The 65,565-nt window shown below is 37.1% G+C and overlaps 4 protein-coding genes and 1 non-coding gene across 7 annotated transcripts; 3 read left to right on the top strand and 2 right to left on the bottom strand.

The window, feature by feature from the left end:
* Positions 1–21,434: 21,434 nt before the first annotated feature.
* LOC104248182 (annexin Gh1-like) lies at positions 21,435–24,322 on the top strand. The gene is made up of 5 exons (XM_009804380.2): positions 21,435–21,598; positions 21,759–21,904; positions 22,749–22,967; positions 23,307–23,519; positions 23,827–24,322. Exons 1-5 carry the CDS (start codon positions 21,523–21,525, stop codon positions 24,121–24,123), a joined length of 951 nt encoding a protein of 316 aa, XP_009802682.1. The 5' UTR covers positions 21,435–21,522; the 3' UTR covers positions 24,124–24,322.
* A 780-nt stretch (positions 24,323–25,102) lies between these two features.
* LOC104248181 (uncharacterized) lies at positions 25,103–32,849 on the bottom strand. The gene is made up of 5 exons (XM_009804379.2): positions 32,644–32,849; positions 32,189–32,262; positions 31,461–31,596; positions 30,778–31,092; positions 25,103–25,553 (listed from the first exon to the last, which is right to left on the bottom strand). Exons 1-5 carry the CDS (start codon positions 32,749–32,751, stop codon positions 25,272–25,274), a joined length of 915 nt encoding a protein of 304 aa, XP_009802681.1. The 5' UTR covers positions 32,752–32,849; the 3' UTR covers positions 25,103–25,271.
* Positions 32,850–33,291: 442 nt separating this feature from the next.
* TRNAW-CCA (transfer RNA tryptophan (anticodon CCA)) lies at positions 33,292–33,363 on the top strand. The gene has a single exon. It is a non-coding gene; the product is annotated as a tRNA-Trp (tRNA).
* Positions 33,364–39,955: 6,592 nt separating this feature from the next.
* LOC104248186 (cytosolic sulfotransferase 5-like) lies at positions 39,956–41,951 on the top strand. Of its 2 annotated transcripts, none has more exons than XM_070174263.1 (2): positions 39,956–40,314; positions 41,036–41,951. In XM_070174263.1, exons 1-2 carry the CDS (start codon positions 40,305–40,307, stop codon positions 41,791–41,793), a joined length of 768 nt encoding a protein of 255 aa, XP_070030364.1. In that variant the 5' UTR covers positions 39,956–40,304; the 3' UTR covers positions 41,794–41,951. The 2 variants fall into 2 exon arrangements, with proteins under 2 accessions (XP_070030364.1, XP_009802687.2); XM_009804385.2 differs by having other exon boundaries at positions 39,958–40,314; positions 41,018–41,951.
* LOC104248179 (uncharacterized) lies at positions 41,749–44,772 on the bottom strand. 2 transcript variants are annotated; one of them, XM_009804378.2, is made up of 3 exons: positions 44,316–44,772; positions 42,952–43,703; positions 41,749–42,729 (listed from the first exon to the last, which is right to left on the bottom strand). In XM_009804378.2, the coding sequence occupies exons 1-3, from the start codon at positions 44,619–44,621 to the stop codon at positions 42,330–42,332; spliced, it is 1,458 nt and encodes a 485-aa protein (XP_009802680.1). In that variant the 5' UTR covers positions 44,622–44,772; the 3' UTR covers positions 41,749–42,329. The 2 variants fall into 2 exon arrangements, with proteins under 2 accessions (XP_009802680.1, XP_070030363.1); XM_070174262.1 differs by having other exon boundaries at positions 44,480–44,624.
* Between the last annotated feature and the right edge of the window lie 20,793 nt (positions 44,773–65,565).

Here is a 65,565-nt window from a genome sequence, read left to right as displayed (position 1 = left end):
CGCAATGGCGTACACCAAGTCCCCAAAATACACAGCCACACCCACAAAACACCTATCCACCTCCCAGGGCTAACAGACCAGGAACCAGCTTCCGCCCAAACCAAGCTTTTAGAAATGAGAAGGCCCCAAACAAAAAAACATTTACCCCGCTGGGAGAATCTTACACTTCTCTTTTCCACAGATTGAAACAGTTGGGGATGTTGACCCCAGTTGAATCCAAAGCACCAAATCCTCTTCCCAGAAACCTGGACCACTCTGTTAGCTGCGAGTATTGCTCAGGGATGCCGGGGCACGATACTGAAAAATGTTGGAAGTTGAAAAACGCAATCCAAGAGCTCATTGATAATCGTCGTATTGAGGTACAGGCTCCAGAGGCCCCGAACATCAATCAAAATCCGTTACCAGCGCATTATGAGGCCAACATGATCGAACTGATACATAAGGGGGAAGAGCCTAAGAAACCTTCGCAGGTGGTTATGGTGATTCGTTCTACGGAAACCAAAGAAAAGACAGTGAGTGCAAGGCCAGTGGTTCAGTTAAAAGCAGTAGAAGACAAGCCAGTGCTAGTAATGGGAAAGGGATCGTTTGTGGCCGAGAAAAAGCAGGAGCCAGTCAAGATAGTGGTACCAAGGTCAGTATCCATGCCCGTGGTGGTCGTGAAGGGAGTCTATATAGAGCCGGTTGTCATAAAACCGGTAGTCCAGTTACCCATGGTTGATAGCAAAGCCGTACCCTGGAAATATGACAAAGTAGTGGTGACATACAAAGGAAAGGAAATTGAGGAAGAAAGTTGTGAAGCACAGGGACTGACCCGGTCAGGACGTTGTTTCGCCCCTGAAGAGTTGAGAAAAGCTAAGGGCGCAAAAGACAATCCAGTGCCAGTTAAAAAAGCTGTAACGGAAGAGGAAGCAGAAGAGTTTCTGAAAAAGATGAAAGGACAAGATTATTCCATTGTTGATCAACTGAGAAAAACACCGGCCCAAATCTCGTTGTTGTCATTATTAATTCACTCTGATGAGCATTGCCGAGCTTTAATGAAGATATTGAATGAGGCTCATGTGCCTGACAAAATCTCAGTAAACCATTTAGAGACAATTGCCAACAAGATCTTTGAAGTGAACAGGATAGCATTTTCTGATGATGAATTGCCTATGGAAGGCACAGAACACAACAAGGCTCTCTATTTGACGGTCAAATGTGAAGGTTCAATGGTTACTCGGGCACTAATCGATAACGGGTCGAGCGCTAATATTTGCACGTTATCCACATTGAACAAGTTAAAGATTGATGAGGATAGAATCCGCAAAAATAGCATTTGTGTTCGAGGGTTCGATGGAGGGGGAACAAACACAGTAGGGGATATTGTACTCGAATTGACTATTGGCCCAGTCGAGTTCACGATGGAATTTCAGGTGTTGGATGCTGCAGTATCCTATAATCTTTTGTTGGGTCGACCGTGGATTCATGCGGCAAAAGCCGTGCCCTCCACACTGCACCAAATGATCAAATTCGAGTGGGACAGACAAGAAATTGTGTTACATGGGGAAGATCACACATGCGCCGTGAATGATGCCATTGTACCCTTTATAGAGACCGAAGATGATAAGGGGCCATGGGTGTATCAGATCCTCGACACGGTTCCGGTGAGCAGGTTGCTTGAGGGTAAAAGCATGCCATGTCCTAGGGTGTCAGCTACGACCGTCATGGTAGTGTCAGAAATGTTGAATAACGGGTTCGTGCCCGGGAAGGGTTTGGGGGTTGAACTGCAGGGCATTACTCAACCTGTGTCTTTGCCCAAAAATTTGGACACCTTCGGGTTAGGGTTCAAACCAACAGCGGCAGATATCAGAAAGGCCCGTAAATTGAAGAAGAAAGCTTGGGTGCTCCCTAAACCAATTCCTCGATTGTCCAGGTCCTTCGTCAGGCCGAATATCAAGAAACAGTCATTGGCAAAGATATCGGGTTCGTTAGTTGAGGCGGATGGGAATTTGGATAAGGTGTTTGAGAAAGTATTTGTTGAAGTAAACATGGTTGAGGCCGGGGAAGGGTCAAGCAGAGCAGACATACAGTACATCGGACCACGTGCTAACATCAGCAATTGGGAAGCTACTCCTCTTCCAGTTCGGAGGGAGTCGTGGTAGTGGGTTTTGTTTTCCTTTTTGTCACCTGGATTATTCCAGGGTTTGTAATCCAGTTGTTATGTTCCGTCCGTTTGGATGAGTTAAAACCTTGTTGTCTTTACGTTTAATGAAATGCAATTTTCTTCGTCCCTAATTCTCTTTCCATTTTCGTTTCTTTTCTTTGTACAGTTCTCTTTATGCTGATATCAATGACATGACATGCATGAGGAATCTTCGGCCCAGCTTTAAAAGCCAATCTAATTCAGAAGTAATAATACAAGAGGCCGAGTGTGATGATGGGATGAATTGTAATAATGATGAAGCTTATGAGGAAATTAGTAAAGAATTAAGCCACTTTGAAGAAAAACCCAAACCTAACCTAAATGACACAGAAACAGTTAATCTAGGGGACCAAGATAACGTACGGGAAACTAAAATAAGTGTTCATTTGGATCCACAACTCAAGGAGGAGATAATTAAAGTATTGCATGAGTACAAAGATGTTTTTGCATGGTCATATGATGATATGCCGGGTCTAAGCACCGATTTGGTGGTTCATAAATTGCCCACTGATCCAGCACTCCTCCCTGTCAAGCAGAAGTTGAGAAAGTTCAAAACAGACATAAGTGTGAAGATCAAAGAAGAGATCTCCAAGCAGTTTGAGGCAAGGGTCATTCAGGTTACACGGTACCCCACTTGGTTAGCCAATGTCGTGCCTGTGCCAAAGAAAGATGGCAAGACCAGGGTGTGCGTCGATTATCGAGACCTTAACAAAGCAAGCCCAAAAGATAATTTCCCACTGCCCAACATCCATATACTGATCGACAATTGTGCCAAACATGATATTGGCTCTTTTGTGGATTGTTATGCGGGTTATCATCAGATTCTAATGGATAAGGAAGATGCAGAAAAGACGGCATTCATCACGCCGTGGGGAACGTATTGTTATCGGGTCATGCCGTTTGGTTTGAAAAATGCTGGGGCAACTTATATGAGGGCCATGACAACTATCTTCCATGATATGATACATAAAGAAATTGAGGTATACGTGGATGATGTGATCGTTAAGTCTAGACAGCAATCTGACCATGCCAGAGATTTGAGAAAATTCTTTCAAAGGCTTCGCAGATACAATCTTAAGCTCAATCCTGCGAAATGTGCTTTCGGGGTGCCATCTGGGAAGTTGTTGGGATTTATAGTTAGCCGGAGGGGTATTGAATTAGACCCGTCAAAGATCAAAGCTATTCAGGAGTTGACACCTCCAAGAAACAAAACCGAGGTGATGAGTTTGTTGGGAAGACTGAACTATATCAGCAGGTTCATTGCTCAGCTCACGGCAACGTGTGAACCAATTTTCAAATTGTTAAAGAAAGATGCCGCGGTCAAATGGACTGATGAATGCCAGGAGGCTTTTGATAAGATAAAGAGGTATTTGTCAAACCCACCCGTGCTGGTCCCACCAGAACCAGGGAGACCTTTGATTCTATATCTGACAGTTGTGGACAGTTCATTCGGCTGTGTACTGGGGCAGCATGATGTTACGGGCAGAAAGGAGCAGGCTATCTACTATCTCAGTAAGAAGTTCACATCTTACGAGGTCAAGTATACTCATCTGGAAAGGACATGTTGTGCCCTAACTTGGGTGGCACAGAAATTGAAACATTACTTGTCATCTTACACCACTTACCTTATATCTCGCTTGGACCCGTTGAAGTATATTTTCCAGAAACCCATGCCCACAGGAAGGCTTGCAAAGTGGCAGATCTTACTTACAGAGTTCGACATTGTCTATGTGACACGGACTGCCATGAAAGCACAGGCATTAGCCGATCACTTGGCTGAGAACCCCGTTGATGAAGATTATGAGCCTTTGAAAACTTATTTCCCTGATGAAGAGATAATGCACATTGAAGAATTAGAACAAGCTGAGAAGTCGGGATGGAAACTTTTCTTTGATGGGGCTGCAAATATGAAGGGTGTGGGAATAGGAGCAGTACTTATTTCGGAAACAGGTCAGCATTACCCTGTTACAGCTCGGCTTCGTTTCTACTGTACAAACAACATGGCAGAATATGAGGCGTGTATATTGGGATTGAGATTAGCTGTGGATATGGGTGTACAGGAAGTCTTGGTCATGGGTGACTCGGACTTACTGGTACACCAGATTCAAGGGGAATGGGAAACACGGGACTTGAAGCTTATACCGTATCGACAATGTCTGCATGAGCTTTGCCAGCGTTTTCAGGCCATAGAATTCAGACACATTCCAAGGATTCATAATGAGGTTGCTGACGCTTTGGCTACTTTGGCATCAATGTTGCACCATCCAGATAAGGCCTATGTTGATCCATTGCAGATTCAAGTCCGTGATCAACATGCTTACTGCAATATGATAGAAGAGGAAATCGATGGAGAGCCATGGTTCCATGATATCAAAGAGTACATCAAAGCGGGAGTGTATCCAACGCAGGCCACCGGTGATCAGAAAAGAACAATTCGACGGTTGGCAAGTGGGTTTTTCCTTAGTGGAGGAGTACTGTACAAAAGAACGCCAGAGCTCGGTTTGTTGAGATGTATAGATGCACGGCAGGCCACAACTATCATGACTGAGGTGCATTCCGGAGTTTGCGGACCGCATATGAGTGGGTATGTTCTAGCAAAGAAAATTCTTCGAGCAGGTTATTATTGGCTCACGATGGAGCGAGATTGTATAAGTTTTGTGCGTAAGTGTCATCAATGCCAAATACATGGAGATTTGATTCATGCTCCACCATCAGAATTACATACGATGTCCGCGCCATGGCCTTTTGTTGCATGGGGCATGGATGTTATTGGGCCAATTGATCCAGCAGCATCAAATGGGCACAGATTTATCTTGGTAGCTATAGATTATTTTACCAAATGGGTGGAAGCGAAGACATTCAAGTCTGTGACCAAGAAGGCTGTAGTTGACTTCGTGCATGCAAATATCATATGTCGGTTTGGGATCCCAAAGGTAATCATCACAGATAATGGGGCTAATCTTAATAGTCATTTGATGAAGGAGACATGTGAGCAGTTTAAGATTGCTCACAGGCACTCTACTCCGTACCGTCCCAAGGCAAATGGTGCGGTTGAAGCGGCCAATAAGAACATAAAGAAAATACTCCGGAAGATGGTTGAAGGATCTAGACAATGGCACGAGAAATTGCCTTTTGCATTGTTAGGATATCGCACCACCATGCGTACCTCGGTAGGGGCGACTCCTTACTCATTGGTATATGGTACCGAGGCGGTAATACCCGCAGAAGTGGAAATCCCATCTCTGCGAATCATTGCAGAGGCTGAAATCAATGATGATGAATGGGTGAAAAGCCGTCTTGAGCAGTTGAGTTTGATCGATGAGAAAAGATTGGCATCAGTGTGTCATGGCCAACTGTACCAACGAAGAATGGCAAGAGCATACAACAAAAAAGTACGTCCAAGGAAATTTGAAGTAGGGCAATTAGTACTGAGGCGGATCTTGCCTCATTGGTCTGAGGCAAAAGGAAAATTTGCCCCAAACTGGCAAGGACCATTTGTAGTAACCAGAGTGTTGTCTAATGGAGCATTGTATTTGACAGATGCGGAAGGAAAATGTGTAGAAATGACCATCAATTCCGATGCGGTCAAGAGATATTATGTATGATTTCTTTATTTTTCTAAATGTATCTGTTCGTATTTGGCATATCTTAAAGATTGAAATGATGAAGGCATTTTGTTCTGCTATCCAAACACTCATATCCCTTGTTATCCCCTTCGAGCCTTACTTATTTTTCATGCACCTCTTTCGGAATCATCGGCATTATCAGAGAACACAAGTGTCGAACATAAAGGAAAAAAAAAGGAAAGAAAAGAAAAAAAAAGAGAAAAGAAAAAAAAAGAAAAGAAAAGAAGGAAAAATGAAAAAAAAGGGAAAGAAGAGAAAACATAACAACGTAGTCTCTATGAAGTGAACTACGTTTGACTTGATCCCGAAAGGGTACGTAGGCAGCCTTACTCCAAGGTTCAGTCATACCAAATAGAAATCCAAAAATCCCCAAGCAAGAAACTGGGGCAGAAGTGGTGATTGTTATGAAAGTTGGATTCCGAAAGTTGTAATTTGAACCCATTGGAATTGTTTTGAGCCTTTTATACCTTTCTTTCTAAATCAATCCAAAAGCCTACATTACGGACCGAAGAAAGACCTTATGATCAGTTTTGAGAAATGCCAAGATGAACAGGTAGGAATAACCCACGATAGGGGCAACACTCTGGTTCGAGCAAGAAGAACAAAAATAAATGAGAGAGTCTTATGGGTGAAAACCCTCACGGGCACCGTAAGGCGACGGGAGCTGAGAGAAAAATAAATGAGAGAGTCTTGTTGGTGAAAACCTTTACGGGCACCTCAAGGCGAAGGTGAGATAAGAAATGGAAAACTGAGAAAGGTATGTTGATAGAAACCGTTTCGCGGTACCGCAGGGAAACAAGGTTAAGGTCTAGATAAATCAAACAAGTGATGGAAGTTCTGGGCAATGAGGTACGGCAATTGAGAGTTGTTTGTTTGGACAGATTGGGCTGATTAATCCAAAATGCATGTCTTGACCATTGGTACTAGTTGTCTCGTTCAGATAAGTTTCTTTTCTTTCTCTTTTCAAACAGTCATCTGGTTTTGGATTCTTCTTATCCTTAACTCAAAAATCATTTCATTTTTCTTTTGAGGGTTTTTATCTAGCTGAGATGTTTCAGTGCCAGTTTTGTTCGATGCAAGCAGAAAGGACTTCAAAGTTCACTACCAGCTTCTAGAATTGTAAAGCACAACGTGGTCAGAGCATGTCAAAAACAACTTAATGTCAAGTGGAATACAGGGAATTAACGGAAGTTTCATCGGTGAAATGATTGGGAAATGTCGTGGGAAAGGCGAAAGCTCAAATAAAAGGTCAGAAAAGTGAAATAACAGCAGGGGTGTAAAGCATTTAGGTCGCCAGAGGTTGGGAAATTTAAAAGTTGGTCAGAAAGTCAAGCAGTTCAGGGTCAGTGTGTGGAAATTAGTCAACACAAAGCAAGGCAGTGGAAGGATTTTTCAGCAAGAATGCCATCAACTAACCACTGTTTTAAACTGACGAAATTTTCTTTGATTAAGCAGGGGGAGAAAAATTAGTTGTTGAAGAGGAATTCTCCAGGAGGGAAAAACAAGCACTAATTAGGATAAATGCAAGTTGTCAGGAGTCCGCCTGGAGAACAGAGACGTATTTTTCAAGTTTGACGTCAGGAGTCCGCCTGGAGAACAGAGACGTATTTTTCAAGTTTGACGTCAGGAGTCCGCCTGGAGAACAGAGACGTATTTTTCAAGTTTGACGTCAGGAGTCCGCCTGAAGAACGGAGACATACAGTTTAAATTTTAAAAGCCAAGAGTCCGCCTGAAGAACGGAGACATACAGTTTAAATTTTAAAAGTCAGGAGTCCGCCTGGAGAATAGAGACATTCATTTCAAATTTAGCAATCAGGAGTCCGCCTGGAGAACAGAGACGTACTTTTCAAGTTTGACGTCAGGAGTCCGCCTGAAGAACGGAGACATACAGCTTAAATTTTAAAAGTCAGGAGTCCGCCTGGAGAACAGAGACATACTTTTCAAGTTTGGTGTAAGGAGTCCGCCTGAAGAACAGAGACACATAGTTTAAATTTTAAAAGTCAGAAGTCTGCCTGGAGAATAGAGATATTACATTTCAGGAGTTGAAGTTGGGAGCCCGCCCATAGAACAGAGGCATACATTTCAGTCTTTTCATTTCAAGCATTGAAGTTGGGAGCCCGCCCAGATAACAGAGGCATATATTTCAGTCTTTACATTCCAAGCGTTGAAGTTGGGAGCCCGCCCAGATAGCAGAGGCATACATTCAGTCTTTTTATTTCAAGTGTTGAAGTTGGGAGCCCGCCCATAGAACAGAGGAATACATTTCAGTCTTTATATTTCAAGCGTTGAAGTTGGGAGCCCACCCAGATAACAGAGGCATACATTTCAGTCTTTTCATTTCAAGTGTTGAAGTTGGGAGCCCGCCCATATAACAGAGGAACACATTCAGCATTAATTTTCAAGTATTAAAGTTGGGAGCCCGCCCATCGAACAGAGGCATACATTTCAAGATCAAGTCACAGGACAATAAAACAGAGGGTTACAACAGGAATCCCCAGCAGAAAACAATAAAAATCCCCAGCATCAGGAAGCAGAAGGTTGCAATAAGAGGTCCCAGCAAAAACTCAAGTGCTTGTGTCGAAAGGAAGAAAAGCATCGGAAGAAAAGCACCGGAAAAAATGCAAGCAGACAAGAAAGCAAGGCAACAAGAAAAATTGCAGTATAGCCTAGCTTCTTGTTTTCTTTTAAGCAAGGTGTAACAAGGAGATCGGTAAGCAGTAGTAATAGCATGCAACAACAGTAACAATGCAGTCCCACGGTAGTCCCAGCTACCAAAAACTTCCCGAACTACATTGACCTGATTCCTGTTTAGCCCAGGATATGTAGGAAACCTTTGAAGCAAAGGTTCGGTCAAATCTTTTTCAAAAATGCTTCACACGGAGTACTCGGATGGGCAAAAATCGCTCGCTTTATCTTTGCACGAAAACCCTACGTGTCTTCGGGCAAAGAGGGGCAGCTGTAAGCACGTGATTTTTGCCCAATATGAGAATTACTCCCCAAAAATTCAAAAATAAAATAATTTTCCTTGGTGTGCAATTTTGTGATATTTTGTGATATTTTGAATAATTATTTGTATTTGTCTGTGCATGTTTATTTGCTAAATTAATAAAAAATACAAAAATATATCGCATTTTGTATGTAGGATTTAATTCTATAATTTGTTAGTAATTAAGTTTGTTTACAAAAAAATAAAAATTTACAAAAATAGGCATCGTTTGCATTTTTAGCATTTAATGTCCAAATATACAATTTTATGCTTAATTATTACTTAATTGTGCGTTAATTGTTATTGGAAGTTAATTTGCACTTTTATAACTTAATTTAGTTCTTAATAATAATTTAAGTATTTTTATAATTTAGTTTTAGAGAAATAAAAAGAAGAAAAGAGAGCGAAAATATAAAGAAAGTCGGAATTGGGCCTCTTCTTCGATTTCAAGCCACAGGCCCAAAAAATGGCCCAATCTTCCCAAACGACCCAGTCCATTTCAAACCGGGTCAACCCGGCCCATAACCCAACACCCCCTATCTTGCATTTCAAAAAAAAAAACAAAGCAAAACAAAACAAAACAAAAAAAAAGAAAAGGAAGAAAACCCTAAAAAATCCCTCTCTCTCATCCGCCCCCCCCCCCTTCTCTTTCTCTCTTTTCTTCTTCTTCTTCAAGCATCCAAACACCCCATCCATGGCTGCCCTTCCCCCACCTCTTCTTCTTCACATACACACACACAACCACGGCAACACAACACACACACACCCGCCGCCCGTGTTTCTTCTTCTTCTTCAAGATCGCGAGTGTTTCTTCTTCTTCAAGTTCACGTTGATCGTTGCTTCTTCTTCTTCCTCACTTCATGATGCTGCGTGACTGCTTCGTCCAGCATCTACTGCTGCTCACGTTTTGCATTGTTGCTGCCCCGTCCGGCATCGCTTTCACGGTTGTCTGCTACCTCTCCTTCAAGCTCTTCGTTTGTCCGTTCGTGATCGTCTTCGGCGTCAAATGATTTTGGTGCGATATTTGTTTCCGGGCAGATTTGTTTCCGTTCAAGTTCGTCATTGTTTCGATCCGGTTAGTGGGTTTTTGAGTTTCATTTTTTGCCCGTAATTTGTTTGATATTTTTCGGATCCAAAATCGATAAATGATTCAATTCTTGTTTTGTTTGTTCATCATTGAAATAATTTTTTTTTAGTTTGTTTATATGTTTGGTTGGTTTAATTTTCAGATTCAAATGAAAATTTAATTAATTGATTTTCAGTTTATTTCATGTTAATTTAATTTTTGCAAAAAAAGGAATTGTTAGTTTAGGTTTAATATTGTTAGATTTAGTTTAAATCGCTTGAATCCGTTGTTTGTTTAATATAGATTTCATTCATGATCATGTATCTTTGTTATATTTTTTTTGTTGGATTTAATTAAGAAAGATTAATTGATTATTTGAAGATTAGTGATTTGAATATGTTTATTTGTTTTGTTTAAGTTCAATTCGAAATTTGAATAAAGTTTGTTATTGTGGTTGAATCTTTTCATTCATGTTCATACTTTATTTGATTGATCTTGAATCCGAAATTTGTATAGTTTGATTTTCTTATTTCTTGTTTATCATTTGTGATTATTTCTTGAATTGGTCTCATAATCTTGTTTAAAGTTTAATATAAGAATTGTTTGTTGTAATGTTGTTAGAGTTGATTTTAAGTTCAATATTATTGAATTTAAGAATCTAAATATACTTGTTTGATTGTTGTTGTTTAAATCCGAAAAATAGGTTTGTTGTTGCTAAAAATATTGTTCAATCAAATTTTAGTTGTTCTTGGTTGTTCAATTTGTGTTCATGTGATTTGTTGTTGAAATGTTGTTAAAATCATGTTCATGTGATATTGTTGTTATGATGTTCATCCGTGTTCATATTGTTGTTTGAACATTGTTAGAAATTGATCATATTGTCTATATTTTGGTTAAGTTTGATTAATTGATGTGTTATAGCTGATGGGTAGTTTGGTAAATTTGTAATACGTTCAGGGGTAGTTTGGTAATTTCAGTAAGGTCGGAAGGGGTAGTTTAGGAATTGTACATTTTGTAATTGTTTATTTGAAGCATGGGGGACAAAATGAAATGGGGTGGGTTGTGATATGATTATTTAATATAAAGGGGGGACAAGATTTAATTTAAAGGGGAATCTTGCATTATTTTAAATGAAGCATGGGGGACAAAATGAAATGGGGTGGTGTGATATGTTTATTTAATGTAATGGGGATGAGTGGAAAGATAATGGGTTGGGTAGAGAAAAGTATGGATTTTAATTAATTGAAAGGTTTATGGGATGGGTTATATATGTGAGGTCTTGAAATCAAAAAATATAGACAGAGAGATAGAGAAAAAATACACAGATACGAGAGAGAGAAACAAATCTGAAAATAAGAGAGAGAAAAGGGCTGAACATTTAAGAGATAGAAAATTCCGAAAAATATTTAAGCTTTCAAAAAATAAAAATAAAAACTAAAAAAATATTCTGCTTTCTTTTGTTGTTTGAAATCAGAATTAATTGTTGTTTCATCAAAGCTGGAAGATTTTGTTTTTTTTGGATTACTACTCCACTGGTTTGTTACTGTTGCTGGGCTATTGTTGCTGTGTTGTACTGATTTTACTGCTGCTGCTGATACTCATATTCATTTTCTTTTGCTTCCAATATCAGGTACACAACTGAAAAGCTGGTTATTGTAATCCGAAATATGAAGCATGAATACATATGAAGAATGAAAATTTGAAGTTTTAATTTCGTTTTTTTTTCTTTGTTTCTTTTGTTGATTGTATTTAAGCTATTTCATGAATTACTAAATAATAGCTGGAATAAGAAAATAATATCATAAGTTAGTCTGTAATAAATCAGTTCGGCAAAACAGGTTAATTCACTAGCTATGAAGGCTTCAAGATTGTAGGTTGATCATGAACAAGTAGCTAAATTTAGTTAAAACATGAATTTAAATTAAACATCGTAAATTAGGCATTAAGGCATGACTTGAGCTTAAGCAAGATTAGAAGAACGTTTAAGTCTAATAAACTTTCTAATAAGCTTTAGTAATTATGGTTAAATCTAGTTTCAAATGATTGTGAATAATTAATCTCAATAATATTTTTTTTAAAAAAATAATAATAACAATGCTGAGTTTTAATCTAGCTATATTTGTTTATTTTGAATATTAGTTGTTGAATTTTTATTTTATTTTAAATTTCGAAATTAAGAGTAATTTTTTTTTCATCAATATTTGTATTAACCAAGCAATTAGCATGTCATGTTTTCTTAAAATTATAAAAGCTAGTAATTAATTAGGATTTTTCTTTCTTTATTTTAGAGACTAATTTTTATAGAAAAAATGTAGTCGCTTTAAGATTTGTCCATTTAAAATAAATGAGATGAGCCTCGCTTAATGAAATGTATAGATTTCGGGGCCCTCAATAAATGTACAGTTAATTGCTTAGAATTAGGGAGGAGCCGTTTTAGCAAATTTCACGGCCCTACCCAAAATAATGACACGCTAGTCGCTCTAGACGCGTATTTAATAATGTTATTTCCTTAAATACGGGTGTGCATTTATGTAACCCAAATCTAAATCTCAACGGAGTCGAAATGTGTCGATAACCACGGGTGCAATTGATTGCGACGTGATTTGAAATACGTTTTCACAATGTTGCAATTTTTCGTAAAATACTAACAATAAATAAAAAGAATAATAAAAGCGGCTAAGGGATAAAATTTGCACATAAGTTTATAATACGTATTATATTAGATAATCAAGCCGAATATAACAGTTAAGCGACCGTGCTAGAACCACGGAACTCGGGAATGCCTAACACCTTCTCCCGGGTTAACAGAATTCCTTATCCGGATTTCTGGTGCGCAGACTGTAATACAGAGTCATTCTTTTCCTCGATTCGGGATTAAAATAGGTGACTTGGGACACCCTAAATCTCCCAAGTGGCGACTCTGAAATAAAGAAATAAATCCCGTTTCGACTGTCCTTTAATTGGAAAAACTCTCTGTACCCTCGCGAGGGCGGAAAAAGGAGGTGTGACAACATATATATTGTGTCTATGTGCTATTAATTTTCTGAGTTCCTGAAAGAGCAAAGCTCAAAGATGAGTACGCCTGCCACCGTTCTCGTATCCGTCAAGGTCAATTTTTCGGCGGTCATACGATCTGTTCAACTTTCGCATAAGCGATTGAAATTCTGAAATGAAAGCCGGCAGGAAAATGTCTCTGCAATTCTTCATCACCATCACAAGCTTTTATTGACTACAAATGATTGGATGAATCAGATATTTGAGGTATTTTACATACTTTGAATGAAATAATATTTTAATTCTCATGATAACATTTTCTAGCGCTGAGCTTACAACCGTGTATTTTCCTTTAGCATATTTTAAATGGTGATTTGTCCTGTTTTGATTTTGTCTTAATTTCCTTTCTTGTTCATTAGTTTAGTATTACTTTATTCTTCAATTTTTGTCAGTATCGTATTTTATTAGTACTAGTATCATGAATTTGTCTAATACAATTAGATAATGTAGTCACTATTAGTGGTTTGTAAAAGTTTTTGTGCTGATTCGATTTGTTTTAGTGATTTTGGGATTGATTTTTATCATGTTATTTTAATAGAATTGGGTCAAATGAACCTTGCTAAATTTATTTCTTTTTTAGGATTAAGCTAGCCCATCTTTTTAATAACTAATTTACTACACTTTTTCCAAATAATTCCGTAGTTCATGATCTTACAATAATAATCTCAAATTAGCTCTAGAAAATACTTATGAACATCGTGGCTTGTTTTAGGTGCGTTTAAATAAAATTATCATAGCTACGGGTACGGTTCTCGTAACGTAGTTGTGATACGTAATAAGGTAAAAGGATATGTATAAACGAAGGAATAGCTAGTTTGGTATGAAGTTATTCTTTGGTTAGAACGAGGGATTAAAATTGGGAAGTCGGGTTTCCAATTACATTCTCTTCGAACCAGAGCAAGAAGTCCATTGGTAATCAGAGTTGGGTAACGAACAAGGGAAGCAGTCATGGAAGAGACTTGACTCTTCATGGATTCACTATCAGTCACAAAGGATAGCTCTTGAGGGACAATTTCATCAACAGTGGGTTTGTTCACGAATGGCTTCGGTTAAATCTTTATTTTTAGAAGAAGATCTTGAGGTTGCAGAAGCCCTAGGTCTAGAAAAAAGATGGTTTGGCAGCACAACTTTGAGAGGAGGAACCACGATTAGAAATAGAATCGAAGCTACATAATCTACCATCTCTTTTACTCCTAACAGGGGCAGTTGAAGGAGGAAGTTCATCAAAAATTACTACTTTGCGAGGATCAGGATTTGATGAAGCCATGATTAACTAGAGAAACACAAGAAAAAGATGCAGAACGAAGTAAGACAAGAAGACGAAGAAGGAAAGACTTTAGAAAATCGAAAAAAAAGGTTAAGTATTTATAGGAAGACATGACTATTGAGGTCATTATGAAGCATCATAATGGAACCGTCACTTCGTGATTGATGTAGTTGCAGGAAAACCCTAAAAGAAGCTGAAGAACTGAAGGACCAGTTGTTAAAATACACGTGGCATGATCATTTAATCAAAGCAATGAACATCACATCCGTTCAGAAAAGGATATGATTATATTCAAAAATGGCGGCAGAGAATTTCCTCCATAAAAACCTTCCACTTCCCCGAATATTCAATAGAGAATATTCAAGAAAGTGGGGGGACTATCTGTATTGGTGGTGAAAAAGAGCTACACGTGGAATATTAGACTACTGACTGTTGATACCCAATTTTTTCCTATATATTTTTATATGAAAATACTTTCAAAATAGCATATATAAGTATGTCCAAGTATTTCAATAATTTTCCTAATTTCTAAAAGATTTTTAAACTGATTTATTGCCCATTTTAGCAGTACAAAAACCAATAATTATTTTCAAAATTATCATTTTGGTGAATAACTTACTTTATTCTCATATTTATACCAAAATATATCTAGGGTAATTTTTATACATTTTTTACAAATTTATTTGGTATTTTAAAAGCTAAATTGCATATAATTGCAAGTTTAGCCAATTTTAAGATTAATAGCATTTTCTAATTATGAAATTGGTTCCAATATTTTTAAATTGATATTTATATATCATTAATTGACTCAATACCTTTAATTTATTTTTAGAAGTCATTTTACTATTTTTATAAAAATAAAAAGAGAAAAGTGGCCATTTAAAATCTGGCCCATTTTGTTTCAATTATAGCCAAAATTGGTTCCCCTAATTGACCCAATTTCAAACCCAATTTCGGACCAGCCCAATTCCATTTAACCCAACCCTTAACCCATTTAAAACTACCCGACCCAAACCCCTTTTAATCCAGGTCGTTGATCAATCTGATCAACGACCACGATTTCCCCTTTCCTTCTTTAATCCGTCCACACCCCTAACCCTAACTCATTTCATTCTATCAGCCACCTCTGAATACCCCCCCCTCAAACTCTCTCGAAGATTCTTGAAACCCTAATCATCTCCTACTGTCTTCTACCTTCAGCTCACCGGAATTCATGGCCTCTCAAGCCATGGATAGCTTAAACTCATCTCCCTCTGCTCTTAAATACTTGGTGTTCGAAGTTTCAAGGTCTGGCCTCAACGGTATCCGTTCAAATCCTCTCTGATTCAAGGTTCTATGGCCTCTCCGGCCTTGCTCCGGCATATCCAAGCATTATGAGCCTATTTCTGACTTATCCAACTCAGATCGGACCTTTTCCAAGCCTTTCTCGCTTTAGAGTTCCTCTGAAACCATATCTATTCGAGGTTTTCTCTGATTGTTTTCTTAGATCTGTTCTATATCTGTGCTCTACTTGATTTTTTAAACATTTCCCCTAATTTTTCTTTCAAAAATTACTTCTTTCCGATTTAGGGTTTTTTCTGTAAAGCTTAAAATGTTTCTCTAACTTTTCTTCTTCTTTTCTTTGTGTGTATTTGTCTATACTATGTTCTTATGTTTTCTTTTCTACCACGCATGTTCTTCTACTGTGTTCTTATGTTTCCTTTATCATGCATGTTCTTCTGTGCTTTATTTTTCTATTGTGTTTTGTACCATGCTCGCATGTTTATCTTGTTGTATTTTCCTATATGATCTTTTTCCATGCTTTTCCGGTATTTTTGTGTTCTTCTACTATATGTATTTCCTACTGAGTTCTTAAGTTTTGTTTGCCTTCTACTAAACTCTGTTTAAGTCCCTTCTAAAAGGTTTTCTTAAACATGTTTCTTTTACTGTCGTGACTATTCTCTCATTATGCTCCTACGCTCTGTCTGCTTTGAATATTGTTTGTATTTGCTTGTCTTCTCATGAGATTCTGAAAGGAAATCTCTAAGCCTGTTGCCTCCTCATTTCTGTATTTGACTCGAGTCGGAAACCCTAGAATTTGGGGGTTTCCTCCGAGTTTGGTCATATGATCAAACTAGAGTTCTGTTTGAGGACCCTTGACTCTTTCAGACTTATTTCTGGGTCTATGAACTAAGTGTGAGCTTCTTTTGTTTGCACACAATTCTAATTCTCCTACACTAGACTCTTCTATTGAATAGCATGACAAATTTCTTCATGTTTAACATGTCTGTGTGCTTTTATATACGAGGAATCTTTCTTCAAAATGGTTTTACAACTTGTGATTGATTCAGAATTCCTTTTAATAAGTTTAATTGATTGGTACTGATTTTCCTTAAGTCGAAATCCTTCCCATCTTTCTGACCTGGTTCATTCATACGAAATCCTCAATTTCTGATTTACTAGCTGTTAACTGATTTCCTTTCCTTATTTGCACAAACCGTATACTATTAAGACTTTGTCCTTAAATAAACCTCTATGTATTTACCCCTCTTGTACTGCTCTAGAAAAGTGTTTGATTGACCCCTTTCCTTAATTATTTTGCACGACCCTTTTGCACTTTAGGACACCTTCAATTCAATACTTCTACACTTCATACTTCACAATTCTCTTCTAAACTTATAGCATTCTGATTGCTCGTTTGCACTTTGGCTTTACAAGACTACTGCTTTTTCTCTTTGTTTTTTTTCTCTGAAACTGGTATGTCCTAATTTTAGTTTCAGCATCACCCCAATGTGTTTACTTAAAGTTTTTATATTCATGGCTACCTTACTGCTTATGTAGAGTTCAATATTTAACTTAATATGCCTATGTTCTACTGTCTGTTTCTACTGTGAATCTTTGTTCCCTACCCCATTACCCCTATGTGTTTGTAAGTGGTGACTTAGGGCATGACAACATGAGTTGTTGCCCATGAATTGAGTTCTGAACCAGTGAGGTCCTAACCTCTAACATGCTAGAGGGTGTGCCAGCATATCTCATTGCTGAGTATGCCATCAGCCTGCTTCTCTTGTGTTCTTGCAAATTCTCTACTCCTCTATACCCCTATATGCACTGATTTTTAAGTTGTTCCCTTTTCCCCCTTTCCCCTTTCAAAATTTCACTTCTGCACTTGCACTCTCTCCTAACTTCTAGGTTTTGCCCCCCTCGTGTGAGCCTTGCCTTGGGACCTTGAGTTCTCTCTGAACTTGGACACTTGAGGGCTGACCCTTCCACACTGCACTATGTTCTTAATCTGGTAACATTTGGGTGTGAGCACTGCCCGGAGTCCATATGAGGCTCTTAGGGAACTCTGACACATCCAAAGATGAGAGAAAGACTTTGGATCATGATATTTAGAGTTGGTTCATCTCATATTTCAGACATGGAGTCTGAATTAGGCTCCCCTTGGTTGTACTTTTAATTTTGCTTTTCTTATTTCATTCCGGGTTGTAATAGCTTGTAATAACTATTAGGGATGGCTAGTGAAAAGGGAGGGAATCATGCATGCAAAGGGGTAGATATCATGTTCATAGGGAATCATTATACTTCTGCACTTCTGCATTTCATATAGATATCATGTTCATAGGGAATCATTATACTTCTGCACTTTTGCATTTCATATAGATATCATGTTCATAGGAAATTATTATACTTCTGCATTTCACATAGATACTATGTCTATAGGTTTCTGCATTTCTGCATTATATAGAGACCATGTCTATAGGTTTCTGCACTTCTGTATTATATAGAGACCATGTCCACAAGTCGTTTCTGAAATTCTGCATATCATATAGATAATATGCCTATAAGACTTCCTGCAATTTGCATGTGCATCTGTCATTAGGCAAACCTGTTTATAGGAGTTAAATAACTAACTGCATATAGATGACCTGCCTATAAGATTTCTGCATGTCAATAACAATGTTTTTAAAGTCAACAACGCCTAGAAAGCATGCCGATAGGAATTAACAATCTAGTATGAAACGTTTTTGTTCACCTATAAGTCTAAAATCGGCAATATCATTGTCCAACATCTGCAGAATCTTTTGTCAAAACTCGTCTTCCCTGAATAACTAACGACCTCTTTTAAAATCAGTACACTTTATCTTTTCTGAAACCAATAGATATCATGCCTATAGGTTTCGTCTAACACTTAGGCAAGCCTTAGGATAAAAGTTATGACTGCACCAGTTTTCTTTGTTAATTACGACCAGCGGGCAGGTCTAATTAGGACTTCTTATCTGAAAAAATGTGATAAATCAGCCTGCTTTCCCTTTTAAGTTTTAATCAAACCCTATCAGTATATGTAAGACATGCTAAACTAGATGCTTTTCTTTGATTTGAGGAGGTTTATTTGAGCCATACCTGTTTATGTGTTTTCCCAATACTTGCTATACATGTTTTGTTTGTCGCTTTAGTTTTTTACCTTTTGAAACCACAAATAAGCCAACTTTTCCACCATTATAGGATTAGTAGTCCCAAGCACCTTCTGGGCTGATAGAATTGGGGCGGGTAATAGCATGCAATAAGTAAATGAGACTATTCCGCGCTTTAACATCTTAATAGGGTGGAAAATGGTAGATATGGATGTGATGACCACGCGATAATGTCACGTGTAACCCCTCGTCGAGGAGCGATTACCGGACATTGTGTGGGGTGATCCATATTATTTATAAACTTAGGACTCCTCTTTCCTTTACTTGTTTATTTCGTTGTTTACCTTTCAAAACTTTAAATCGTTTTTCTCAAAATTCAGCTTGCCTTTCACTTCTTTTAATTTTATCTATTTGCAACCCTTATGTGAAAATCCCTCATATTTGAAACTCTTATTTGCTTACTTAAAGTCACAATTATAGTATGGTCGGGAACCACACTAGTGGATTCTGAGGGGTGCCTAACACCTTCCCTTCGGGATAATTTCAAGCCCTCGATCTCTGGTTTTCCTAAATCAAACTCTTAGTGTCCTATTGCACTTTAATCATTAGGTGAAGACTCTTCTCTTTTAATACCCGTTAAAAGAGTTGTCAATGTCATAAACACTATTTCGCGAGGAAAAAAAGGGCGCGACACTGACATGGCATAACACGTAAGAGCAATAATATAGCAACACGTAGCAGTCTTATTTGATAGTATACGAAAAGGCACAGGAGGGAAACACCTATGAGATAGTACCGAGCCTAACAACTGGCAAAGACTGAATCAAGACAGTAAAAAGGGAAGATTCATGAACCTTCAATTAATGAGGAGGGGAATCAGAATCGTTACAAAATCCTCATGGATAGTTACAATTATTAATTATAACGGATCATTAATACCATTAAAGCTCATAATGATTTAGCCATAAATGGAAGGAAACGTTATATGTGTAAACCTCTACTTAAGAGGAGAGAATTTCACTCGTAAGGACATCTCTGACAATATTAGAATATATTCACTTTACTTTTTTGCTTTTCTCGAAATTCACTTTTTTGACTTTGCAATTATTTACTTCTTTATTTATTTTTGTTATTTTCCTTTGATACCACTGAGAAAATGAGACAAAACTTAGTTATCAGAAGCCCGTTTTCTTCTAAAATTAATCTTTGACCGAAAGATATATTTTTAGTTAAACACTACGACCAAAATATAATGTTACATTTTTACTATTATAATGGATAAACCTCCGTAATTATACGTGAAATTGACCCTCCATTTTTTTTATCGCCATCATACTTTTATTATTAGACAACAAATCAAGTCACAAATTTGTGTAAATATTGAGTGGATTAAGCTACTTTGAAACGGTATTGGATATTTATTCATCACTTCTAGTTCTCAAAGAATGAATTATAGCAACTCAAATTTTCCTCCGTGATTGATTTCTAAATTGATAAATTCTACTAGAACTGTTGAGGAAATCTCTAGGAGAAGTATAATTTACCAATCCTTAAGAAATACAACTCCATTTTTTCCCTAACTTTTGTGTGCTTAATTATACTTGTTTAATAGTTAAAAAGAGTATAAATTTGAGCAACGTTAAATCAGAAAATAATGATCAAAATGTTAAAAGGATATGATTTAGACTTCAACTAAGGAAGTGGATTAACATAAACCTAAAATTTACATGATTCAGAGCCAAAACAAGTATATATGCTTAAAAAATGATGTTAGTTTGTAAATCGTGATTTGGATTAAGCCAAATCTTATGGGTTAACATCATTAATCAAGCACAAAAATTTTGTTTAAATAGTTGTAAACCTAATACGCTCTATATATCTTTTTAATATGCGAAAATGATTAAACAAGATAAAGAGTGTGTTTGATATGACGAAAAATATTTTTCAAAAACTCCACTTACCCTTACATCTAACTCAACCCCTGCCCCCTTCTCTCCCTACCCCACCTCTCTCACCCCCTCTCTCTAAAAAGGCTTTTTGTTCTTTTCAAATTTCAGTTTTTTTTCCGTCGTCATCCACCCTGCTCCCTCTCCCCCCGCGCAATTTTTACTTTTTTTTTTTGTATTTTTAAAATTTATTTTTATTTCAAATTTCAATTTTTTTCATTACCACCCACCTTACTACCCCCATCTCCCGCAAAAAAAATTATTATTTATAACTAATTTTTTTTATAATTTCAAATTTCTGTTTTTTCGTTTTCCTGCACCACCCACCCCCGACCCTCTCGGGAAAAAATATTTTTTAAATATATTTTTCAGTTTTAGTTCGCGAAAATTTGTTGTTACACCCTTCCCCCCCTCCCGAAAAAAAAAATATTTTTTTTATATTTTCAGTTTTAGTTTTTTCATCTTTCGGTTTACATGTTCGAAATTTTACAAGTTCCAAAGTTATAAGTTCGGATGTTTATGTGTTTGGAAGTTTACGAGTATTTAGAAATTATAAAGTTTACGGGTTCGAAAGTTTGCGGTTTCGAAAGTTTATGAAATTTGTGGATTTGGAAGGTTATTGGTTCGAAAGTTTATGACTTCATGTTTATTGTATCTAAATTATTTATGAATACTCTTGAGAAATTATTTTCCTTAATTTGAGTACCAAACACCGAAAAATGAGTAAGATTACTACTTATTTTTCAAGAAAATATTTTCTTGGAAAACATTACCAAACATACCCAATACTCCAAATATTTACATGTGTTCAAAAATGTATATTAAGGATTCATATAATCGAACCCGACTAACTTAATTAAATTGACGTAACGTTTTCATAATGTACATTGTCTGAATATTCTTTCCTTTTATATCGCATATGTAGGGATGAAGTAACAGATCACAGATCATCAAGTAGGAAGAAATCTATATTCTCAACATTGAGAGAAGAAGGAAAAACAATGGCAAGTCTAAAAATTCCAGAGTTGGTTCCTTCTGCAGCTGAGGATTCTCAACAACTCAGAAAAGCATTTGTAGGTCTCTCTCTTTTTACCAGCTTGATTTATTAATTCAGATCTGAATTAATAAACTTTAGTGATTTTTTGCATATATTTATATCGTATGAAAAATACTGAATCCAATTGAACCCATGCTACATCCGCATTTGATTGTGTGCTGAAAATACGTACATTTGTAGGATTGGGAACAGATGAAGCGCGTATTATTGAGATCTTGGGTCATAGAAATGCAGCACAACGCAAGTTAATCCGAGAAACTTATCAAACTACTTATGAAAAGGATCTTCTCAAGGACTTAGATGGTGAAATATCAGGTGACTTTCAGGTTAGGTTCAGGTTTTCCTTCTGAAAGTGTATAACCGCTCTCAAAATAGTAGCCAATTTTTTTTTATATATTTTGTGTGTGTGTATATATATATATTCTGTATATTATAGACAAAAATTATACAAATTATATACAGTTTTTCGGCTACCGAATATAAATAATTTCTGGTACGGGCAAGAAGTGAAAATTCTAGTTTGTAATTGGATGGTCTATTTTCTGATCTGTACCACTACCAGCATGCAGAATATTAGAGACCTGCTTTATCTGTTCATTCTTTCATTTGTACATTTCTAGTATCTTGGATTAATTACTTATAACACAAGCACATTTTTCAAATAAGTGTTAGAATTTTATTAAATATATTCAACAGCACTAAGATACAAACACATTTTTATTCTCAAACAAACCAAAGTCTAATATTGCTTTACGATGAATGGTGGAACCACATTGGTCCAAGGGTGGACAATTGAATCTCCTTTTGCCGGAAAATTGTAGTACTGTAGTGTATAGACGAAAATCTTTTTTATGTATGCATATTAAATGTTGAATTTCATTAACACAAGAGAAGCTTCTAGTGCAGTGACAAACGGAGTCATAAGAATTTTAAGTCATGGATTCGACTTTCATATATTGGCATGAGATGATTTAAGTGGAGTAACGTAGTCAGTTAGAATTCATATAATCGACCCCAACTTGTTTGAGACTGTGGCGTAGTTGTTGTTGGTTTGACTTCCAGATGTGGCATTCTTTTAGCATTTTCTTGAATCCCCATAGGATTACACTGGGTATGCTGTTGTTGTTCAATTCTGCCTCTGCTTATAATGCAATCCAAATGGCATTACAGCGCGTTGTGCATTTGTGGACTATGGATCCAGCTGAGCGCGATGCATGCTTGGCTAACGAGGCTACCAAACATCTACCTGATAACAACTGCATTATCATGGAAATAGCTTGTGCCAGGCCTTCCGATGATCTCTTTAAAGTTAGACAGACCTACCACGCTTGTTACAAGAAATCGCTTGAGGAAGATATTTCTGATCACTCGACTGAGGATTTTCGTAAGGTACTTTCATTTGCTTTCACCCTTCTTGTTTTTCTTTTCATTAATGTGGTGCTTATATTTTCCTAAGATAGGGGTAAGGTCTGCATACACACTATCTTCCTCAGATCCCATTACATGGGATTACACTGAGTATGCTGTTGTTGTTATTGTTGTTGTACTTTCATTTGTTTTCATAAATAATGGCATAAGCAAAGTCAAGGGATTTTTGTCTAATTAATATCTAAGATTAAACAAGCTACCGTCATTCAATAGATTTGTGGTTGAGTCAGAGAAACAAATATAGGTTACCTTTTGCAAATTCTTGAGGTGGTTATCTTAGGTAAACTAATCCCCAAACAGCTTTTGGTTCCTCTTGTAACTGCATTCAGATATGAGGGAGATGAGGTCAACATGACATTGGCAAGTAATGAGGCAAAGATACTACATGAGAAGATCTCTGACAATGCTTATAGTGATGAGGAACTCATCAGAATTCTTTCGATTCGGAGTAAAACACAGCTCAATGCAACATTTAACCAGTACAATGATCAATTTGGCAATGCCATCAATAAGGTAGAATCCCAAACTCAAGTAAAATCTCATACTGAAATTTGCTTACTTAAGCCTTGTTGCTTTTACATCCATTGTCCAAAAGATCTATGGTCATACCTCTTTATAACAACATCCCTATATAACAGTCATTCACTATAAAAGTCAAGTTTTTCTTGGAACCAGTTTTTATATTATGTTATGATATATATCGTCTATAACAACAATTCACTATAGCAGCCAAAAAATATCGGAACAAACGAGGTTGTTATAGAGAAGTTTGACTGAACTTTCTCAAAAGTTTATTTGATCTTTCATTGGGAATATGCAGGATCTAAAATCCATTCCTAAGGATGCATACCTGAAATTACTCAGATCAGCAATAAAGTGTTTGACAAAACCTGAGAAGTACTTTGAGAAAGTTCTTCGATTGGCGATGAAGGGGATGGGTACAAATGAAGAGTCTCTTACTAGAGTTGTTGCAACTCGGGCTGAAATCGATATGGAGCTCATTAAAGAAAGATATTACCAGAGGAACAGCATGCCTCTGGACCGTGTGATTTCTGATGACACTTCAGGAGGCTATGAAAGAATGCTTTTGGCATTGATAGGGCATGGAGATCTTTGAATAAGGAAAATTATGTTGTAGGATATGAGAAGTGTTTCCTAAATTTTGCAGTTTGTGTTTGCTCCAAGAAAGTGTGGTACTGTATCCCACAGAGTTTCTCAGTCCAATGTGGTCTTCTTTACTTTTCCATAAATCATTTGTGGGACTAAAAACAACATTACAGCCTCAATCTCAAGCAAGTTTCTATCGGTCTTATAAATCCTCATTGTCTATGTCGCTTCTATTTAAACTCATCGTGGTCCAACATTATATAAAATAGAACAAGAAACAAAAAAGAACACAAGAAGTTTTCATATTTTCTATTGGCATATAAATCTATAACATAAAGAAAATACTAATAGAAATTATTGGACCTAAAGTAAACGTACTAACAAACTTAATCCCAAATTCCCAACTAGTTGGTTTCTCCTACAGTATATAATTTTTTCTCTTCTATTGTACCCTATTTTTCACTAGGTCTACATGGATTCAATTAGATTGTATGTCTTTTGAAACAACTCTATTCTATGTGAATTTAGGTCTACTTTGTTCCCTTTTAACACATCCCCTCACCATGGTTTGACACCTACGAACCAGTGCATCTGAAGGTCGATGTAAGACATTTCCAAAAAATACATCTGAAGGTCGACGTAAGACATGTCTAGATCATTTCAGGCAACCTTCTCTCATGTTATCCTCTATGTGCTACTTACACCATCCAAATATAGTCATTTTTAATCTTGTCTATTTTCTAGTACCAAAACTACGAGCTAGTGCTGAATATTTGCAAGATAATATAATAACTCAAACTGATTGTTGCTCATTTGCCTTACTAATAAAAAAAAACATAACTGTAGACACCATTTTATAGAATTGCTCTCGAAGTCGCCAAAAAAAAAAAGTTTTATCCCAATGGGAAGGATCATAGCACCAGTCAAAGAAACATAAAAGATCATTATGCAGAAAAGTACTCCAGTAGGATAATAGTTCTATATTGTGAATCAAATTATGGTGTTAATATTAATCATATGACATGATTGACACATCAAAATTTACAATCCTCATTCCTAAAACCACAATGATCATGAGAAGGCCTCACTAGTCAGATGCAGCTGAAGTATGTTCATTTACAGGTTAACATAAGTAGCAGTTTGATGTGATTTATTTACTTAAAATAATCTGATGCTGCTGTCTCCACCTGGTGGTTTGCGTACGCCACCATAGCAAACTCTGGATTCAACTTTATCTTTAGCGAATATATTGCTACCGCTCATTTCCCTCAGCTTAGCGCTGCTCAGTGGCTTTTCTGAAGATCCAGGAGGACTGTTGTAATCTCCCTTGAAAATGTTGTTGCCAGTTAACTCCGCAAACTTCTGGTTATGTATTTTCTTTACTGGCTTCACAACAGGTTCATCGCTGCCAAACAAGATATTACTTCGACCACCAGCAGGCTGCAAAATGTTGCGGAAGCCAAATGTATAGAGTGTGAATAAGTCACAACTACTATACCAAAAATTATGACAACCACCAAATAATAAATAAGACAATAAAACAATAATAAAGGGAACACCAGAATTTACGAGGTTCGGCTAATTTTGCCTACTCCTCGGACACAACCAATATTTTATTTCACTCCAAAAATACAAGTGAAATAATACTAAAGAGAGAAGATACAAATGCCTTAAACAGATGAGAAGGCAAATGAGAGGTGTGTTTCAATCCTAAACATTAGGCCTTCTTTTATAGGGGAAAAATCCCCCCAAACTTAACTCCCAACCAATGTGGGACTTTGGCATTTTGCCAAACTTCAACAAATCTCCACCTTGGCAAAATTCCACATTTTCAATTCTCTCTCAATAACAAATTTTGGTTGTGTCTTCATCTTCAATCTTCAGTGTTCAACAATGTTGATCAAATCCAAACAATGTTGAAACTTGACCGCAGTCACCACCTTTGTCAGCATATCAGCAGGATTCTCTGTAGTATGAATTTTCTTCACCGTGACTCCACCTTCTTCTATGATTTCTCGTACGAAATGATACCGAACATCAATGTGCTTCGTCCTTGCATGATAAACTTGGTTCTTCGCTAATTGAATAGCACTTTGACTATCACAAAAAATTGTGATACCTTTTTGTTCAACACCAAGCTCCTTTAGCAATCCTTGAAGCCAAATTGCCTCTTTCACAGCATCTGTAATAGCCATGTACTCTGCCTCTGTTGTAGACAAAGCAACTGTTGACTGCAAAGTAGACTTCCAACTAACTGGTGCCTTTGCAAAAGTAAACACATAACCAGTAGTTGATCTTCGTTTGTCCATATCACCCGCAAAATCTGAGTCACAATATCCAACTACAAACTGATTGTCTTCCTGCTCAAAAACTAACCCGACATCTACAGTATTATGAATATACCGTAGAATCCACTTCACAGCTTGCCAATGCTCCTTCCCTGGATTGTGCATATATCTGCTAATAACTCCAACAGCTTGTGAAATGTCAGGCCTTGTGCAAACCATTGCATACATCAAGCTACCAACAGCATTTGCGTATGGTACCTTTGACATATACTCTCGTTCAGCTTCATCCATTGGCGACATAGTAGTACTTAGCTTAAAATGGGAAGCAAGTGGAGTACTAACTGGCTTAGTCTTGTCATCTATGCCAAAACGTTGAAGTACTCTCTTCAAATATTCCTTTTGAGATAAACAGAGTTTCTTTGAACGTCTATCTCTAATTATCTCCATGCCAAGAATTTTCTTTGCCTCACCCAAATCCTTCATCTCGAACTCCTTCTTCAGTTGAATCTTCAACTTATCAATTTCTTCCGAATTCTTGGAAGCTATCAACATATCATCAACATATAGGAGAAGATATACAAAGGAACCATCTTTAAGCTTGTGCAAATACACACAATGATCGTATTTGCTTCTCTTGTACCCTTGCCGCAACATAAACTCGTCAAATCGCTTGTACCATTGTCTAGAAGATTGTTTCAATCCGTACAACGATTTTTCAAGTTTGCACACCATATTTTCTTTTCCAGCAACTTTGAATCCTTCTGGCTGAGTCATGTAGATTTCCTCCTCCAAGTTTCCATGTAAAAACGCAGTTTTTACATCCATCTGAACTAGTTCCAAATCCAATTGTGCTACCAAAGCCAACATAATTCTAATGGAGGAATGTTTTACAACTGGAGAAAACACTTCATTGTAATCAATTCCCTCCTTTTGAGCATATCCTTTGGCCACCAATCTTGCTTTGTAGCGAACATCTACTTGGTTAGGAAATCCTTCCTTCTTTGCAAATACCCATTTGCACCCAATTGCTTTCTTTCCCTTCGGGAGATTGGCCAATCTCCATGTATGATTCTGATGAAGGGACTGTATTTCATCATTCATGGCAATCCTCCACTTATCTTCTTCTGAACTTTGGACAGCGTCTTTATAAGTAGTAGGAACATCATCAACTACAATTGAGGTTGCACAAGCAACCGTCTCTATGAGACGAACAGGTTTCGTTATTGTTCTTTTTGGCCTGCTGGTTGCTATTGATTCAAGTTGTTGTTGAGATTCCTGAGTTGGAATCTCCTCTACTGGCTCTCCTTCCAGAGGGTAATCTTCATTTGTTTCCTCCTCTGCTTCTTGTGTAGGAAAAATAAATTTTCCCTCAAACTCCACCTGCTTAGAAGCACCTTCATTTTGTTTGGTATCTTCTGTTACCTTATTTACCATAGCAAATTCATCAAAGGTAACATCTCTGCTGAATATTACTTTCTTTGTCATAGGGCACCATAAGCGATATCCTTTGACTCCAGAAGTAATTCCCATAAAAATAGCCTTCTTTGCCCTTGGATCCAATTTTGACTCCGTCACATGATAATATGCAGTTGAGCCAAACACGTGCAAAGAGTTATAATCTACAGCAGGTTTTCCGTACCATTTTTCAAATGGTGTTTTGCCATCAATAGCAGCAGATGGTAGACGATTAATGAGGTGACATGCATATGTAATTGCCTCAGCCCAAAATTCTTTGCCCAAGCCAGCATTGGACAACATACACCGTACCTTCTCCAGCAAGGTCCGGTTCATACGTTCTGCCACTCCATTCTGTTGTGGTGTATGTCTAACAGTGAAGTGTCGGACGATGCCATCATTTTCACAGACCTTATTGAAATGATCATTTTTGTATTCACCTCCATTGTCTGTGCGAATACACTTGATCCTCCTGCCTGTTTGATTCTCCACCATCGTCTTCCATTTGAGAAAAATTCCCAGCACTTCATCTTTGTTTTTCATTGTATACACCCACACTCTTCGAGAAAAATCATCAACAAAGGTTACAAAATAGTGCTTCCCACCCAATGAAGGTGTTTTGGAAGGACCCCAAACATCAGAGTGTACATAATCCAAAATGCCTTTAGTATTATGGATCGCTGTACCAAATTTAACCCTTGTCTGTTTCCCTTTGACACAATGCTCACAAAACTCCAAGTTGCAAGCCTTTACTCCTTTTAACAATCCTTGATCTGATAGAGTTTTCAAGGATTTTCCTCCAGCATGTCCCAAGCGCATGTGCCATAGCTTGGTTGCTTCTGCCTCTTTGTCGTCACTGGATGTTACTGTCGCTGTCCCAATAACTGTACTGCCACGATAGCGGTACATATTATTATTCTTCCGATTAGCCTTCATTACCACTAGTGCACCGGAGCATACTCTCATCACTCCATTTTCTGCAATGATTTTGAACCCTTTTGATTCTAGGGCTCCCACAGAGATGAGATTCTTCTTCAAATCCGGTACATATCGAACATCTATCAATGTTCTGATCATTCCATCATGGTTCCTTAATCGTATTGAACCAATGCCATATGAGGTAAGAGGGCTGTTATCCGCTGTGTGGATGACTCCATATTCTCCTTCTTGAAATTCCATGAACCAGTCCTTGTTGGGACACATATGATAGCTACAAGCCGAGTCCATCAACCATATGTCTGATGATGTTGATGACTCTGTTGTAACTAATGAGAAGTCTGAATCATCACAATCAGCTACATTTGAATCCATAATGGCCTTTCCATTGTTATGTTTGGCCTTATTCTTCAACTTCGGACAGTCTTTCTTCCAGTGCCCTTTTTCTCGACAAAAGGCACATTCATCTTTGCTGGGTCTGGATCTTGACTTGGATCTTCCCTTCTTTGTCCTCGTTTGATTTTGAGGACGACCCCTCACAAACAGTGCTTCTCCTTCTCCGCCCTTCTGTTTTTCTCGCTTTCTTTGTTCATAGCTGTACAAAGCTGAACAAACTTCTCTGAGAGAAATTTCGTCATTTCCATGGAGTAGAGTAGTTTCAAGGTGCTCGTACTCATCAGGAAGTGACGCCAACAACATTAAGGCCAAGTCACCATCATCATAAGTTGTATCCATATTTTGCAAATCTGTGACCAACTTATTGAAACTGGTGATATGTTCATTCATCGTGGTACCAGGAACATAGGTGAAGTGAAACAGTCTCTTCTTCATGTACAATTTATTTTGACTGTTTTTCTTCAAAAATTTATCCTCCAGTGCTTTCCATAATTTACTTGCAGAAGTTTCCTTTGTGTATGGATATTTCTGCTCTCTAGCAAGGTAGGATCGAATGGTACCGCAAGCAACACGGTTGATAATTCTCCAATCTTCTTCTCCAATAACATCTGGTTTCTTTTCTTCAATGGCCAGATCTAGCCCTTGTTGAAAAAGGACATCTAGAACCTCGCCTTGCCACATCCCAAAATGTCCGGACCCGTCAAAAATTTCTACCGCAAATTTCGCATTTGACACAATTCTTGTCATAAGCGAAGATGCCAATGATGACGTATTGTTGACACTTGATGTAGATTCTTCTTGTTTATTGTCCCCCATATTTGACACAAATATTATTTAATAGCTGACGACACAAATCAAGATTATTTCCTTTCTGATGTAGAAGATCAGACTAAGCTGCAACTACAGAGCATACTCAGACAGAACCTTGACTCAGTTACCAAGATAAATCTTTTCTGATGTGGAAGATCAGACTATGCTGCAACCACAGAGCATACTTAGACAGTACCTTGGCTCTGATACCAATTGTTGCGGAAGCCAAATGTATAGAGTGTGAATAAGTCACAACTACTATACCAAAAATTATGACAACCACCAAATAATAAATAAGACAATAAAACAATAATAAAGGGAACACCAGAATTTACGAGGTTCGGCTAATTTTGCCTACTCCTCGGACACAACCAATATTTTATTTCACTCCAAAAATACAAGTGAAATAATACTAAAGAGAGAAGATACAAATGTCTTAAACAGATGAGAAGGCAAATGAGAGGTGTGTTTCAATCCTAAACATTAGGCCTTCTTTTATAGGGGAAAAATCCCCCCCAAACTTAACTCCCAACCAACATGGGACTTTGGCATTTTGCCAAACTTCAACACAAAATGCACAAGAGAAATGAGATCCATACAACAAGAACAACGACAAACACAGTACAGTCCCACAAGTGGGATCTGGGGAGGTTAGTGTGTATCCAGACCTTACCCGTACCTTGAGAAGACAGAAATGAGATCCGTACTAAGCTAAAAAGCCATAACAAGGAAAATAAGAAGAGAATGCCAACCTTGACAAGTCTCAGAAGGCAACTTACATTAGAAACTTTGACAGATGTGCGTACAGATCGTGGAGCAGGTTCATCGATGTCTTTGCTTTGTTTCGGCTCTGAGGCCCGTGTAGTAGCCAATAATCTTGGAGGAACTTGTACAGGAGGGCCAAAGATGTCACTTCCACTAAGTTCCTTGCTCTTTGCATCCGAAAGCTGCTTCTTCACTTTGCTATCTAGCTCGCTTTCTGGTGTTCCACTCAACTCGCTCTGATTCGCCACTTCTGTTGGAGTGGTAGGCGTCTCCGGGGAGATCTTTTCTTCAGTACTGAATGAAATCTGGCTTTCTCCATTTGCACCTTGCTACAATGACATTGTAACATTTGATCAAATTACTATTCAATTTCCTAATTATGTAGCATGCTCATACTGCTAGTCCAGTGCTGTTATAATTTTTATAACAACAACAACAATGAACCCAGTGTATTCCCATAAATGGGGCATGGGGAGGGTAGTGTATACGCGGACCTTACCCATACCTTATAAAGATAGGGAGGCTGTTTCCGATAGATCCTCGGCTGTTATAATTTTTATAAATAAGGATTAAATGCGCCCCTCCACCCGATCTCTATAAATAGAATTCTCCATTTATACAGAACGGTAAGGGACTTCTCTGATCATTGAACATAGAAAAAGAAATGAAGCGTTAATCCTGAAGAGGAAAGTAGTACCTGAACGATCCGGACAGATGTCCTGTTGCTAACATTAGCATTAACAGGTTCAGGTTCTGATGCAACAGTTTTACTAACAGCAGAAAATAGATTGCTGCCACGCATCTCCTTTAGTTTGTACCCTGAACAAGGTTTCCTGAATATAGCAAGTTTCAATCAGGCTTAGTGCTAGGTGTAAGAGTATGTTATACGTACAAAACTTCGACCATCGTCAGCAGGGGCGGATGTAGCCCTATAGCAACAGGTTCAATTGAATCCATAACTTTCGACGCGGAGCACAAATTTATGCGCAAAAATTCACTGAAATCGCAATAAATTATAGATATGAACCCATAACTTTAAGGATATAATGAGTTCAATACTGAAAACCTTAAAAGTTGAACTCATACAGTTTAAATCTTGGATCCGCTTTCGTCATGAGTTACTAATTGTTTTTTCATTTCTTTTCTAAACAATAGAAACTTCTCTGTCTGCAAAGTGCAAGCATGAGTTACAACACGGAAACATAATCTAGATAATCCTTCTGTAATTTGATTCGACTAATCAATCCTTCTGTAATTTGATGCGACTAATCAATTAATCAACTACTCCTTAATTCCAAATAGCTAGCATAGGTTATTTAAATCCTCCTTTAATTCATTCATTTAATTTCTAGCTCAATTCCAAATACAAAAGAAAATTAAATTATTCAAAAAGCTTATATATATTTTTCTTTCTTCTTGCCTTACCTTTTGTTCAAGTTCTCAGCTTCCTGATCAGTAATCTGCCCTCCAAACAACACCTTACTCATTCCATCAGAAGGCTGCAATGAAAGGTAAAAGACAAAACTAACCCTTAAGTAATTAAAAGTGCAACTCTCTATTCTCTAATATCTTAAGTGATTGATGGTCACAAAGTTCAACGTTTAGAGTAGACAGATATCTTGGCCTCGAGTCCCATCACCGACCATTATACAAAATGAATTACATGTGTATGACCATGAAAAATAATTAGGTTCACACGTAAATATGACATGTGAGGAGGCGTGTTGAAACATAATAGAATTTAATAATTAAATGCGTCATATTTCAATATTAGATACACGTAATTAAATGAATTACATATATCGTTACACGTAAATATGTAACGATAGCGTTACGTATTTCAATATTAGACAGACATTTGATGGAAAATGAAAACATACACGACGAGAACGAGATGCATTGGCGGACGAACGCGGCGGAACCTCCGACCACGTCAACAGATCCGCCGTGGAGGTATGGGAATTCCGTACAGGTGTTGCTTTCTTCATTGTTTCGCCACCGAATTGAGACTACTCGGTGAGTCGTACGTACGTTTAAAGCTTTTATTGAATGAATTTTTTTCCTTCGTTTATTTGAGAAAATTTTGTTTAAATATTTGCAAATATTGCATGGTCAAAGCTGTTTGCTGGGAGTGAATTTTCTGAATGTTTGCGTGCCATCAGATTTTTGTAGGACCTATACATGATGTAGAATGATGACACGTGGAATGTAAACCACGTATAGTGGAAATTTTAACGTAAATATCTTTTAAAGTGTCTATTCCTCCTTCTTCTTCTTCTTTTTTTTTTTTTCTAGAAAAGTAAAAAGTGTCTCACTTGGAAATTTCATTTATCCGATTCACTAATCTTTTTTATTTTCCAAAAATAGAATAAAAATACAAGTTGAAAGAACAAACCATCAGCAGGCCTCCGTGAAAAAAAATAGAGAAAGTTTAGGAAAATAAGAATTTGGAAAGCAATTAAGAAGTGATTTTTTTTTAATAAAGATGACGCTAAAATATGTTTTCGCCTGCTCCCTAAGCACCACCAGGATCCGTGGCGCAATGGTAGCGCGTCTGACTCCAGATCAGAAGGTTGCGTGTTCGATTCACGTCGGGTTCAATACCCCGATCCAAATCGGATCCATTCCTTTTCTAATTTTACCCTTTTGCCCTCTTCCTGTAGGCAATTTTGTCATTCCTTCCGTGAGCTATTTTGTCATTCCATACCTTGACAGCCAGATGCACAATCTTCTAGTTGGACTTAATTTGATAATTTATGTTAATTTGTTTTACACATTTCAATTTTTGTTACGCTGGTTCAGTAACTCTAAATCAAATATTTTCACGAAGATCACAAGTTCAAAACTCATTTTAATACATTACACACATCTTTAGTTTAAGGTCACAAGATCTAAAAGTTTCTGTATTTTCCTAAACTCTATTATTCAATCAAAACTAAGACACATGAAATGAAGTGAATACTATATGTTTTGGTAATTTGATGCTACATGCAATTCATATTAATTAGTGTTCATTACTCATTAGATTTTACTATTCCCTCGGTTCAAATTTATGTGAACTTGTTTGACTGAGCACATTGTTTAAGAAAAAATTGAAGACTTTTGGAATTTGTGATCCTAAACAAGTCAAAATGGGATCCAAAGTATTTGTGTATAAAAGCTTTTCATTAAGGGTAAAATAGTAAGTTTAAGCTAAATTGTCTTCAAATTTAGAAAAAGGGTCATTCTTTTTAGAACGTACCAAAAGAAAAATGGATTTACATAAACTGGAATGGAGGGAGTAGTAATTATATAATCTATATCTATATCTATATCTATACTATATTAAAAGCACGAAACCCTTAACGAAATGTCGTTCGCCATTTTTACCCTTTAAAAAAAGATTTTACATTGGATAAATTTGTAATTTTAAGTTGCTTTCCTAAATTTTAGGACTTTAAAATCAACTAAAATTTATTTTATTAAATCTTTCCTTATTAAACTAGATAGCAAATCCTAATATTTAGAACTTTAAATTATTAACCTTTTTACCTTATATGAATGTCCTTATTTGACGTCTATTAATATTAACGCTTTAAGACCTTATATGAATGTCCTTATTTGACGCTATTAATATTAAAACTTTAAAACTATATTAAACTATAAGATTTTCTTATTATTCAAAACTTTAGAAATTATGCGTAATATTTTCTAGAAGTAAAAAAGCACAATAATTCTAGAAGCACAAAAACGAATCAAAATTGACATACTAATGAACAATGATTTCGGAAGCACTAAAACGAATCAAAATTGTCATACTAATAATTTTTAACTATTTGAAATCAAAATTCTATTCAACAAAGTTTTAATTATAGTTAAATTTTAAAATTGGAATGAACTAATATTAAGAATTTGATAATAAAAGTTAATTTATTTTCTTTAATGTCGAAAATAAATAATTAAGTTTTTGAATTAATTAATGAAAAAGAGTTCAAGTTAATATTTTTTAAAATTCATTATATAAGTCGTTGACAACTCTTTAAGGTATATAAATTAATTTTTGTAGGAAGAGCATTAATGGTGAAAGAAATTAAAAAGTCAATTTATAATATAAAATTAAGAGTCAAATTGATAATAATATGAATTTGAAGCAATAAAGATGAAATAGTAGATGACCAAATATATTATAAATGAGTTGTCATTTTTATTTCTTTCTTGCATTCGGTTATTCAGTCTTATAGGATAATGTCTCGCTATATTATCCTTTTAAATTAAGTTAGTTGTAGTAAAATATTATTCAACATTAGTTATTTTTTAAACTTTATATTGTCACTATAAATTTTTAGGAGGTATAATGTCAACTTTCATCCTAAATTTTAAAAGACCAAAAGATTAATTTTAATTTTTAAATTTTCATATAAGTCCTTTTTAAATCACAAATAAAGCATCCGAAAAACTTGTATGGTATATGATATTTTTGTTTATTGAGCTAGCTGAATGAGAATAATATTTATTATGTTAAAAAAAATTCTCTAACTTTTATTTTATAATTTTACGCAGCATAGGCTTTTGGTGATGGACATTTGTATTAGGATAAGGAGGAAGAAGAGGTCAGTACAAGGACGCCCCAGGATTAGGTGGGGTGCCTTAACTAAGGATAAAGCTAAGGAGTTGGAAGGAAGGTTATCGGCAATGGGAGCTTGGAGAAGTAGTGGGGACGCAAACACAATGTGGTCGACGATGACGGACTGTATAAGAAAGGCGGTGAGAGAGGTGTTAGGGATATCTACGGGCCACAATGATGGCCACAAACAAGATTGGTAGTGGAATGCAGTTGTCCAAGGTAAAGTGGAAGCAAAGAAGGCGGCTTACCTGCGGTTAGTAGGGAGCACTGACGAGGAGGAGAAAAGAGAGAACAGTGAAAGGTATAAAGTAGCTAGGAAGGAGGCGAAGATGGCAGTGACAGAGGCTAAGACGACAGCTTTTGCTCGTCTGTATGAGGAACTAAAGAACAAAGGTGGGGAGAAGAAGTTATTCCGACTCGCTAAGGCGAGAGAGAGGACAACTCGGGATCTGGACCAAGTGAGGTGCATAAAAGATGATGACGGCAAAGTTTTGATGGGAGATGACCAGATTAAGAGGAGGTGACAGACCTACTTTCATAAACTTCTAAGTGAAGAAGGGGATCAGGATATTATACTTGGGGAATTGAGGAATGCCGACAGTCACCATGAATTAAGTAATTGTAGGGACATTGAGATCGATGAAGTCATGGAGGCAATGCGTAAGATGAGAAGGGGCAGAGCTACCGGGCCAGACGAAATTCCGGTTGAACTGTGGAGGTGTGTGGGTAGAGCAGGCTTGGAATGGCTTACTGCATTGTTTAGTGTTATATTCAAGACTAATAGGATGCCTGAAGAGTGGAGGTGGAGTACAATGGTCCCGTTGTATAAGAACAAAGGTGATGTCCAGAGCTGTAACAACTATAGGGGCATCAAATTACTAAGTCATACCATGAAAGTTTGGGAGAGAGTGGTAGAAATGAGAGTGCGAAGGACGGTGTCTATTTCAGACAACCAGTTCGGGTTCATGCCGGGGCGATCTACCACAGAAGCTATCCACCTTATTAGGAGGATGGTGGAACAGTACAGGGATAGGAAGAAGGATCTCCACATGGTGTTTATTGATCTGGAGAAAGCGTACGATAGGGTTCCTAGGGAGGTCTTATGGAGCTGCTTAGAGGATAAAGGGGTCCCGGTTGACTATATTAGGGTGATTAAAGACATGTATGCTGGAGCTAAGACTCGGGTTAGGACAGTAGGAGGCGACTCTGAACACTTTCCAGTTATTACGGGGTTGCACCAAGGGTCTGCGCTCAGCCCATTCCTATTTGCCCTGGTGATGGATGCACTGACTCATCATATTCAAGGGGAGGTGCCATGGTGCATGCTATTTGCTGATGACATTATTCTAATTGACGAGACACGAGGCGGCGTCAACGAGAGGCTAGAGATTTGGAGACATGCTCTTGAGTCTAAAGGTTTCAAGTTGAGCAGGACGAAGACGGAATACCTCGAGTGCAAATTTGGAGTTGAGCCGACGGAAGCGGGAGTTGAAGTGAGGCTTGACTCTCAAGTCATTCCCAAGAGGGGTAGTTTCAAGTACCTTGGATCGGTTATTCAGGGGATCGGGGAGATTGACGAGGATGTCACACACCGTATAGGGGTGGGGTGGATGAAGTGGAGGTTAGCGTCGGGAGTCTTGTGTGACAAGAAAGTGCCACCGTTACTAAAAGGTAAGTTTTATAGAGCAGTGGTTAGGCCTGCCATGTTATATGGAACTGAATGTTGGCCGGTAAATAACTCACACATCCAGAAGATGAAAGTAGCAGAGATGAGGATGTTGAGGTGGATGTGCGGGCATACAAGGATGGATAAGATTAGGAATGAAGATATTCGAGAGAAGGTGGACGTGGCCCCCATGGAGGACAAGATGCGGGAAGTAAGACTCAGATGGTTCGGGCACATTCAGAGGAGGAGCACTGATGCACCGGTGAGGAGGTGTGAGTGACTGGCTGTAGTGGGCACGCGGAGAGGTAGAGGGCGGCCTAAGAAGTATTGGGGAGAGGTGATCAGACAGGACATGACGCGACTTAGGATTACTGAGGACATGGCTCTTGACAGGGAATTATGGAGGTCGCGCATTAAGGTTGTAGGTTAGGGGAAAGTTGTGAATATTTCTACAACACAATAGAGTGAGACTAGCCAGTTAGGAGTTAGACTAAGAATGCCATTGGTCGTCTATTGATGCATGGCTTTACCTGCTAGTTTTTACTATACCAGCCATCTATTTCGTATTTCGTATTCTGTATTTCATATATCTTATAAAGCTGTTATTTTATTATGCATTTTTATGGTACTAATATATCGTCTCCTGTTACTTTTTTGAGCCGAGGGTCCTGGAAACAGCCTCTCTACCCTTCGGGGTAGGGGTAAGGTTTGCGTGCATATTACCCTCACTTGTGGGATTATACTGGGTCGTTGTTATTGTTGTTGTTGTTGTTGTTGTTGTTGTTGTTGTTGTTGTTGTTGTTGTTGTTGTTGTTGTTGTTGTTGTTGTTGTTGTTGTTGTTGTTGTTATATCACTCAAATAAATTCTATTCAGTTACAATTCAAAAAGTAGTAAATCTTTTAAGAAGATATTATTGGCGGAAATACATATATAGCAGCTACATAAAGCTCTAATTCATGGCAAAAAAAAAAACCGAATTTAAATTCAATCCATTATTTAACAAGATCTAATGATTTGAATTGATTTCCTTACAAAAATATGTTGGTATAATTTTAATTTTTAAAATTCGAATGTAGTAAATTTTATTTGACAGAAAAGTTGGAAAAAATACAACAAATACATATTTGATTGCCTGTAGAACTACAATTTGAAGTCAAATTACCTATTGATTTAACATTCAAAAATCTCTTCTTTTTTTCTTTCTCTTTTTCGGTCTAAAACTTTCAATTATTTCGACACATGTATTGCTATTTCAATATTTTGTTTGTTCCTAAGCTTCCATGGTTAGTTATTAATTGTTGGATAGGCTATTGAAAGTTATTTAGTTCTCTTTCTGATAGGCTTTTACAGAAAAATTCAATTTTTTTCCATTATATTTTTATATTTGATATTTATTTATCTGATGAATATAGTATTCATATGATTTTGGGACGAGATTAGGAGGAATGAATTCTTTTAGTCTTTTAATTTTTTTTAATGTGCCATGTATTTCATAGTTCTTGTAAATTTTTATTGGCATGATAACTTAATCATATTAATTTATGATCCAAGCTTTAATTATTGATTTAAACTTCATGTCGCTTAGTATTTTTTATTAGGGGTGTTCACGGTTCGGTTTGGTAGGTTTTTGATTAAAACCAAAACCAAACCAATTTAATCAGTTTTTAAAATTTTAAAACCAAAACCAAACCAAATTAAATACATACCATCGGTTTGATTGTTGTTGGTTTGGTTCGGTTTTTCGGTTCTTAGTAAGCTAATGATAAGTCGATAATAATAAAACAACGCTAGACAACATTCTGAAAATAATTTTTGCTAAATTTATGTTTTTTTATATATTTCTTTCAGAACTGAAAGGTTATTTACTTGTTTATATGAAAAGAATGAACAAAAAACAAACTAATAGTTTGCTTTCTTAAGCTTTAGCCGTTGTTGTCTTGCAATTTGAATTTGCTTTCTTTACTCTTGTGGTGGTTTTTTTTTAACTATTCTGTAGGCAAAAGTCTGGGTTGTTGTTGTTGTTGTTGTTAGGCAAAAGTATGTGCGGAGGGTTAGAAAATTAGAGTCTCTTAATGAAAAGAAAATTGGTCGAGTCCTATTATTTTGGGCTTAGGCAATCTTTAATGATATAAAAAGATAAACCAAAATTCAAAATAACAATTAAAATGCATAAAATATTTAAAATTATTTACAAAAAGATATTATATTGTATATAAATAATTACTGTATTAAATTTTGTATATAATTAGTCGGCTTGGTTCGGTTTATTTTTCGATTTTTTTAAAATAGAACCAAAACCAAAACAAATATTATCGGTTTTTAAAATTTAAAACCAAAACCAATCCAAATCAAGAAAAATATCGGTTTACTTAATCGGTTTGGTTCGGTTTTCGGTTTGGATCGGTTTTCCGTCAAATCGTGAACACCCCTATTTTTTTTTATGTTCGTCTGTAACTTTATTCACATATTTGATATTTATTTATATATTGTCGTCAGTTTTGGTTGTACAAACTTTTATGAGATGAGAATAAGTAGACGACTCAAAAGAAGAGAATAAAATAATGAGAATAACCCTACATTTTTTAGATGACTAGATTCATTTTTCTTATTCCAAAACTCTAATTTTTCATATTGTTTTCTAAATTCCCCCCCCCCCCCCTTAAATTACAATAATTGAAAATGTAGTACAAGCTAAGGTTAGTATATATAAAAATTATCACAAATATATCAATGCTAAATTGATAAAAAATATATATAAAATTGGGATGAAGCATTTGTAGTCAAAAATATTATTTTTGTACACGTACACTAAACTAGTGAGTGTAAAAGCGAATGAGGTGCCAATTACTTAGTGTCGGTCGATTATAAGGAATAAACCCCACTTAAATATGGTGAGGGAATAGAAAGGATAAGAACACGTGATGTAAAACGAAGAAAAATTTAGAAAAAAAAAGGACGTGAGATATGTGGTCAGACAAGCCTTATACAAATCCATAGATCTTGGTTACTAACAGCTTCCCCTGGGAAAACATAGCACAAACACAACAAACTGCAGCTTAGCTTCTAAACTGTGATTTATGGCAACCTCCAAATTAGATACAATTATGAGTGAAGAAGAATTTGCCACATTTGTAGATGGACTTCCGAGGGAGAAATGGAGGAGACCTGTTAATTTTTGTTATCAGTGGGACGGCTACTGGTCTTAAAAGCAGCCATAGCAGCTCAATCTGGTTTCTTAGCTCGGTATGATGATGTTATTCTTGCTTCATCTATGAAAACGGGTAAGCTACCCTCGAGTCAATTGCTTCGTTATTAAAGTTGCCATGCTTTTTCATTAAGACACTTTAAGTAGGTTTTGTTTCGATTGAACACATGTAGTAAGTCCAAATTGTACAAATCAGACACGGTTGAGTGCGTGAGTTGTAGAAAGTTCTTTGGCTTGATGTTTCTTTCGTAGTTTGGTAAAAAAAAATGAATCACAATTAGTAAGATTTTCTAAGTGAAAATTAGAGTATTAAGAGATGAAAATGGGTATAAACATACATTTATGTCAAAAATACTCCAAGGATATCAATAGGATCGGGAATGTTTCCCAAAAACACTGGTATCTGCAAATTTGTAAGACCATGTATAGGGGCTAAGCCTGGTGCCGGAAGGTCAAGGAAGTTGGTGACCTAATGACACCGGAGCCGGTGATCGAAGCTCCAGTGAACGGCATAGAGAACAATGAACACGAGCATTTTATGGGTGCAACTCACGCTATCAACTATACCAGTGAAATGTGTCTGGTTGGTACACTTTGGATGTACTATAGGTGTTCAATCGGAACAAGGCCTACTTGAGGTGTCTAAATGAAATACCATGGCAACTTTAAGTGTCTCTATATGTATCTATAATATATGTCGAATCCCCTTGACTTTTCGTGTGTATACTTCTTTATGTTTTGACTCTTATTATTGCAAAATCTGGCTCCGCCATTGACAGGTACTACTTGGCTCAAAGCTCTTATCCCTTGCATCATGGCCCTTAACAGAGATAATATTGATCATGAGGAGGATGACCCTTTACTAACAAACCACCCAAACCAACTCATGCCATCTATTGAAATATCAATATTCAACCCAAAGAACCTAGATTCTGATGTCCTTAACATTGACGAAATGCCTTCACCTCGACTCTTTCGGACTCACTTGCCTTATTCCAAGCTTCCAGAGTCAATCAAGAATGACAATTCCAGCTGCAAATTAGTGTACATTACCCGCGAACCTAAAGATGTTTTTGTGTCGTTATGGCACTTCATGAATTCGATATCCAATGCAGAGCCTTGTCCAAAGATGGATGAATATTTCGATAGTTTCTGTAAAGGCATTCATCCTTTTGGCCCCTTTCATGACCATGTTTTGGAGTACTGGAATGAAAGTTTGAAGAAACCCGAGAAGATACTTTTCTTGAGGTATGAAGAGATTAAAAAAGATCCGAAAGGTCAAGTGAAGAAGTTGGCTGAGTTTCTTGGCAGACCTTTTGCGAACGAGGAGGAGCTTGATAATGTCCTTTGGAGATGCAGTTTGGAGAGGCTGAGGAATCTTCAGGTTAACAAGAATGGCTTGGAACCTTCTCTTGGCATTCCTAAAATTGCTTATTTCCGAAATGGTCTTGTTGGGGACGGGAAGAATTCCCTCAAAAAGGAGATGCAAGAACGTCTTGATCAAATTACACGCGAAAAATTTGAAGGCACTGGCTTAGATCTTCAAGTTATTTAAGTCTCTTCTCTTATTGTTTCCAGGCAAAACACCATTTGTGATTTATCAGCCGGCACTGTTGTAGGTGATGTATATATATTGTTGTTACTCTTATTGTTTCCAGGCAAAAATGTGTGTAATCAAGCTAGCATATCATTAAAAATCAAAATCTTTACATATTTTGCCTCGTCGTTGGTACAAACAACTAGCTTTTTCGCACCAGTCACTACTATAATATATTACAAACTGATATAATCTTAACAAATTCAATTTGAAAATAATAAGCAAATACTCCTTAGAAATTTTTTGCAACGGTAAAGTTGTCTCTGTGTGACCTATAGGTCATAGGTTCGAGCGATGGAAGCAGCCACTAATACTTGTATTAGGGTAGACTATCTATATCACACCTGTAGGGGAGCCGCCCTCGCTCGGATCCTGCATGAATAAGGGATGCTTTGTGTGCCGGGCTGTCCTTTTTATACAAACAACTTAGCGAGAAGTCATTTTCTGTTTGTTGGATTCTATGTACAGAGAGTCTAAAATTTTGTCGAAAGATTTCAACAAATTGCTGAAAGAGGTCTGTGCTCATCGCTCTCAAGTAAGGCTTGTTGTTCTTCAGATGGAAACTTGCATGTTTCATCAATCTGTTGCAACCGGGCACGATCCCTATCTTGTGGATATGTGCAATAGAGGAAGGAATATATGAAGCAACAAATGGCCGATGGAATGCCTACTGCAGTGCATAGTGCCTTGGCAAGTGATGCAGCATTCTGTCTATCTGTTTCAGTTTCTTGAGACTTTGTTGATCCCTTTGGAATTGGTTTATAACCAAAAATTTGTTGAGCTAAAATACCAACCACCAGTGGCGCAAAGGATGCAATTATCGTCTCAAAAGATCGATCCAGAGCGTAAATGCTTGTCCGAGCTCTCTCAGGGACTATCTCAGCAAATATTGGACTACAAAAAACATGACAAAAGAGTAAAACAAACAGAAAAAATCTTGGCAATCTGGTGCACTAAGCTTCCGCTATGTGCGGGGTTCGGGGAAGGGCCGGACCACAAGGGTCTATTGCATGCAGCCTTACCCTGCATTTCTGCAAGAAACTGTTTCCACAGCTCGAACCCATAACATTCTGATCACATGACAACGAATGATATATTGGATATGAGGAGACATACTTGTTTGTTGCTGAACCACACCATGATATGATTAATCCCGTGATGATTAAGACTAAACCATGCAACAAAGCTGTTTTAGGATCATTAGGCAATAGCAACAGTAGAATTGCAGCTAAAGGAATTCCTGAGCCAGAGCTAATCTGAGCTAGAATAATTCTACCAGAATTAGGTAAGTGCTTGGCCAAGACATCCCCCATGCGGCCCCCATACAACGCGCCAAGCGACACAGAAACTTGAAACAAAGTCCAGAGTAGTGCTGTTGTCTTATGGGAGAAGCCTATAAGCTCTAACCACATAGTAACAAACGACAACGATGACCAAGGGAATGTCCCGGAAACCCCTTGTGCAATAATTATTTGGAAGGAAGGTATTTTGATAACTGCTTTCGCTTCTTTTAGGAGTTCGATGACTTCTTCTTGAAATGGTTTCGGTGCAAGTTGATCTTTTGCATTGCCCTTATTGTCAAGGAATCGCGGATCATTGGCAAAGAGATGGACTAAAAAACCAACGATAACACTTATAAAACCAACCAAATGGAAGGAAATTCTCCAGCCAGGGATTCCCAAGAATGATGTTTCTGCTATTAGCACAGCCAAAATCCCACCAAGAATTGAGCCAAAATTTGATGTTAGTGCTAACCATCCAAAGGCTGTACCGCGATTTCTATCATCAGTTGAATCAGCAACTAGAGATTGGATTGCTGGTATGACTATTGCAAGTCCTACTCCATTCAATCCTCTGGCAATTGCTACCTGTTAAATGACATGAGATTGCTAAACTTAAATCATACAACTCAAACTTACAAAAGATGACACTTTTATATGTCATGTATGACAACAAGAAGGGTAACAAAATGCAAATGTCATCAGACTAAACGGTGAAGATTACAATATCTGCAGATTAAGAAAATAATGCACACGAGAAGATTAAAAAAGTCTTTCCTTTATTTCTTAAGCTCTGTACCTAGTCAAACTATGCCATATAAATGAAAAAGGAAGGAATAATAAGTTGAGGCTGTCCATGAACTCTAAACTCATCAATCATCCAAATTCGAGTGAATATGAAGTTTGTTCTTTCTCTCTTTGATCTAAAAATGTTAGATATTTACAAGTCTGGTGGGTAAAAAAGGACAGTCCAGTGTACTAAGCTCTCGCTACGCGCGGGGTCAGGGGAAGGACCGGACTACAAGGGTCTATTGTACACAGTGTTACCCTGCATTTCTGCAAGAAGTTATTTTCAGGGCTCAAACCCGTAATCTCCTGATCACGTGGCAATAACTTTACCAGTTACGGCAAGGCTCCCCTTCCCGTCTGGTGGATGATTTTCTTAAAAAAAGAAATAACAAAACAGAGATTAGAAGGAACCTCCGTGAAGGTGGAGGAGATAGCAACAAGGAAAGTAGCAGCAGACCAGAGAAAAGCGCCAAGAGCTATGACATGAGCTCTGTTATGACGAGCAGCTAAGTATGCAGCTAAAGGATAACAAAGGCATTGAACTAATGATCTAAAGACAGTGAGAGAGCCAAGACCAGTGGGATCAGTGTGCAATTCTTTGCCAACTTCTTTGTAAGCTCCAGGTAATAAAGACTCATCAGCTTTCTCCATTATACCAGCAATATTTACAAGTACAAGTGTCAATGTATCTGATCTCAAGTTCTTGAGCTTTACCATTATCTCCTCTTCTGTCAATTCGATTCAAACTTTAGACGTCGTGGATTCTGAGTTGAAAGTGATTTCTTAAAGTGTACGTCTAATTTCTCTTATACATATAAATATATAGGATTGGATTTTGCATATTTGAGTTCTTTCAAACACGCGAACTTCGTAGGTGTGTAGTGTGTTGACAAGCAAGCTTTGTTTCTTTATTTGAAAGCCAATGTACAACTTCATCATGACATCATGACATGTATATGAGGGACTCGTATAAAATGAATAGGTGGGACCAGTGGCGGAGCTAATATTTTCATCGAGGAATTCAGAATATTAAAAAGTATACTCACGAATAAGCAAAGAGGATTCAACATATACGATTTATGTATAAAAAATAATCTTAAACTTATATATACAGGGAATTCGGATGAAGCCTTTCCGCCAACTGATCCAGCACCCAAAAAGCCATGAAATACTTGACAATAGATACTAAGGGACCCACAAGTGTTGACCTAGAAGATTTTGGGTAGTTTTCAAATGGATTTTTTTACGTTTTTTATTTATTTTATTCTTTGATATTGATGGCGTTTACGTGACGGTTTGGACTAATTGTGTGCAAAGCAAGATCTTATAGAAGTGGGTTTAATTAAAACAATGAAGGATTCTAGTTACATGCACTAATAGTTCTATAAATTTTAGCGTTAATTTAACTTGTTATAACATATTACCTATCATTTATTATAAATTTATCAATAAATTCTTATTATGTAGAGTTACCTATAATTATCTTTTAAATACCGTCAATACTTAAAACTTAAACTTTAAAAAAAAAATCGTGACAGCAATAGACAACAGACACTAGGCTTAACAAATTAGATTGGTAAATACTTACCCCGCATCCGTTGTTTATACCATGCCAATTCAATTTATCATAGTTAAATAATTTAATGAATTAAATTAATTAATCACAATTAAGTGAATAAACTTTATGTGCAAATACATATCATGCTTCTATTAATTTAGTGTAAATAACGAGATACAAGTAAATTTTTACAAGTTAGATTTTGCCCTTTGTAGCCTTGTAGGTTTTAGATTCATACTTCAACCTCTTAGCGATTTTGTTATGAGAAAAGTTAGCAGGGAATATGTTTAACCAAAAAATGAAATTTTAGTCAAAGTCAGAATTTAGCAAAACACGGGTTACTGATAATCAAAAGAATATGTAAAAGAGAATAATTTGGGTAACAATAATATAATCAGGAGAAAAACAAGTAAACCAAAGTATATTCCTATAGTATTTCGTATCCTTACAATTGATCAGATATCTCCCTATTATAGATATCTTGGAGATATGCGTTTTGCCCAAATCATAATGAGGCTATTATGAATAATTAAAGACATTGAATGCTACGTTACATAATCATTATATTCAATACAAATTCTCTAACGTATTCAGCATTTAATGCCTATCAAATATCGTATCTGCACTCTTTTCTATTGTTAGATCCATTCCTTTTGATTCTTGGATATAAATGACTTAAATAGGTATGGGCACTGAATTCTTCGAATAACTGCACGTGCCTCTTCCTTTGCCTTGCTTGTTTCCGTTGCTGCTCGTGCCTCTTGGCTAATTGTAATTCTTTAACCATTTGACCAGTCCACGTGTCTTGACACGTCACCTTTATATATAAATACAATTTTTTCCAATACAGATAGTCCCCTCACTTTTCATTTATTCATCAGTTGAATATTTGGGAAGTGGATTTCATTAAAAGAGAATTTTTGTCACCATTAATGCTATGACAAAATTGACGCTTCAATTGTCGCTTCCATTTAATGCTCCATACACGTGTCATTTTTCCATTGGTTCTGTAGTTTTGCAGCCCTTTTCAAGGCTTTTTTACGGCTCCACTATTCACGAAGTGCCAGTTATCATTATTATGGTCCTTCAATCACTGCACTTTTACTTTTGGCGGTTGCTTATCGATATAAATATAACTTCTTTCTTTATCTTTTACCACATAAAGCTTATTGAACACTTAATTCTCCAAATCTCTGTTTACTTCTTCCTCACATAATTCTTCTTCGCTATATCTTCACCAAGCCCTAACCCTAGGAGAGTTCTCATTGTTGATACCTTCCCCAATGCCCCCATTAAGCCTAGAAGGGGAGGTAGTCTTCGTAGCTTAGGATCTACTCGTGGTGATTCGTCTATGTCTTCTCCTAGTTCTGGTCCTTCTTCTAAAACCAGAGGTTCCCTGTCTCACAAATCTTCTTCTAGGGGTAAAGAACCTTCTGAACCATTACGTGAGCCTTTAGTAGAGGAGATAGTCCCCACAGAACTATCTTTTTACCATGATAGGGAATCTCTTAGAAACTAGGTTTCCGCTTTAGATCGTGCTGATGCTTACCCCACTCAAGTTACAGAAGTTTTGACTCATGTAGTTCGTAAAGACTGCCATTGGAGTAACGGTTTTTCCATTATCATCCCTAATCCAAATCAGAGAATTACTTCTTATTTGACTGGGTTCTTTTTTGTTTATACATATCCTTTCACTCTAGGGTTCAAACCAGCTATTGACCCAGTCATTCTTGAATTTTGCCGATTCTTCAATGTCTGTTTGGGTCAAATTGGCCCAATTATATGGAGGGCTGTTGCCTGTTTAAGGCATTTAACCACTAAAGCTGAAGTTCCTTTTACTTTCCCTCACCTGATTCATCTTTACTCTCCTAGGCTTTTTCGCAATGGTGTTTTTACACTAGTAGCCAGGAGCAAGAGAGTTTTGGTGAGCCCTGAAAATGACAAGGACCATGGCTGGTATGCCTGGTTTGTTGCTTCCCCCACTGTTGGTTTAGTGGGTGAGGATCACGTTCCCTTCCCTGAGAAGTGGAATTTTGCACGTAAGTCTTTTATCCTTCTCGTGCCTTTTTCTTTCAAGTTTATCAACTTCTCTAATTTTGATTTTTTTAGCAACCATGTGAGTTGTGGAGAATGTTCCCAATTTTCGTGGTTGGGTAGATAAATTGCTGAAGACCGCACCAATGGATGGTAGGTCTTGGAAAATACTTTCTAACCATTTCGGTTGGAAAATGAATACTCATGGTAAGAGTTTACATTTTGTTCTTTCATGCCTATATTTTTCTTTATTGTTCTAACTTTCATCCTTTTTTTTATCAGGATTTGCTATTCGAGGAGTTACTACTAAAGCAGTTGCGACCTCTCGTGTCTCTTCGAGAACCCGTATCTCTTTAGAAAGAGCCCGAGAAATAGTCTTGGGTTCTTCTTCTGCGAAAAAGAAAGCTGTTGAAGAAGAAGACTCTGAAGAAAAGGAAGATGGGGGCTCCCTGGTGACGAGGCCACGAGCTAGGAGACGCATCGTCTCTGATGACGAAGCTAAAATTTCCCCTCATCTTTCTCTTTCTCTTACCGAACCTGTTGAAACCCCAATAATAATTCCTGACGATGACGTCACTCCTCATGAAACCCGTGAGTCTATTGATCAACTTTTCATCAGTGGTTTTGGTAGTGGAAGTTTAGGGCCTATTTTAGATAAAATACCCTTATCTTCTTTTTTAACTCCCGTGCCTATGATTCCTTCCTTACCAGCCCCAACTGTTTCTGTTCCTTCTTTTACTGTTTTCACTTCTTCTACCACTCCTCCTTCGACAATTTCCCCTCCTATCGTTCATCATACGGAAGTGGGCTCTTCAAGTAAAAGTGCCACTATGAGGATGGTAACTATTGAAGTTCCTACTGATAACAGCCTTTTGAGGAAGTCAGGTCAGGCAGATGTATGGCTGGATCCTTTAATTGGCCTAATTGAAAAAGCAAAGATGGAGAACCATAGTTCCCTGACTCTAATGAATGATATCGTGCATGCCACTTTGAAGGTATTTTCCTTCTCTCCCTTCTTTTTCTTTGTAAATCTTTTTATCTTTGGGATTCTTATTTCCCTTCTTTTTTAGGCCAATCTTTATCGGCACAGAAATGATGAACATAATCCCTCTCTTGGAGAAAGTAACACGTGATTCTCAGTTGGAGGCGATCAATTGGAAGGAACAATTTGAGAGTGCACAAATTGATATGGAAGATTTACAAGAGAGCAAGAGTACCTTAGAGCAGCAGGTGTAGGCTTTAACTTCAGAGTTGGCGGTTGTAAAAGCTTCCTCAAGCCAAGCAGAAAAAGAAAAAGAACGTCTCGAATCCTCCTTCTCAGAGCAACTATCTAAGGCCAATGAAGAGAACAGAGAGTTGAAGGCTCTTTTGAGTCAAAAAAAAGTTTACGCTGGGGAGCTCGTGCAAAGCTTAATTCAAGCACAAGAAGACCTTCGAGTCTCTGCTGATAAGGTACGTGCTTTAAAGAGCTCCCATGCCTCTCTTCAAGCTTCTTACAACTCTACCTTGGCTGAAAATAAAGAGCTAAAGAATGAGATTGTTGGTTAGGAAAATGATTATGAGATCCTTGAAGAAAAATCTACTGTTGAGGTAAGTTAGGCATTTTTAAATTCACGTCGTGATACCCTAATTGAAGCTGGACAAGAAAACTTCAACCTGGAGTTGGAGTTAGCTAAGATTAATGAAACCATTGAAAAAGCTCATCAAACTTAGGACTTCTCTTCTCCCGTGGTTGAAGCTCCCATGAATGTTGAAGCTGATACAGGTATCCCAACTCTTTCAAGCCCAATCGAGCCTGTTGCTGCAAGCCAAGTTGAAACCGCATCTGTTGATGCACCTGCCCAAATTGAGCCTGCTGCTATTGATGTTCCTGCTTCAGTTCCAAAAACTTCTCAGTGACCAGTTTTAATCATTTGAATGATTTTGTTTTTGTTTTAAAAATTGTAATCAAACCCTTAGCTTCATTTGAGGGTTGATTTTGGAAACGCAAGTCCCCAAGTCTTTTATGGGGCAATCTGTATAAACAATTTCATAGTTTTATGACTAAGTTCGAACTTAGTCTTAGATTTTTTACATATTAAGAAGTTTTTCATGTTATTATTTTAAACTTCTGTTTGATTTATTCTTGCCTTTATTTTTAAGGACTTACAGAATAATTTGCATTTTTATTTTTGGAAAATGCTTCTGTTAACCTCATGACTAATTAATTTAAACATGAGTTTTATAAAAGAGGGCCCTTTTATATTTCGACACTTAATAAAAAAGACGTCTCAACTTCATAATGGTGTTATCATACGATAAAAGAAATAGGAACACACATGTTTCTTTGAAATAACTTTGACAAGTTTTTATTTTTTAACCTTGTCGAGTTCCGAATAAAACTTTACATGTATTTGAATTACATCTATAACTTTCTCGTAACTGTTTTTCTTATAACAGATTTTTACAAAAGAAGAATAATAGACATGAGGTTTTTCCTTATAACCCATTTTAGTACATAGCATTTACCCTAACTATAGTGAGGTTTCTCTTTGGCCTTAGCTCATGCCTCCATCTCGTGACTTTGTGACTTTTATTCTGCACTTCACTCTTTTAGGCTTGATTTTTCCTTAATCTTCTTTGCCTTCTTTATACACATGTCTGTGTATATTATGTAGTCCCCCAAGAGTTTGAGTGTTGAAGTATGAATCCTCGAGCACTTGATAGTTTCTATCATTTGGTCCTTTTCTTGAAAAGGAAAAACATACGGGACTCGGAGGTGCGATTATAGATGAAGACTGCTTAACCCGTTTGAATTTCTATCAGAATAATTGTAACCCTAGGCCAGGAATTTTAGGTTATTCCATGTGCCTTACAGGTCGCGACTCATCATTTAGTACGGGTTAGCTTTTTGCCTATCATCTAAAATCGTTCGTAAAATTTTAACAATTCAAAAATTAAATTTAAAATGGTGATACCTGACCGTGGGTATTCCTTAGAAATAGTATCTCTTCAAATGAATAGCATTCCAATGTAAAGGTAGTATCTTGCCATCCATTGTCTCCAGCTCATATGCTCCATTTCCTGCAATATCACGAACTCTATAGGGTCCTTCCCATATTGGACTTAATTTACCCGTGTTAGCTGCCTTTGTAGATTGAAAAACCTTTTTAAGCACGAAGTCCCCTACTTTGAAGAATCTGAGGCGTGATTTTCGGTTGTAATATCGTTCTATGACTTGCTTTTGTGCTGCCATTCTTATTAATGCAGCCTCTCTCCTCCCCTCGAGTAAATCTAGATTGACCCGCATCTCCTTGTCATTAGATTCTTCTGTCTCCTGTGTGAACTGTGTACTTGGTTCCCCTATCTCAACTGGAATTAAAGCCTCAGCTCCATAAACCAATGAAAACGGTGTTTCTCCTGTACTTGTTTTTGCAGTTGTGCGATATGCCCATAAAACTCCAGGTAACACTTCAGGCTAGTTACCTTTTGATTCCTCTAATCGTTTCTTTAAATTATTGATAATAACCTTGTTCGTTGATTCTGCTTGCCCATTACCCACCGGATGATAAGGTGTTGACGTAATCCTTTTAATTTGCCAACTTCGAAAGAATTCCATGATTTGAGCTCCAATAAATTGAGGGCCATTATCACACACGATCTCCTTTGGTACACCGAATCGGCATATGATATTCCGCCAAATAAAATCTTTGACTTCCTTTTCTCGCACCTGATTAAATGCTCCTGCCTCCACCCATTTAGTAAAATAATTAGTGAGTACGAGCAGAAACTTTACCTGTCTTTTTGCTTGTGGTAATGGACCCACGATATCCATTCTCCATTTCATAAATGGCCATGGCGCAATGGCCGGATGTAATAACTCCGCAGGTCTATGCATATTGTTACCGTACCTTTGACATTTATCACATTTGGCCACGAAACTTTCTGCTTCTTCTTCTATTTTAGGCTAGTAATAACCTGCCCTAATTAAGGTTCTTACCAATAACCTTCCTCCTGCGTGATTCCCGCAATGTCCCTCGTGCATTTCTTTCATTACATACTCCGTTTGCGAAGGTCCGAGGCATCTTGCTAATGGACCACCGAACATTTTACGATATAAATTGCCTTGCTTTAAGCAGTAACTAGCAGCTTCTTTCGAAGCGCATGAGCTTTTTTCTTATCATCGGGGACGGTACCATACTGCAAAAAGCAACAATCTCGTTCCTCCAATCACAAGTTAAATTATTAAAATTTACCTCATTTTTATCAAGATCGAGAACTGAATGAAATAAATGTATAACTGAGGCATTTGCATCACTTGTCACATCAGCTGCAGATGCGAGATTAGCTAGGGCGTCCGTTTCAATATTTTCATCCCTTGGTATTTGTATAACTTTCCAGGTTTGAAATTGCTTTGTCAATTCTCGTACCTTTTCTAAGTATTGTTGCATCCTTGCCTCTCTAGCTGTATAAGTCCCCAGCATTTGATTAACCACGAGTTGCGAATCACTCTTAATTATAATCTGATTTATGCCAAGCTCTCGTGCCAATTCTAGACCTGCAATCACAGCCTCATACTCCGCTTCATTGTTAGTTATGGAGTGACATTTAATAGCTTGTCCAATGGTTTCACCCGTAGGTGGTACCAAGACAATCCCTAAACCTGCACCTTTTACATTAGATGAGCCATCAGTGAATAAAGTCCAAGTTCCCGGGTTAGCTCCATTGAATACCTGTAATTCTTTTTCTGCTTCTAATTGCATCCCCTGGCTAAAATCAGCCACGAAATCAGCTAACAGTTGTGATTTTATAGCAGTTCTAGGTTGGTATGTGATTTTGTATTCACTTAACTCTATTGCCCACTTAGCTAACCTACCTGATAACTCATGCTTATGCAATATATTACGTAAAGGGTAGGCAGTTACTGTAGCGATAGGATGATACTGAAAGTAAGATCTTAACTTTCTAGATGCCATGATTAATGTAAGTGCACGTTTTTCTAACTGAGGATACCTCGTCTCCGCATCTAACAAAGATTTACTAACATAATAGATAGGGGATTGTTTACCTTGTTCTTCTCGGACCAAAACAGCGCTTACCGCAACTTCCAAAATAGCAAGGTAAATGAGTAGTCTTTCCCCAGCCTTTGGTTTTGCCAGCAAATGTGGATTTGATAAGTACGTTTTCAAATTCCTGAGTGCCGGTTGACATTCCTCATTCCATTCAAAATGATACTGTTTCTTAAGGGCTAAGAAGAATTTAAAACACTTCTCTAATGATTTAGAAATGAATCTTCCCAAGGCTGCAATTCTCCCTGTTAATCTTTGAACTTCTTTCTTATTTGAAAGTATATCAAGGATTTCCTCAATGGCCTTAATCTGTGCAGGATTCACTTCAATACCACGGTTAGAAACAAGAAAACCCAAAAACTTACCTGATACAATGCCAAATGCATATTTTTCGGGATTTAACTTCATATTAAATTTGCGCAAAATTGAAAATGTGTCAGATAAGTGTGATATGTGATCTTTTGAATACTGAGTTTTAACAAGCATATCATCTATACATACCTCCATAGTCTTTCCTAAATGCTCTTGAAACATTTTGGTAACTAACCTCTGATACGTTGCACCTGCATTCTTTAGACCAAAGGGCATTACTTTATAACAATAAGTCCCCCTGTCTGTTATGAATGAAGTTTTTTCTTCATCTCCCGGATCTATTTTAATCTGATTATAACCTGAATATGCATCTAAAAAACTTAATAGTTCGTGACCTGCAGTTGCATCAATCAATTGATCTATGTGTGGTAGTGGAAAAAAATCTTTAGGGCATGCTTTATTAAGATCTGTGTAATCTACACAAACCCGCCACTTATCGTTCTTCTTTGGAACTACAACAGTGTTAGCTAACCAGTTAGGATACTTTACCTCTCGAATGGAACCAATTCTTAGCAATATTTGGACTTCTTCTTGAATCACCCGATTCTTGAAAGTTCCTTGCTTTCTTTTCTTTTGCTTGACAGGAGGGTATGATGGATCTTCATTTAGTTTATGAGTCATCACCTCCGGTGGTATTCCTGTCATGTCAGAGTGGGACCAAGAAAAGCATTCCACGTTAGTTTTCAAAAATTCAATTAACTTACCTCTCATACCTTGGCTAAGATTGGCTCCAACACAAACTTTTTTATCAGGCCATTGAGCAAATTACACGACAGGCTCTAATTCCTCTATCGTTGTTTTGATATTTTCATTCTCTTCTGGTTATTGAATGATATCAGGCCTTGAATCTACACCCGTTTGCCCTTGTTCAGTTGAGGTTTGTGTTGTGGTGTCCTCAACTGCCTTCTGTGATTTCTATTTACCTTCATTTCTCATGCTTGTATCTGCAACAGAGTTGATAGCCCTAGCTGTATGTTGATCTCCACTAATTTGACAGATTCCCCATGGCGATGGAAATTTAATAACTTGATGCAAGGTTGAAGGAACAACATCCATTTCGTGGATCCATGGTCTCCCAAGAATCATGTTGTAAGCCATCTCCATATCTACCACCTGGAACTTTGTATCTTTGATGACTCCTTCAGCGAATGTGGTGAGTGTTACCTCTCCTTTCGTGAGGACACTAGAATTATAAAATCCAGATAGAGTATGCACCTTTGGTATCACTTTATCTTCAGCTTGCATCTCACATAATACTCTTAGCAAAATAATGTTTACGGAACTACTTAGATCAATCAAAACTCATTTCACATTAGTATCATGTACAATTAAAGATATTACCAGTGCATCGTTATGAGGGGTTAATACGCCATCTGCATCTGCATCATTGAATGTAATATTGTCTTCCTCTAAAACATGCCGCACCGGTTTCCCTTGGGTAATTGTTACTTTAGAAATTTTGTTAGCTTCAGTATATGATATACCATTGACGTCTTCACCCCCCACTTATAACCTTGACAGTTCTTTTGGGAGAAGGTGGTTTTGGAGGCTCCTGGTTCTTCATGTAAGCTTACTTGCCTTTCTCCCTGAACAACTCAGTAAGATATCCTTGTTTTAATAAATGATCAATTTCACTTTGTAAAAATCTGCAATCTGTTGTTTTATGTCCGTAGTCATTATGAAACTCGCACCAATGGTTAGGGTTGCGCCTGTTTGGATTTGATCTCATTTCCTTTGGCCATCGAACCTTATCTCCCATGCTTCTCAAAACAGCTACGAGCTCGGAGGTGCTGACGTTGAAGTTGTAACCACCAAATCTCGCTTTTAAATTTCTATCATCATCTCGTGACTCATAGTTGTTTCGCTCGTTCCTGAGTCTTGATGAAGAACCTGATTCTCTGTTTCTTGATCTGTGATCATACCTTTGATTATCCTGCTTTGACTGTGAGTCCTTTCCTGCAAGTCCCATATAAGGCTCATACCTATTTTTATCGGATCTTTTTACGGTCTCTGCATATCTCGAACTTACCTTTTCTTCTTTTTAAATCGTGGAATAGTATCTTCCTCAATCCTCAACTTCGTGCTATACCTGTTATAAACATCATTCCACGTTGTAGCTGGGAATTCTCGAAGGCTTTCCTTGAGTCTCCTCGTAGTTCCGAGCTTTTTTCATTTAAATTACTTGTGAAAGCTATAGCTGCCTAGTTGTAAGGTACACATGGCAATGTCATTCTTTCACATTGAAATATGTCCACAAATTCTCTAAGAAGTTCTGAGTTCCCTTGCTTGATTTTAAAATATCCTCCATTCTTTTCTCTATTTTTTGAGCTCCCGAGTGTGCTTTGATGAAAGAATCTGCAAGCTCAGCAAAAGAATTTATAGAATTTTTGGGTAAAAGAGAATACCATGTTAGCGCTCCTTTGGTGAGCGTTTCACCAAATTTTTTGACTAATACTGATTCAATCTCCTGCTTAGTCAAATCGTTACCTTTTATGCCCGTTGTGAATGCAGTCACGTGGTCTCGTGGGTCTGTTGTTCCATCATATTTTGGAATATCAGGCATTTTGAACTTTTTTGTAATTGGGAGTGGAGCAGCACTTGGCTTCAAGGGTTGTTGCGAGTATCTATCCATATCTACCCTTTTGATTATGGGCGGCACCCCGGGTATCTGCTCTATGCGCTCACTTTGCTCCTTGAGATGTTTCTGCAAGGTTAGTACTAAATTTTATAAATCAGAATTAATTACTTTACCTGGTTCTCTCTCGTGTGATTCACTGGGAGTTTCACCGCTGCCTGAGTTAACAAGCCCAGAACAAGGGTTTTTCAAAGTGTTATTATTTGGAGTAGGTGTGGGTGTTGCAACAGGTAACTGGTTAACAAGTGCCTCAATAGCTTTGTTGACCTGAGCAGCAATTAATTTCTGCAAAGCTTCATCAACAGCTTCAGTATTTTCAAATTGAGCATGCTCGTTTATTTGAGATCCATCAGGAGAACCCTCACGAGATTGCCGTGGAAAGTCTTGTGGAGTAGGAACTTGAGTGTCAATATTCTGTGGATCTCCTTGATTTTGTTGGTTCTCTTGGTTTCCTTGAGTGTTGTCATTGTTGTTCGACATAATTGGTGCAACAAGGAAGGTTAAATGAAAAGAAAATAGATTATCAGATTTTCGGTAACGGAACCAATTTGTTTAACCAAAAAATGGAATTTTAGTCAAAGCCAGAGTTTAGAAGAACACGGGTTACTGATAATCAAAAGAATATGTAAAAGAGAGTAATTTGGGTAACAAGAATATAATCAGGAGAAAAACAAGTAAACCAAAGTATATTCCAATAGTATTTCGTATCCTTATAATTGATCAGATATCTCCCTTTTATAGATATCTTGGAGATATGCGTTTTGCCCAAATCATAATGAGGCTATTATGAATAATTAAAGACATTGAATGCTACGTTACATAATCATTATATTCAATACAAATTCTCTAACGTATTCAGCATTTAATGCCTATCAAATACCGTATTTGCACTCTTTTTTATTGTCAGACCCATTCCTTTTGATTCTTGAATATAAATGACTTAAATAGGTACGGGCACTGAATTCTTCGAAAAACTGCCCGTGCCTCTTCCTTTGCCTTTGCTCGTTTCCGTTGCTGCTCGTGCCTCTTGGCTAATTGTAATTCTTTTACCATTTGATCAGTCCACGTATCTTGACATGTCACCTTTATATATAAATATAATTTTTTCCAATACATAATAGCCTAGTGAAAAAATAGGTTCAATATAACTAATGGAGGAAATCAAGGAAAAAAGCAATGGCTTATGCATTTATAGCACTAGACTTTTCAAGCAAATACACATTCTCCCTTAATATATTTAATTTGGACTGACTACACTAATTTTTTTTAATTGGGTAGGTAAAGAGGAAGATAATTAAAAAAAAAAAAACTTACTCATATTTGATGTTTATATCAGGTCACTTTCATTTATCATGATTAAAATGATTTGAGACTACAGTTTAATTAAGCATAGTTAAGTGCGAGAAGTGTACCTTAAATACACGTATTAGTATATATTTATTAGTTTGACGTAAATATTATGTGTTTAGTTTTTCTAGACTCAGCTACATTTTCTCTCTCTCTTTTTTTTTTATATAAATTCTCTTGTCTTCTTGTTTTTCCTTTTTATTTTTGAGAGGGGTGGGGTCAGGGTCTGTATCGATGGGCTGAAAATAGCACCTAATGTGTAGAAACTGGTTATTCTAATATATTCCTGTAATTAGGTTTAGGCTAGCTCAAGCTCATATTTCTTGGCCATACAAGAAAAAAGGTTTCTCATATCAAGTCGGTTAATTTTCTATGTGAGTTGCAGGTTTTTCCACAGGAAACTTATAACAAAGTCAACAGAAAAATTTCTCTACTAATTTCCTATAGGTGAAAAATTAATATACGTCAATATAATTGCATTTAACGTCAAATCATCAAAAGTTTGTAAAGTCACAAATCCAAAATACATGAATTATTATTATGTCTGTTTACCTCGAAAACACGAGTAACAATTAAATTTAATTTGTGATTTTAATGATATGTAATTTAATTCAATACTAATTAATAATCAAGAAATATGAAGTAGAAATGAAAGAAATAAGTGAATCAAACCAATGTTACTCATCAGTGGTGACCTCGAGCTTAGTAACCTCGAGATGAACTAGGAACAATAAAATAAGAACAGTAAAGAGAAAGGACAATTCTGATGAATAATAAGCATAAAGTAGAGAGTATATTCTTTGCCAATGATTGTATGTGTTACAAATGATTGAGGTCCCCTTTATATAATAGGGGAACCTTAAATAAAGTATATTTCTATTTACAGTAAGGAATATTATTGGTACAGCTGTCTAACCGCCTAGTCGAAATCGTACAATCCTATTCCAGGATTTGCGCCATGATCTTGGGGACGTGGCAGGAATCTAGCTCATTCTGTTATAAATCCATAACAGAACAATTTCGGGGTTGAGCATACTTTACTTCAATATTCCTCGCCCTCCTATCTTCGGGCATTGCATTCCGTCCTCGAGCTCGAGTCTAGTCTGTCGACCTCGAACTTGAACTTACTTGAACTCGTACCTAAGGCGATCCCTCGAGCCTGGAAAATCGGGCGTGCCTGATTTCGACCGTATACAGATAGTCCCCGCGTTTCTTAGAGCATGGTGATTGTAAGCACGTGATTTTTGCCCTATGAAAAAAATTACTCCCAAAAATTCAAAATAAAATGATTTTCCTTGGTGTGCAATTTTGAGAATTTTGTGACATTTTAGATAATTATTTGAATTTGTCTGTGCATGTTTATTTGTTAAATTAATAAAAAAATACAAAAATATATCGCATTTGCATTTAGGATTTAATTCTACAATTAGGAATAATTAAGCTTGTTTTACAATAATGAAAATTACAAAAATATGCATCGTTTGCATTTTTAGCATTTAATGTCCAATTGTACAATTTTATGCTTAATTACTACTTAATTGTGTGTTAATTGTTATTGAGAGTTAATTTGCGCTTTTATAAATTAATTTAGTTCTATACGATAATTTAAGGATTTTTAGAATTTAGTTTAAGAAAAATAAAAGAAGAAAAGAGGGCAAAAATATAAAGAAAATCGGAATTGGGCTCTTCTTCAAATTCAAACCACAGGCCCAAAAATACCCAACCTTCCCCATGACCCGGTCTACTTCAAACCGGGTCGACCCAGTCCATAACCCAAAAGACCCAAACCCTCTTTTCATTTTTTCTTTCATTTTTCATAAAACAAAAACAAAACAAAAAAAAAAAACAAAAAAACCTAAGCTACCCGCCCCCCTCTCTTCTTCTTCCTCTCTTCTTCTCCAAACACCCCCAAGCAACCATGGCTGCTTCACACCCTGCTCCCTCACGTTACACACAGCACATACGCACACACACAACACATATACGCACACATACACGACGCATACACACACAACTCGTCGATCTCCCTCTCTTGTCAGCCATGGTTGCGTCTTCAAGATCTTGCCACTGCGTCCACTGCTTTGCTGCTTCTTCCTCGTCACATGCTTCCCGCCATGGCTGCATCTCCAAGCTCTTCAAAATGAGCAAAAGATCTCGTCGCATTGCTGCTCTGTTCTTCTTCTCCATGGCAGCTGCACCTCCTCCGGCTTCGCGCGGCCATGGCAGCTGCATTGCTGCTGCCTGCTGCTCCTTCCAGCTCGCGTCGCTGCCACTGGTTCCCATCGATGCCCACTGCTGCTTCTTCCAGATCACTTCATCGTCATTAGTTCCCCTCGCTGCCATTGAAGCAGTCTTCAACCACGTCCAAATCGCTGATGGTTGTTTCTTCTTCGTCTTCATCCCGTCACTGCCGTGCCGCTACTGCTTCAGCAGCGTGGCTGCTACTGCATCAGCAGCACGCTGCTGTTGCTTCAGTTCCCGTCGTCGCCAAACACCCCTCCGTCGAGCTTCGTCTATTGTTTAAGTTTCCGGGCAGATTCGATTGATTTTGATGCAATAATCGTTTCCGGACAGATTTGTTCCCGTTCGAGTTCGTCGTCGCTTCGATCCGGTTAATAGGTTTGAGTTTCATTTTGCCCGTATTTTTGTTTCGATATTCTCAGATCTAAAATCGGTGAATGTTCGATTCTTGTTTTGTTCATGTTTATCGTTGAATTAATTTTTTAGCTTGTTCATGTGTTTTGTTGATTTAATTTTCAGATTCAAATGGAAATTTAATTAATTATTTTTCAGTTTATTTCATGTGTTTTATTCGTTTTTGTAAAAGAAATTGTTAGTTTAATTTTACTATTGTTAGATTCAAATTGAAATTTGTTAGTTTAATTTTAATTTAGTTTAATTTGTAAAAGAAATTGTTAGTTTAATTTTAATGTGGTTAGATTCAAGTTAAAATTCAATTAATTATTTCTTCTTCGGTTTATTTTTATTCGTTTAAAAGAATTAAGTTGTAATATAGAAATATGTTAGTTTAATCGCTTGAATCCTCCGTCTTTGTTGATTAGTTTAGATTAAATTCGTGTTCATCTTTTGGTTGAAGTTCGTTCTTAATCCGGTGATTTAATGTGAATTTATGTTTTAAATGCTTGATTTAATTTGAATATTCATCTTGGTTGTAATGTTGTTGGATTTAGTTTAAAGATCAATTGGTTATTGAATTTAGAAATTCAAATCTACTTGTTGGTTGTGATCAATTTGTTAATATTGTTGAATATACAAATATATGTGTTGTTAAAAATATCATTCAGTCAAAATAATTCTGATTGTTAATTTGTTGTTCATAGTTTAAGTTTGAATTCGTTGATTGAACTGGATTAAGGATTGGTTATAGCTGGTAATTTAATTTTAGGTTCTTAGATAATTTTGAAGTTGAACAGATTTTGAATCGGGGCGTAACAGTAGTTTTAGGGGTAAAACGGGAATTAACCAATTACAGATTCTTTAATTATGGTGGGGACCAGACATAATGATAAAAGCAAAAAGGAAAAGGTGGATAATGATGTCTTTTTTTCAAAAAGAGGGAACATGGGGGCCCACTTTGACTACTTTTCAAAAAGAGGGAACATAGGGGACCCATGTTGACTACTTTTACTAAAGTAAAAGTGTGGATAATAATAAAAAGTTAAAGGGTGCACATAGTGGAAGAATATTGGGGTTAATAAAGTAAAAGAGGTAAAAGGGGTAGGAATAATAGAAAAAGCAAAAGGAATTGGGTAAAAAGAGTCTTGCTTTGGGTATATAAGAGGACTCATTTGACACTTAGAAGGGGGAGAATTTTTTTTTTGGGGGGGGGGGGACTTGGAGGATTTTTGGAGAGAACATTTTTGAGAGAGGAATATATTCTGAAAATCTGAAGAGAGTGTGGTAGAGTTTAAAAAGAGAAAACAAAAACAAAGTGAGAAACGAGTTTAGTTTCGGGTTTAATACACGCGTGGGTCGTTGTTTGTTTACAAACTTTTGGGTTTGCTCTATTGAGCTTGTTTGGCTTTCTTCAAATTTTTCTGGGCCTTGAATCTAGTTCGAATTGCTACTGTGGGGCTGATGTTGTGTTGCTGTGTTACTACTGCTGTTGACTCCTCCTTCTTTTCTTCTTGTACTGCCATTTTCAGGTACATATTTGTACGCTCTCGGCTTGAAGCGAAATGAAATATTAACCAGGCTTTGTTCCTGTTGAATTCCTCCTGTTTAGATTTGTGTTTGAATAGAATTTTCCTTTCTTTGTATAAAAATGTAGTTGACTGATTAATGAGTAATTGGGTTGCACATGTATAACTTCTTCATCTAATAATGCTAGTTTAAATTAATCAAAGAATAATTAATTTATTTTGATATTATTGTGTGTCTATCTCATCTTCTAGTGTTAGTAAATGATAGAATATAGAATGAAAGCAATCCTTCTTTATACAAACCCGATTGCAATTTTTCATTTGCATTAACCGTAAACTAATAACTAATAAGTTACGTTTTTTTTAGCATGCAATTAATCGGGAGATTTTCTTTTATTTTTAGAGACGAACTTAATAAAAAAATGTAGTCACTGTAGGTTTATCCTTTTAAATAAAAATGAGACGAGCCTCGCCAAATAAAATGCACAGATTGCGGGGCCCTCACAAAATGTATGTGTTAATTACTTAGAACTCGGGATAGGCCGCTTAGCGAACTCCACAGCCTTACCCAAAATAACAACACGCTAGTTTCTTTAGGACGCGTCTTACTTAATCTTACTTTCTTAAACTCGGGTGCACATTTATGTGACCTAAATCCAAATCTCAGCGGAGTCGAAATGTGTCTCTAATCACGGGTACATTGATTGTGACGTGGTCCGAGATACATGTCCATGACGTTGCAAATTCCTTTAAAAAATAAGAATGAGATGAGCCTCGCCAAATAAAAATACAAAATTGCGGGGCCCTCGGTAAATATTTGCTTTAAAATTGCTTAGACTTTGGGATGGACCGTTTAGCAAAATTTCACAGCCCTACCCAAAGTAAAGGATACGATAGTCGCTTTAGGCGCCTTTAATAATTTAATTTTCTTAAACTCAGGTGCACATTTAGGTGACCCAAATCCCAATCTCAACGGAGTTGAAATATGTCAACAACCACGGGTGCATTGATGTGACATGGTTCGAGATGTATTTCCACAATGTTGCAATTCTTGATAAAAAAAATATAAAATAAAATGATAATAATGACAAAAGCGGTTAAAAGTTAAAACTTGCACGTGAGCTCATAATTGTATAAAATCAAATAAACAAGCCGAATATGACAGTTGAGAGACCGTGCTAGAACCACAGAACTCGGGAATGCCTAATACCTTCTCCCGGGTTAACAAAATTCCTTATCCGAATTTCTGGTTCGCGGACTGTAATACAGAGTCATTATTTTCTTCGATTCGGGATTAAACTGGTGACTTGGGATCTCCCAAGTGGCGACTCTGAAAAATAAATAATAAATCCCGTTTCGATTGTCCTTTAATTGGAAAAACTCCTAGTACCCTTGCGGGTGCCGGAAAAAGGAGGTGTGACAGCTCTGGCGACTCTGCTGGGGACTTTAAACCCAGAACCACTGGTTCAGGGTTAGAAATTCGAGCTTAGATAAATTGTTATATTTGGTTTTATCTGATTTTGTTACATGTTTGGGCTCAATGTGCTAAATGATGCTTTTACTGCTTTGATATTATCTGAACTGTATATAAACTGTGCCGAAACCCTTCTCTTCTTACCTCCGGGGAGGAGCTCGCTGGTCGAGACTCCCTATTCTGTTAGTGTCAATACCTGAAATAAGATAGAGTCCGGACAAGTTACAAAGCTGGACGATCCCGCGGGTCCCCGGTACGTAGCTCCCTCCTCGACTCGAGTTGTCCGCTCGGGTAAGCCAAGTCTAGAACAAAAACCCAGGTTTGAAACCTAGTATAACAAAACTTCATGCCGGATCCCCAGTAGGAACGCTTATTTACATCACGTTGCATTTGACTTAGGGGACTCAACACAGGGGTTGGGTCCATCTAGGAATAGCAACCTGAAACAGAAAAGACTATCTTGATGCATCCTACTTACGCTCTGTGCATTTATTTGTTTCGAACCCGCATGTTGACCGGCTTCTGAATCTAAGGGAATGTTAGAAAATTTTGAAAAATTTGAGAAAAAGAGAAGAATAGCAAGTGAAGAAGTTAGATGATTAATTTAGAAATAAATCAGTGTCCAAGTGCTGCCGGAACTCTGCCAAATATTTTTTTTAAAAAATAAATAATAATATTTTACTTTTGAAATTGTTTGTTTACCCAAAAAACAGAAAGTGTGTAGGAAATGGTCCTTTATTTTAGTTTGCTTTGTTTTAAAAAAAAAAAACGGAAAGGAAAAATAGTTTCTTTTGCTAAAAAAAAGAGGAAAAATATATTTGTTTTCAAAATTATTTAGTTTATTTGTCCGAACTACGCGGGTCTGATTCTCACCGGATGTGAGATACGTAGGCAAACCTCTTCGGTTCCGGCCCACCATTTTCAAAAAAAAATCCAAAAATGTTTCCCACTATTTGCTTCTTTAGAAAGTCTTTCTTTTAGACTCTAATTGTTTTTAAAAAAAAAAATGTATATACATAAAAAATATTTTCTTTCTTCCAAAAATCAAAAAAAAAATTCATTCTTCCTTCAAAATTGAAAAGAAAATTCAAAATTCAAAAATATTTTCTTTTTTAGAAGCATTTCTTTCATAAATTGAAAGTAAAATTTCAAAAATATTTTCTTTCTTCTTTAGAAGTTTTTCTTTCGAAACTCCAAAAAAAAAAATCTTTCTTCTTTAGAAGTCCTTGCAAAAATGCTCAAGAAAAATCGAAATCCAAAAATATATTCTTTCTTCTTTGTAAGTATTTTATTCGGAAAAAGTTAGTTTATTTCTTTTATTCTTGTTCGGGTGAACTACGCTGGTTTGATTCTCTCCGGATGTGAGATACGTAGGCAACCCTAATCGAGTCCAACCCCCCCTTTTGCAGAAATAGCCAAAATGTCAGAATTTTAATATCATCATAAATGAGTCGAGTGATGCCGTTTTTGTCAAATGTAGCCGAATGTTCCCGAAAGGGACGCCAGAAGGCTGACTTTGCATAAACGGCCACTTTTGGTCGTTTTCTTGAATTTTGACCAATTTGCCCACACAGCCTTAGAATCCTCGTCCCCGAGGCTCTGGGAGGCCGTGTTCCCAATGTCGGGCCACTATTTTGAAAAAAACAAGAAAAGAGTCTTAAATAAATCAAGGGATGCTGTTTTTGTCAAATATAGCCGAATGTACCCGAAAGGGACGCCGGAAGGCTGACTTTGCATAAACAACCACCTTTTGGGTCATGTTTAAGATTTGGTCCAGTTGGCCCACACAACCTTAAAAATCTTCGTCCCCGAGGCGTTGAAAGACCGTGTTTGCAATATTGAGTTTTCTATTTTGAAAAACGATAAAAAGAGTCATAAATAAGTCGGGTGATACTGTTTTGTCAAAATAGCCGAATGTTCCCGAAAGGGACGCCGAAGGGCTGACTTTGCATAAATAGCCACCTTTGGGTCATTGTTTTAGATTTGGTCCAGTTGACCCGCACAGCCTTAAAAATCTTCGTCTCCGAGGCGCTGAAGGGCTGTGTTTGCAACACCAGGTTTTATTGTAATTTGAAAAAAAAACAAAGAGTCAGCGGTAAGGTGAATACCGTTTGGGCTTTTGGTCAAAATAACCCGAGCCAACTTTGGCAGTGTCTTAAACCGTTCTTGCCGAAATAACCTTAGAGTATCTTTCAGTTGTCGAAAGGCTATTTTTGTAAAAGAACGGACAAGTTTGTCATAAAATAATCCTCCCCGGCCTCAAAATTCATGTGAAATTTGGAAGGGGCCACATTTGCAAAAATAACCATTTGGTTGCATTTGTCAAACAGAGAAAGGGAGCTGGCCGTTTGTTTTTGAGTTTGTAAATCTTTTGATTAGAATGTGTGGGTTGTTTGATTTTTGAGTTTGTAGGTCATCTTTAAACCTTTGAAACCCAGTTTGTTTTATTATGAAAATTGATAATTCCAAAAAAAAAAAAATGTTTCATTGTTACCTTTCATCTTGGCCGAACTACGCAAGGTCTGATTCATGCGGGGTCATGATACGTAGGAAATCTCCATAACATTCGACCACCACTAAAAAAAGGAATGATAATAAAAAAAAATAAGAAAAAAAAATAAAAAATAAATAAAGGAAAGCGCGGGTGCATTGCATCTCTGATAGAACGGTTTAACTGCTTAGGTGCATTGCATCTCTGATATAGAATTATCTGTCAAATGCCCTAATACTGACGTGATGGCTTCCCTATGCTATGTTCGTATATAGAAAAGTGGTTGGTTGTGGTATCTCCTCCCTGCAAAGCAAAAAGGACAATGACACAGAACCTCAGAACCGAGTTGGTCTGTACCAATGACCGACAACAACGGGTTGAACAGGACTACGAGTTGGTAGAAGAGGTAAGAATGTTGAGACAGCAGGTGGCAGACATGTATCGGGCATGGATGACCGGGAAAGCACCGCCACCGCCACCGCCACCGCCTAGCTTCCTGAACTCTGTCTTTACCCAAACACCCGAGCATCTACCCATTC

This window comes from Nicotiana sylvestris, chromosome 5 (assembly GCF_000393655.2).
Source record: "Nicotiana sylvestris chromosome 5, ASM39365v2, whole genome shotgun sequence".
Taxonomy (NCBI): Eukaryota; Viridiplantae; Streptophyta; class Magnoliopsida; order Solanales; family Solanaceae; genus Nicotiana; species Nicotiana sylvestris.
The sequence above is the reverse complement of the archived record's forward strand: the minus strand, read 5'-3'. Positions and strand labels throughout refer to the sequence as shown.

What these genes read in the sequence shown, in the direction of transcription:
- LOC104248181 (XM_009804379.2), bottom strand. Translation starts at nt 32,751, where the DNA reads ATGAAGAAAGCAACACCTGTACGGAATTCCCATACCTCCACGGCGGAT. An exon ending in ATGCATCTCGTTCTCGTCGT is followed by an intron (nt 32,263 to 32,643) that starts GTATGTTTTCAT and finishes CTTTCATTGCAG; the next exon opens with CCTTCTGATGGAATGAGTAA. An exon ending in CATCTGTCCGGATCGTTCAG is followed by an intron (nt 31,093 to 31,460) that starts GTACTACTTTCC and finishes ATGTCATTGTAG; the next exon opens with CAAGGTGCAAATGGAGAAAG.
- LOC104248179 (XM_009804378.2), bottom strand. Translation starts at nt 44,621, where the DNA reads ATGGTAAAGCTCAAGAACTTGAGATCAGATACATTGACACTTGTACTT. An exon ending in TCTCCTCCACCTTCACGGAG is followed by an intron (nt 43,704 to 44,315) that starts GTTCCTTCTAAT and finishes GTCATTTAACAG; the next exon opens with GTAGCAATTGCCAGAGGATT. An exon ending in TGTGGTTCAGCAACAAACAA is followed by an intron (nt 42,730 to 42,951) that starts GTATGTCTCCTC and finishes TGTTTTTTGTAG; the next exon opens with TCCAATATTTGCTGAGATAG.
- LOC104248182 (XM_009804380.2), top strand. Translation starts at nt 21,523, where the DNA reads ATGGCAAGTCTAAAAATTCCAGAGTTGGTTCCTTCTGCAGCTGAGGAT. An exon ending in AAATATCAGGTGACTTTCAG is followed by an intron (nt 21,905 to 22,748) that starts GTTAGGTTCAGG and finishes ATGGCATTACAG; the next exon opens with CGCGTTGTGCATTTGTGGAC. An exon ending in CGACTGAGGATTTTCGTAAG is followed by an intron (nt 22,968 to 23,306) that starts GTACTTTCATTT and finishes ATCCCCAAACAG; the next exon opens with CTTTTGGTTCCTCTTGTAAC.